This window comes from Pinus tabuliformis, chromosome 6 (genome assembly GCF_031772625.1).
Source record: "Pinus tabuliformis cultivar Carrire ecotype Pingquan chromosome 6, CPIR1, whole genome shotgun sequence".
Lineage (NCBI taxonomy): Eukaryota > Viridiplantae > Streptophyta > Pinopsida > Pinales > Pinaceae > Pinus > Pinus tabuliformis.
The window spans coordinates 1,248,958,259-1,249,030,347 of NC_142292.1; positions in this window are offsets into that span (position 1 = coordinate 1,248,958,259).

Genomic DNA, 72,089 nt, shown 5'->3' on the forward strand with positions numbered 1-72,089 from the left:
TTCTCAAACATCGGCTCCGCCTCTGTTCCAATGTTCACTTGTCTAGTTTTTAGCAGCACTGTGATATATGGATTCTCTATCTATGGCCCCTCAAATTCACAATGACCTTCTTCCTCTGGGATATTAATTTTCCTCAGATCCTCCTCTTCTTCTTCACTAATCACATTGTAGCACTCTGGCGCATGGCACAATTGGGAAGTCCAATCTAGTTGAATCAAATCCAAGGGATCCTATGGGATTTTGAAGATTTCTACCTTGACCTCTTGCAGCACTTCATTGATGCACTAGAATCCATCCTCAAAGCTAAAGGTCATCAAGAATCCCTATCTCAAAATATCCCATTCATCCGTACCATGCTGGAGCTCTGTTTCCAAGTACCAATTCATTGGTATTACATCCAAAGTTTGACAAAAAAAATGCACCCACTTTAGTTGTGGTTTTGCTCCATAAGCATCAGTCCATTTTTCTAAGTGATCATGTGGATCACTCCTCCCATCATATTTCTCTATTAATCGTACCTTTGGGCAACCAAGCCATACCCTCATCACTCTTCTGTATTCGTGCCGTCCATTAAAATTGTCTTGATGCGTACCCCACCATCTTGTAGGCATAGTGTGCAGTTCCAAGTCCAAGGCTTGGAAGCGATGCTTCTCTAGCACTTCACTTTCAGATGCATCCAAAAATTTATCTACGTCAATTAAACCATCATAATAAGGCAAAATCCTTACCTTCGATGATACATAGCATACGGATTTAGTCATCATGTTACATCGTAGTGTAGATACTTCATGCAATCGATTATGCCAATGTTTCAATTCCTCATCTGAATCTGATATGAAGGAAATTTCACGGTCCCATGAAATACGTCCATCAGTGGTCAGATTCACCCAATATTGATCTCGTGCCATTATCTTATAGATCTGGTCCAAATCATCATGACTTTCATAATCATGGACCGGTTGAGTATAGAAGGGTCCTTCTATAGGGTCTAGAGGTACTACTACACTGAGCGATTTCCTCTCAAATGACATTGTCTGCTTCTTTAAATTGATCACCCCATTCATGTCAATAGCCCAGTCGATCCCAAGCAGTGTGGGGTAGGGATTGCTGTCATCGACAATATCTATCACCTCAAAATCATCCAACATGCTCATGCCTTCAATATCTACTATCACTCCTTGCAATCTTTCCAAGGGGATACTCTTTTCTTGATTCACCATCCTCAATTGAATAGGAGACCATTACAGTGCAGGTCTCCCCATTCTCTCCCATGTTTGACTCGGCAAAACATTCGCATCTGATCCAAGATCCAGAATGACTTGGTCCATTTCATACTCACCTATTTGTGTGGTGAGACTCATCTCATGCCTTGTTCTTGCCTTATGTTTACCAATTTTCCTGACCACGCGCAGTTCCTTAGGAGCATTTTCTTTACCAGCACATTTATTGATCAACTCATATAATCCTTTCACGACCTTGCTATCACGTAGGAGATTCATACAGGTCTCTAAAAATGTAGTAAGCATGGATGGATCCATTTCTTTAGGCTTCTTATCGTAACTTCCTAAGGTAGAAGCCTCAATGAAGCTTTTCTTCGTTTCCATGAAGTTTTCTTTTGCATGCTCTCAATCAAAGCCAACCTCCTTCTCTGGAGCTTTGCGGACCCATTCACTCTCTTCAGGATGCTTTCCCATATCTTTGACAATCTTCATTCCACTTTGCAGCATGATATTCACATTAGGATACTCTTCGCGAGGTTCAGCCTTCATCATTTGCAGGTTCTGGGTTGGCTGCTGAGGCTACGTCCCCTTTTTGCACATATTAGCTATTAATATAGGGTAGTATTATGTCACATGGTCAAACTCAGTACAATATTGACATGATAGGCATGTTGGGTTCATACACTCTCATGCGTAGTGTCCTAGCCCTCCACAATTATAGAAAATAACCTATCCCTGACCTCTTGCAAGTCCTCCTCCACCTCAGCCTCGTCCGCGGCCCTGATATCCTCCTCGCACTCCCCGAGCACCTTGATCTGGAAGTTGAGTTTCTCTCTGCATCTGATACATGGGCATTATTTCCATCATCAGTTCATAGCTATGGTAGTTATGCTCATCGTGACCCACTGATTTACAGAATTTGCAGAAGTGTTATTCTAGTGTCTGTACAAATTTTTCAGCAAGTGACAATTGTTTGTCACATGTTTTCTAGCTACCTGATAGATAGCACACCATAGCACAGGCCCTATACTTGGTCCTGCTTGAGCTTCTAGCCTTAGAGGCATCAACCCTTCTCTTGAAACATAATACATGAAGACAAGGCAATGATCTTTATCATGCCCTTGACTCTTACATTTCAAAACACCAAACTTCTTCACGCACCTCAGGCTGAGCCACTCTGTCTTTCCTCAGACTTTGGAACTCTAGGCAATGATTCTGCAACTCTGTGTGAATATTTTGAACTCCTAAAGGAAAATCTTGAATTGTTGTCTCATGCAATCTCATCGAAATATCCAGGGCCTCCGCTTGGGTCCCAATATTTTGTTGTGATAAAGCAACCCTTAGACGAGGCAAGAGCGAAGCCACAAACCATTCACAGTGCTGCCCATCCGTAAGATTCATGATAGCTTCGCAGATCTTGTATTTCAATCTTTGATCCAGCTCCTAGGGTGTCTCTCTAGGCTTCATCATGATTTCCTTGAATCCCATGATTGATTGCACTTCAGACTTAGGTATACTGAATACCTTATTCAACATAGTCTGAATGTCTGCCAAAGCAACTTTTGGGTTATCAGTGCAGTACTTGATGTGCCACGTTAGTGCACACTCCTGTAAAGCAATAACCAATGTTTCTTTCTTCATTTGATCATCTGTAATGTTATCAACTTATAGGCTTCGTAACGAACCAAAACTAGTCTGGGTCCTCATTTCCCAAGCCCTTGAAAACGGGAAACTTCACTGTATTCACCATTTAGAATGGTGGTGGAGGTTGTGGCAGTGCGGGCAAAGGTGTATGCGGTGGAGGTGAAGATGGAGGTGGTGTGGGTGGATGGGGTATTCGCGAGAACCCTTGCCTTATTAACTAGACAATCCTCTATGGCAAAGCCTGTGTTTCTCCTTTATCATCACTCAGAGGAGGCTCAATCAGCGGGCTATATTTGGGACCTATTCTCCTTCTATCCCTGAATAACTTTCCACTTCGTGTAGCCCCAAACATCAAGATAATTTCATAACCCACTTTTCACACAAGAGAATTTCAATCCAAGTATTCAAAGATATTAAATACCTACCTTGCAGTCCCTTGAAGAAGCGTCGCTCTGCTTCGCTATAATTGACCAAGGTATTGACCGAAAATTCTGTCACAAATCCTTTGATGACATGATCAAGCCAGTGATCCACAGCATGCGTGATCTTATCTTCAGAGGCTTCCAATTTGTGCACTAACTCCAACGTTCACACTATTGGACTGTCAAGCCTCCACCTTCCATGTTCATACGCTAATTTAGCGATCCACCTGTATAGCTCGATCAGGAAGGAACGGAAGAAAATTTTGTGTATCTCTGTGTATAGATACCTCTCCAACCACTATTCTTTCGTCAATCGCAGATTTCTATTTTCCTACGCCGCGAATTCATGGATATTTCTATCCAATCAATCTTCAATTTCTTTCTTTGTTGGATTCCAATGATGAAACACCACACATCTCTTTATGCAGATCCTGGTCCCCACAACATAACCATTTGTTGGCTTAGTAGGTCTTGACCCAGGTTCAATGTTAAGTTTTCCAAACAAATCCCTACACTACTGGCCCTTTCGGCATCAATCCGCGTAGTGCGAACTGAAGTCTCACTCGAAGAAGTATGGGGCGATGCTGGAACAATGTTTTCACACCCCGAGATGAGCCTGATGTATTTTGTACCCTTAACCTACCTTTGTGTAGATTGATAAGCCTCTAAGGCTTATCGATATAACTTCCTTTTATGAACCTCTAGACCTTTGTGAAGGTCTACGACCATCTGTCACAGACCCTAAACAGGTGAATCAACCACTTACATGCCTCTGTGATTACTCCTAAGTCTATTATTACCTAGATCGACTTAAGTGTCTTATATATTTAACATGCATTAAGATATTCTTCGCGTAAACATATATTATAACTTGCGTTCATATAACAATGTAAACCATGCAAAATTGTGCATCAATACAGTATTAAATCATAAACCGAATATTCATCATAACATAGTCACATTCATTCATAATAGAAGTAAATAGGAAAAACACAGATATTTCCAGAATAATCTCTTTATTAATACTTCCATTCTTCTTACGGACTCGAGACTACCATGTGCACTTAGCTGCGGGGGTCTATGCACTCAGTTGCACACTCTATTATAGGCCTCTGCGCACACAGCTTCAGAGCCTCTCTTCTACCCTAAGACTCTTCACTCTTCACTTCTACTGACCCATTACATTTGTCTTCATTAACATCATCAACTACGAACTACCTTAGACACTATAATATTCTCCTTTTTATACAATCCCATGGTCCGTGGACCATAGGTAGATCTACTATAGCCGAAACAAATTACACAAAACAAGGGAAAACCCATTTATGACCCTTTACTATCTATGTGCTCTGTGACCGCAACTTGTTGATACTTTACACTTTGCATAACAACAACTTGGGCTTTCTGCCCCAAAACATGGGCTTTTGCCCCAAAATTAACCGCAAGGGACCTTGTACCAACAATTGAGCATTTGATAATATGGCCATAATTAATCTAAAGAAGATACATATGATATTTTAAGGAGGCAAGATGAGAGTAATTGTTCCCTTGGGTCCATCAGAAGGAGTAAGATATACATAACTGGTCAAAGAAGAGTATTGTGCAACTAATATAGACAATATCTATTAGATGACAACTAATGAACGTGATTTTGTTAACCCAACTATAGAGGGAAAGCTAACTTGGGAACATGATAGCTATTATGCATCATACTCAGAAGAATAGTTAGAGAACTAGAAGAATAGGTTGCATGAAGTATCCACAAGGCATTGTGTAAGAATTACCAAATCAGTTCATTGAATGAGATCTGAGGTATGAAATATGCCTTCTTATGATGGTTTGGGAGATGTAAATACATTTCTTGATGAATATGTGGAACAAGTTCCAGAGAATAAAAGGTTATTAGCTTTCGAGGTAGCCCTAAAAGCTACTCCTGCTAGATGGTGGGGTGCACAGAAGAATAATATAGAGGGTGGGCATGAATGTCAAATATTGATGTGGATAAGGTTTGGACAGATAGATACAGAAATAGAGATAAAATATGATGGTGAAACTAAGCCTAGGAAGCATATCCATCTATGCACTACAACATGGAAGGAGATTCCATAATAGGAATCAGTACATGGACTCATTGATATAGTAGAGACAATCCCTAAGAACTAATACCTAGAAATAGAACTTCAACATGGTATGGTAAAATGGAAAGACATGGTTGACAGCTTCATATTAACATTCAGTTTTGAAGATGATTATCCATACATAGATTTGGTTCTTCAAACATTTAAGGAAAATATATTTGAGATTGCAACCCCATTGACATGGTAGCAAGCTGATTGGGCTAAGAAAATACAAAATTCACTAGAAGGCTATAACCTTACTGGATAAGAAGAAGAAGATCCTCACAACATCTGCATAGAAGAATCAAAAGGATACCACGAAGTAAATGGACCTGAATTAGACATACCAGATATATCAAAGCCACTGAAGACTAAGAAGGTGAATATAGGATCAGAGAACGAGGCAAAGTTTGAAACTATAGGAGGCTATTGGGATGAATGGACAATCAGTAAAGTTACAGAGTTACTTCATGAATACCAAGAACTGTTTCCCACCAAGTTTTAAGAGATGAAGGGTATACTAAGAGATATAGGAGTCATGAAGATTCCCCTTAAACCTGATGTGAAGCCAATAAAGCAAAGACCTTACAGATTGAACCCAAAGTATAGGGAGAAAGTAAAGATAGAACTTGATAAGATGATAGCGGTATGAATTATTGAACCAGTAGAAGAATCAGAATGGGTAAGTCCAATGTTGGTGTAGGAAAAGAAAACTCAAGTATAAATGAGGATCTGTGTTGATCTAAGGAAGCTAAATGATGCATGATTACATGATCGATTCCCCACCCCTTTCAGAGATGAAGTGTTATACAATGTAGGAGGTCAATAAGCTTATTCATTTACAAATGGATTCTCAAGTTATCATCAGATTATAATTGCAACTAAAGATCGGCATAAGACCACATTTGCAAAAATTGGGGCTCATATCAATACACACTGATGCCTTTCAGGTTGATAAATGCCCCTGCTATATTTTATAGGGTGGTGGTCGCAGCTTTTAAAGAATATATCCACAAGTTTTTGGAGGTATACTTTGATGATTGGACAGTATTTGGGTTGTTAAGAAAACATACTGGAAGTTTAAGACTTATGCTTGACACATGTAGACAATACCAGATCTCCTTGAATTTAAAGAAGTGCATATTTTTTGTACCTCTTGGTATATTTTTGAGACATATTGCGTGAAAGAAAGGATTAATGGTGGACCCTACTAAGATTGCTATTATTGTGAATTTTCCTCCAGCTAAGATAGTAAGACAACTTCGCACTACATTAGGACATACAAGGTATTACATAAATTTTATCAAGGGGTATGCTCAGATTACTGCACCTATGGAAAAATTAATGAAGAAAGATGTAACTTTTCCATGGAAAATGTCAAAAGAGCCTCGATATATTGAAGGAAGCAATAGTAGCTACACTTATACTATTGTTCCCTGATTGGAAAAAATAATTTCATGTCCATGTGGATGCTTCTTGTATAGCTTTGGGAGTGGTACTAGCACATCGTAGTGAAGGATAAATTGATCATCATATAGCTCTTGCAAATCACAAGTTGTCCAAGGAAAAAAAGAATTACACAACTACAGAAAGGGAAGGATTGGCTATGGTGTATGCTTTGCAGAAATTTAAACACTATTTTCTCGGATCACACTTTAAGATGTTTACAGATCATTCTCCACTGAAGTATTTGGTTAAAAACCCTGTCTTAGAAGGAAAACATTGTAGATGGTTACTGTTATTCTAGGAATATGACTTTGAAATCATTGTTAAACAAGGAAGACTAAATGTAGGACTTGATCATTTGTTAAGGTTGGAAACAGGGGTAGAACCAACCAATATAGAGGATAACCTCCCTGATGCACAGTTATTTGCAATCAAAGTTGCAGATGGCCATTTTGCATATATTATTTATGTTTTGAACAAAGGAGTGGCTGCTTCAGAATATACTACGAAGCAGAAGAAATAATTATTGGTCAAGGCAACAGAATTTTCATTGAAAGCAGGAGAGTTATATAAGATGGGACTAGATGAGATACTACATAGGTATGTCTCTAAACATGAAATATAGATGATTCTACAAGAGGCTTATGAGGGTGCAACTAGTGGACTCTATGCAGGAAAATCTACCACACTGAAGATTTTGAGAGCAGTACTGTGGTGGCCTACACTACATAAAGATGAAAAGGAATGTTACAGAGCATGTGATTTGTGTCAAATAATAGGGAGGCCTTCAAGAGATGAGATGCCACTGTTACCCAAGTTACATTTAAGGCTTTTGATAAATGGGCTATTGATTTTTTTGGAACTATCAACCCACCTGGAAAAAGGACTAGTGCGAGGTACATAATCACGACAACTAACTATTTGACAAGATGGGCCAAAGCAAAACTCCTAAGGGATTACAGTGCGAAGACTGTTGTGAAGTTTATTTTTGAATATATATTGTCTAGATTTGGATGTCCAAATATTTTGATGAGTAAACAAGGTTCACACTTCCTAAATAAAACTATTGACAAATTGACTAAGGAATTCCAAGTCTATCATCAAAAGAGTACCCCTTATTATCCTCGGGCAAATGGAACAATAGAAGAATTCAATAAGATGTTGGAGAATGCACTAACTAAGGTATGCAATGTGAATAGATATGATTGAGATCTTAAAATTCCAATAGTTTTATGGGCTTATAGGACCACATGTAAAAATTTGACATGTTAGACACCCTTCAGGTTGGTTTATGGGAAAGAAGTTGTGATGCCCATTGAATACATTGTCCCTAGCCTAAGGATTGCAGCTTTTACAAATATGGAATACCCTGACATAATGGAGGAAAGAATTTCATAGTTGATTGCTTTGGAAGAAGGTGAATTTATAGCAGGTTTCCATTAGCTGGTACAAAAGGAAAGACAAAGGGCTTGGCATGATAGACATATTAAGCAAAAGAAGTTTCAGGTAGGAGACCTTGTTCTCCTATATGACAGTAAGTTTGTGAAATTTCCAAGTAAATTCAAGATGCTTTCGTTGGGCCCCTACATTATCAAGCATGTTACTGGTGGAGGAGCAATTCAATTAGGTAAGTTAAATGGAGAAATGATTCAGGGAAGAGTAAATGGTAGTAGGTTGAAGTTGTGCATGGAAAACCTTGTCCCTACACCCTCGCTATAAGAAAGAAAGGAGAAAAGTATTAGTGTCACTTGCAGTTGAAAGTGGGCACTCAACTATAAACTATTCTGTAGAAAGAGCTTCGATGCAAGAAGTTACTTCGCTACAATGTGAAATATGTCGTAGTTCGTAGGAGTTGTGATGTAAGAAAGGATGTTCACTACAATATGGATTTGTTGAAGTTTGTCGCAAAATAGAAATATGACTGTTAAAAGGGAAAAATACGCGGAAATTTGCATTTATGTGGACAAATTAGTGAAATATAAGGATAGATATGCAATTAATGAGCACAATCTAAACTAAATTTTGACAAAATCCGATCTAATAATGGGTTTTAGATTTCAAACTTGTTATAAAAGGGCACCTCCTGCCCATATTTGTAACTTTGCTGAATTGAGAACTCGAATATTGATAATGCAAATAAATTCCAGAGAATTTCTGCATGAACGTCGTCTCAACTGAAGAAATTGTGTGTATAATCAATGAGAGAGACTTAGAAGGAGTCATGGAAGTAGTTGTCGCAGAAACCATTGGTACACCGATAGCATCAACTGAGATGCCCACAATAGGATCACCCATAGTAGCATCAACCGCAACAACATCACCACAAAAAAATGGATATCACTGAGGAACAAACCAACCAAGGAAGAGAGAACAATGAAGAAATAGGATAAGAATAATGTCAAACCTCAACAAAAACTTGAGCAAATCAAATATAGTGAAGAAGAAATGGAGGAGGTGCAGATGGAAATAGATTGGAAAAGCATTTCCATTGCCTCTACCACCATTTATTCTGCCGAGGAAACCAAATGCAAAAGTAGTCAAAGACTCGAAAGATGCAAATTTTTCACCTTAACATCCCTACTGCCAAAGAAAGTACCGTTTATTGGGGAATTACTTGGAAAAATACTGCAGTTGAAGTTCAGAGACTATGACTTTAATAGTAGAAATAAGTACCCATAGTTCGCACCAGATAGATATTTGAAATAGGCACACTACCCAAACAACAGAGTAACAAGGCTAGAACCATAGCAGTGGGAAAATGGGTTGGAAGAGTCAGGATTATTGAATATGCTAAATGTGTCGCACTTTAGTAGAAGTCTGGGGAACATGGCATGTGTCCATTAGTTTCTCATTTTGACTCACGATGGAGCTTATGGATTGGAAATAAGATCCCTATAGACCTAATGTTGATATTGAGGATCATGAGACTATCATACGAAGGGAAGAACCCCACAGAAGAATTTTTTGGAAAAGATCAAGACTGTGCTATAACGGACAATATGAAGAAGAAGTTTGGGATAGAAAAAGGAAAGAGGGGATATGACATCAATTCAATCAGTGACCATGCAGTTCACTTCACAGTGCACATATTGGCTAGGAAGATTATGACAAAGTGTCGGGCGAATGAAGTTCCTGCATTGGTGGTCTCATTAGTCGCACCGTGTGCCAATGGGGTCTAGTATAAATGGGTCGAATACCTGTGCAAGGAATTTCTGGATGTACTACATTCCATTATGTGTGGTTGCTTTTTATTATTGCAATGTTAGCATGGAGAGAGCCGAAGGATTCACAGTTCCTCCCGCTAGCATCAGATGTCTATGAAGCCATGTAGTATGCCTCACTACGCTTTACCAACCAACAGTCGTGAAAAATGGAGAACAGGATGTTCTTCGTATTGTATCATATTGACTAGCATATTGTAGTGAACCAACACCCTCACCTGTCACTGAGCCTATATGAGTAGTATATCACTATTGCAAATTTTAAGGAAGATTTTTAGAAAGTGTACATATAGGCATGCAAGATACAAAGAAGGAATGGCATGCCCTGCCATACTTAGTCATATAAGATGATATGTTAGCACTAGTACAAAAATGGCCCACAAAATGGATGACTACGTTGGAGGCAGAAGCAGGAGACAATGCGACAGAAGAAAAGGAGGACAGTTCGCACCACAACAAAGTGAGTGGAAAAGATAACGACAAGGATCATGATGGGCATGAATCAAAAGAAGAAGAGCTACATGATGAGGGTAACTAGGATCCGCTAGTAGAGTAGAACATAGAATGAGAAAAGCCAAAGACAGGCCCCATTGTCACAGAAAAAAGGAAGGTAGACGGTGAAGCTTCCTCAAAGAGAAAGAAGAACTAGAAGGTCGATAAAATGAAGAATAGCATGGTCCTTACTAATGGGAAACTGGAGTAGATCAAAGAAAGGATTCAAGAGGTTACAACTGAATCCTATAACATAGTATAAGATCACTACGACAGACTTCTTACCAGTGCCATAGAGAGGATTTCATAATTGAAGATACTGGCATAGACGATGAGGAAAGTAGTGCAAATAGGGGAAAGGGTTGGAATAGAAAGGTAGATAGAGCCTATGCTTGTAACGAAATTAGCAAAGATGTTTGCAGGAGCCCTAAAGTTTGACTCCGCCAAACTATATAAGCCGGCTAAGGAATGGAAGCATGTCAATATGAACATCAAAATAGTGTCATTTCAAAGACTACATAAGTTGCACATGGAAATAATAGAATAGTTGAAGTTGGGCTAACAACATACCTCGTAGCTAAATATTCAAGTACAAAAAGAGCAATTTATGCTTTGGCAGAAGCTTTAGCAGGTGATCCAAGAAAGGTATCAAGTAGCATAGTACCACTAGAAGATCAAGGAGGTAGTGGAAGAGATGTGCAGATCAATTTTGGACTTCTAAGAGGAAGACCCAATAGAAGACAAGGCTACGAAGCTCGACCTTCCATGAAGGGGTACAAGGAGAAAATTGCTGCTGTGCAATTCAAGTATGAAGTGAAGATTAGTGAGTTATAAATAAATCTACAACCAACTATGCCATAGGAAGTACATGATCAGAGGGAGACTGAGCCAAAGACTGTAATGGCCATCATATCCATAGTAGTGGTAGACTGTGGAAAACTTGTAGATGAATGTTTGAAAATTTGGACTTCACCGCAGGAAGATCCAGATGTATAGAAACTACAAGAAGAAATGCAGCAGAGGAAACAACAGTTAGAGTAGATTCAAGCATCTTCGAAGACGTTACCAATATCATAGAAGCTCGCAAAGGTCAATGAGTTGAAGGGTCTCCAGAATAAAATTGAGGAGTTGAAGAAAGAAGAACAAATCTTGGCAGAGAGGACTTAGCCTTGGCAGGATGAGGCCCTCCAACTATCACAGGCATTGGATGAGAAGCTTCAAGACCTTTGATAGAAGGAGATAGCATAACTTTGTACACAAGGCTGCAGAACATGTGTCAGAGGCACTTCTAGAGGAAGTGTGCAGCATGGAAAAGTAGGTAACAAAGACTTTGCAACATTTCAACAAGTCCTACAACAACATAGTAGAACAAATCAAAGGAAAAGAAGCTTAGTTTCTCAGGACGAGTCACATCTGAGTGTTGGGAGCCTGTTGGGTGTAGCCCAACTTGGCCTAGATTTTGGTGAAGAATCCACATTTTGTGGATCAGAGTGCAAAGTAAAGAATGTAGTGGAGCAAGAAGTTGACCACGCAATGAATCCATGGAGCACCAAGTTGACCGCGTAATATATATACTGCGTGGTATATGGGCTTTCGGGTGCACCAAAGCCCCTCCCTTTTGTAAAAAAATGTAATGGTGTAAAATATCGATGGTTTTTGGACCATATTTTCTTGTATTAGGGAGTCCAGGGTATGTGGACCATGGTATTGTAATGATGTACCCTCGATGTAATAGTATATATAGGGTAAACTAATAAGAATAAGGATCATATTTATGGTCTAGATCAATGTTTATGGTTGAATTATTGTGATTTGTAGTTTGTGGCAAATGAAAGGCTCGACATCTGAGTGTACAAAGGCCTGAGTCTGCAACTGAGTGCGCGATGACTTGCAACTTAGTGTGAAGGTCAAGAACTATTTGTTGTACAAGATTCATTATTATAAGCAATATTTCTTGTGGATTTAGTCCCACATTGGCATGAAACACAATAAAATTTGTGTCTTCATGTGTATATTTTATTATTATCTATTGTAGCGTTGTACTTTATTACAGTGAATTTTATTACAGTGCAGTGATGATTATGAGTTTATATGATATCTTTATGTGATTAAATGAATGCAGCGAAGTAATATATGTATGTTAAAGATGAAAGAAAATAAAATTACCACATCACATCGTTCCTTAATACTTCAGAAACATGGTTCTGTGTCCTCTCAGAGTCACATCGAGTGAGACTGCAACCTACTTGTAGGTCGTTGGCGAAAGGGCCAGTGATTAAAGGTTTTGTTGGTGTGCAGTATAAATCGAACCTGGGTCAGCTCAACCTAAGCCAAGGCAATAGATCTTGTGAAGAATTTTGGGTTGGAAGTTCATGATCATCCAAACCCATATCCACTAGGGTGGGTAAATAAGAATGTTGAGCTAAAGGTAAAAAAATGGTGTAAAATTAGATTTGCTATCAGTGTTTATTTTATTGATGAAGTAGATATATATTTGGTTCCCCTTGATGTACGTGGAGTCATGTTTGGGAGTCCATACACATACATGTGAGATGGAATGTTCATGATGAGAACTAATCAGTATTGGCTAGTAAAGGATAGGAAATCGTTTATCAACAACATGCACAAAGGAAGGTCAAAAATTTCACTAGTAAGTGCTAACCAAGCAAAGAAATTGATCGGTTACAAAAAGAAGTATTTTTTATTGTTTTTAAGAGAAAGTCGGTCTAAAGAGCAGTAATAAGAGGAAAGATATCTCTGGAGCGGTCTACTAAGAAACACAAATAACAATTTGAGGACTTGTTACATGCATATAGGGATGTGTTCTCAGATCCCAAAGGGTTACCACCTAAGAGAGAATTGGAACATGAGATCCATTAACTATTTCTAGACTCCCCATTTCTAAATATTGTCTATACAGGGAGTCTGTTATAGAAGGAAGTGAGGTGAATAAATAATTGCACCAACTAGTAGAACAGGGTGTCATTCGACCGAGTACATATCCATGTGGGTCAACAATCATCATTATGAAAAACAAGGACGAGACTTGGCAGATGTGTATAGACTATAGTGCATTGAATAAAATCATGCTCAAGAATAGATACACCCACCCAAGATAGATAATCTACTAGATCAGTTGCAGCAAGAAAAATACTACACTAAGTTGGACTTGAAGTCTTGATATCACTAGGTTTGAGTCAAGGAAGAATATACATGGAAGACCACCTTCAAAACTAGGCAAGGTTTTTATGAGTGGTTAGTTATGCCATTTGGCCTATGTAATTCACTAACTACATTTATGAGATTAATGAATAATGTATTGTGCCCTTTTATATATTAATTTGTTATTCTCTATTAGGATGATATATTGGTATATAGTGCTACCTGTGAGTAGCATATTTCACATTTAACGCAGGTGATGGAAACATTGAAGAAGCACTAGTTTCTAGAAAATATCAAGAACTGTGAGTTTGCACAACAGTCCTTAGTGTATTAGGGGTATGTGATCGGTGGAGGAGAACTAAAGATAGATCCTTCCAAGATGGAGGCCATCAGGAAATGGCTAGTTCTTACTAATGTTTCAAAGGTCAGGAGTTTCTTTAGGGAAACACCATACTTGAGGAAGTTCATAGCATCGTTTTCAGTGGTAGCAGCACCACTACACACCATAACAAAAACAGGGAAGACTTTCCAGTGGGGAAAAGGTCAACAGAAGGATTTCAAGGAGCTAAAGAAGAAGATCATTCAAGAACCACTTAAGTCATTACCAACTTGTAGTGCCCCTTTGAAGTGGAGATAGATGTGAGTGGGTATGCTATGGGAGATGTCTTGATGTAGGGAGTTTTGTCGCTTCTAGAGATAGCCTTGGATTTCTTATAAGACCAGTGCCTAGTAACATCTATCTTTATGTGTGTTATATGATCTTCAGGAAAGCAGAGACATCATATACATATTATACACATAGTAATTACAAATATAAAAATAACAACATGGATCAGTTCCTTCATCCAAGGACATAAGCCATGTATTTCTGGTATCCTTTCACTTATACAACTCAGAAGAATATAGTTATAAACTATTAGAGGCTAAGTAATTTGACGACTTACAGCTTAATCAACTTTTGTAGAGTAACGAAAGAAGAGAGGGATAAATACTAACTCATCACATAGAGCTTGAAACATCAAGATTTCTACACTTATCTAAGTTAAAGATAGAGATATCAATGAAAGAGGATTGGATGCTATGATTCATTGAGTGAAAATTTAAAGATATAATCTCAAGGATACATACATGCATGTGCATTAACTAGTCAACACAATTGAATTCGTAAGAACATATGAGACATTTATGGCAGCTACAATTGTTGGCATTATGAGATAAGTGTTGTCCTTGATGGCAAACCTCACTGATGACAAATCATAGTACAGAAGGTCAGCAGCAAGGAATTGATGATCAGACTATAAGAAGAAGAGAAAGTTCATACACGCAGGTTCGTTAAGCCCAAGTCGCGTGTACACGCAGGTTGGCTTCAGCAAAAGCGCGTGTATGTGGAAAAGTACCTTTGGTCCATGGCGGTTATTCCTTGGAAGTTGTGCCTATGGTTTTGGACCTTGGCGTCTCGGCGGACGTGTTGATCCCTAGTTTTGAAGTTGATGGTATTGGATTTCTATGGTTTTGGCTCTTGGTATTGAACAAGGCCTAAGGCTATATAAAGGGAAGGAAATCATTAGGCAAGTGATCTGAAATGTCTTGAATATCTGATGAAGCATTAGATCCAGTATGCAGGGTTATGGGTTGATGATGCATTGCTTGATCTGAGCTAAGGAGAGATCTCATCGGTTGATGGAGAGCAAGATCTAAGGAGAGATCGGGATCAAATGGTTTGAAATGAAATATCTTTATGATGCTTATTCTAGATCTACATACTGACGCATGTATTGTTCTATAAGTATTATGAGTATGATTGATGTCTGGTACAGCTGCAAGTTATGAGAAATTATTTTTAGATCTGTACGCGGGTTGTCTTTGGAAAAAGCGCGTATACACGCGGGTTTGATTCATCGAAGTAGCGTATACATTGTAAAGCTTGATATTTGAAGTTGCAGATGGATCTGATGGTTATTACAGAGTTCTGTGTCTGCTCTGTGTTCTGGTGACTGTTGTTAACAGGGTTTCAGTGATTCAGGGTTTGATGATTGTTTTGAGCTTCAATGATAGTTATGGGTCCAGTATGAAAATTGGATGAAAAGTGGCCTTTCAGATTATGTGTTGTGCTTCAGTGTATCCAGTCTGAAAATTGATGAAACGTGGTACCTGGAGGAGAGAAGATTGTAGGCAAGCACCTACGTACTAGTATCTAAGCTAGTACAAAAGCTAAGGGAGATCTTTGGAGCATTGTAGCAGGTAGCAGCCTGTGTACTAGTAAATGGATCGGCTAGTACAAAAGCAAAGGGGGTTGTAGCTCCCGTACTGGTATAAGACTGCACCAGTACAAATATTGTAAAAGTATTTTCTTATTAAGAAGAAGATTGAGATGACTTGCAGCAGGTGGTTTTCACCCACATTGGGTTTCCACCTTATATCTTTGTGTTCATGTGTGTGGCTTTTGTGTGATGATCTGTTCTGTTATACTGCACCTGTTTACTGTTAATATGGTTAATAATGTTCTGATGCATTTACTGAAGATAAGCTGACTGAATCATAAGATTTCTGGATATACGCTAGTTGCTTTAGACACAGCAGCGTGTACACGCGGGTTCACTTAACTAAAGTAGCGTATATGTTTTTGAGCATTGAAAAAGTTTTATTGATCTGATAATACTGATTCACCCCCCCCTCTCAGTATTATTTCCAACAATTGGTATCAGAGCAGGTCCTTTGATAGAAGCTTGATCGCTTGAAGGAGATCCGTAGAACAATGGGAAAGAAGCTTAAGAAGAAAGCTCATAAGAAGAAGAAGACATCTCAGAAGGACTATGACAGTGGGAGAATCGATTGGGGATTAGGTATAAGAGGCTCTTCAGATTCAGAATCAGATTCAGAATCATTATCAGGTATGAATGTGTTATCCTCTGATGTTCCTGCTATATTTCCTTGTGAAAGTGATGGAAGTGATAGTGAAACTACTGAACATGCTTTTATGGGTGAGCAAGAAAAGTATCAAATAGAGGCAGTATTTAGAAGGCTTACAGACAAAGTTAAAGATCAACAAGATCTATTGAACAAAAGGGAATGTGCTTTCAAAGAAGAAGTTACCAAACTAAAGGCCCAACTAGAAGAAGGAAACAAGGTAAGAAAGCTACTCAAGGACAAGGAAGACCAATGTCAAAAATTGCAGCATGAAGTGACATCATTAAGAAAAGAAGTCAACGAAAGAAGCACAACCATCAAGAAACTCAAAGATAGATCCAGCTACTATGAAAATCTTGAAGAATCCAAGAAGCAGAATGAAGATCTACACCAAGCAATTGAAAAACAAGACAACGAAGTCATCAGCTTAAAATCACAGTTGGAATGTGCCTTCAGAGTTCGTCAAATTCAGCAGGATCTGTATGAAAAGCAAGAAAAGGAGATTCTCAAACTAAGGCATCAGTTGGAAGAAGGAAGGAAAGATGGAGAAGACATGAAGAAGCAATGTCTAGAAAAGGAGGAACAACTTCAAGATGAGGTAAATATCTTGAAAGGTAAATTAGATGAAAAGGATAAACTTTTGCGATTTCAAGATAGCTCTAAAGTCTTGGATGATATTCTTAGTAGTCAAAGGTCTCCTGCTATCAAGACTGGTCTTGGTTTTCATGAATCTGTTGAAGGTGAATCTAGTTCACAAGGTGAGGCAAGGAACTCTAAAGAGAAATCTAAAATGATCAACAAGGAGATGAAAGGTCAACCCCATCAACAATCAAGGAAAGAGACCCCTCAAAGAAAATCTGTTACTCCTCCTATGAATAATGTTGAATGTTATGTATGTCATAATCTTGGACATGTTGCAGCTAGATGTAGAAGAAGAAGGGTTCAAGACCATCATGCAGAAAGATCATCACACTCAAGGTACTTTAATGGATATTGCTTTGCTTGCAATATGTTTGGTCACAAAGCTGCTGATTGCTACAGGAGGAATATGAAATATGTAAGATGTTATGCATGTAACACGCTTGGACATATAGCAAAGGAATGCAGGAACAAAGGATGGACATCACACCAAAAGGAGAAAACCTCATCACACTTGAAGATATGGAGGAAGAAGGAAGTACAGTCAGCACAATGTACTAAGACACAGCACAGCACAGACATATCAGACTCAGAGGGAGCTGAAAGTGTAAAACTTCAGTGTTCTGAATCTCATACGCAAGTTCCTTGAAGGGAAGTCGCGTATATACGCGAGTTAGACACTGCAAAGTCGCGTATATGTCAGTCTGAGGAAAAGCAGTGGGAACAGGATCAGAAAAAGGATCTGATATGATTCAGTCTGTTATTTGCTCTATTGGTTACAGTCTGCTGAGGATGTGTGGAAATGTTTTGTTACTTGTATGATGTCTAGAAGTGTCTTTGATCCTAACTTGGGGATGATGATGTTTTGATGCTTATTGCTGATATATGCATGATCAGATCTAACAGATGGCACAGGTTGAGGGGGAGCATATGCCTTTAATAATCCATTGTTGGCATTATGGTTAATAGTCCTTGGTGATGATTCTTATATGGCTAAATGATATATCTTGCTATGATGTGGTTGTGAGTTGTCTATGATAAAATCACATATGATTCTTGGGGTTACATAATTGATGATCAGATCAGATTTATGGTTGATTCCTTGATGATGCATATATGGTGCTTACATGGTGATCTTCATAAGGACAAGGAGAAGTACAAAGTTTGAATACACATCTTCCTCACTTGATATCATATGCATAAAGGTCATACAGTTATGATGCAGGCACTCTTGTGGATAAGGATTGTTGCTGTTGATGATATCAAGAAGTTTGACAAATGAGCTTGAGCTCAAGATACATAATGTTGATACATGGATGACTACTCAAAATTGCTTTGTTGGAGACATGATGATGAGTTCTTATCTATATGATGATAGGTTTATACTTACATATGTTAATTGATGCAGATGTTCCCAAGTAATGATACTTGGATCATGTAGAGCTTGATGAAATGGCTATGGTGGTTTCACACATGATACAATGTGAATGACTCTGAATTCTGTTCAAAGGGATGAATTGATGCAGACATACCTTGTTATAGGTTGATGACCTATTCTCTACAGGACATTTACAGGTTGCTGATATGGAAATTTGTGTACGCGTGTTGTTTAAAGGATATCCGCGTGCATACGCCGTTTTACAAGGGGATAGTCGCGTATATGGTGTACGCGTGTTGCGTAAGGAATATCTGCGTATATACGCCTGTTTATGTGTATACAGACGCGTATATGGAGATTTGAAGAAAATCAGCAGGGACAGATGTTGGTTGCAGAAAATCTGATATAGGTCTGACAGAGATCATCTGGCACAGGTTCAGGGGGAGCAGATAATCTTCCAATGATGCATTGTTGGCATTATCTTAAAGCTTTTGGTTCTAGTTCACATTTGGTGTTGATTTCAGGAGGAACAAAGGCGGAAGGAGCTCAGAAAGATCTCTTGGTTGCTGATCTAAAAAGATGCTTATCAGATGCTGCTGGTGACTTTCATAAGTCTTGGTCTAGATCTATTGTCTCTATGTCATATATCTCTTTTGTGGTATCTCTTTCATGGTGTCAAGGTCATGTAACGGCCTATTTTGGTTTCCCCACTATGCCTGGGATGATTGATGCAATGTGATTGGTTGTCATATGTAAAATTTTGATGTATTCCCACTTGGTTGGGTGGATGAGTCAATTTTTGTATATCCTCACTTAGTTGAGAGATGGATGTATGTATGAGTCCTAAGTGATAGGAAGGTCCTTTATGATGTATAGAGTTATGTTCTTCTTGAAGAACATCTTTTGTAGACCTTGCTTACAGTCAGGGAGAGCATGATCAGCACACTTCAGCAAGAACAGAGATTCAGCATGTACTCAGGGGGAGCATGGACAGATTGGTACACCTTGGCATATACAAAGGGGGAGACTATTCAGAGATTTCAGCAGGTACTCAGGGGGAGTATGGACAGTGGAATGATTCAGCAAAGGAAGAGAATATCTTGGTCCACCCTTTGCCCTTGATGTCAAAGGGGGAGAGTGATTTGGTGTTGTTGCCATCAAGTCCAAAGGGGGAGATTGTTGGCATTATGATGCATGTGTTGTACTTGATGGCAACCCTCTCATAGAAGAATATCTCACTTATGTATAACTGGATGAATCTTCAGAAGAGATATCAGATGTGACTGATGGAGGACAGCTCAAAGGAATCAGATGATAGTTTTAAGTGTGACAAGTTAGATTTGCCATGAATATCTCACTTATGTATAACTGGATGAATCTTCAGAAGAGATATCAGATGTGACTGATGGAGGACAGCTCAAAGGAATCAGATGATAGTTCTATGTGTGACAAGTTAGCTTTGCCATCAAGTCCAAAGGGGGAGATTGTTGGCATTATGAGATAAGTGTTGTCCTTGATGGAAAACCTCACTGATGACAAATCATAGTACAGAAGGTCAGCAGCAAGGAATTGATGATCAGACTATAAGAAGAAGAGAAAGTTCATACACGCAGGTTCGTTAAGCCCAAGTCGCGTGTACACGCAGGTTGGCTTCAGCAAAAGCGCGTGTATGTGGAAAAGTACCTTTGGTCCATGGCGGTTATTCCTTGGAAGTTGTGCCTATGGTTTTGGACCTTGGCGTCTCGGCGGACGTGTTGATCCCTAGTTTTGAAGTTGATGGTATTGGATTTCTATGGTTTTGGCTCTTGGTATTGAACAAGGCCTAAGGCTATATAAAGGGAAGGAAATCATTAGGCAAGTGATCTGAAATGTCTTGAATATCTGATGAAGCATTAGATCCAGTATGCAGGGTTATGGGTTGATGATGCATTGCTTGATCTGAGCTAAGGAGAGATCTCATCGGTTGATGGAGAGCAAGATCTAAGGAGAGATCGGGATCAAATGGTTTGAAATGAAATATCTTTATGATGCTTATTCTAGATCTACATACTGACGCATGTATTGTTCTATAAGTATTATGAGTATGATTGATGTCTGGTACAGCTGCAAGTTATGAGAAATTATTTTTAGATCTGTACGCGGGTTGTCTTTGGAAAAAGCGCGTATACACGTGGGTTTGATTCATCGAAGTAGCGTATACATTGTAAAGCTTGATATTTGAAGTTGCAGATGGATCTGATGGTTATTACAGAGTTCTGTGTCTGCTCTATGTTCTGGTGACTGTTGTTAACAGGGTTTCAGTGATTCAGGGTTTGATGATTGTTTTGAGCTTCAATGATAGTTATGGGTCCAGTATGAAAATTGGATGAAAAGTGGCCTTTCAGATTATGTGTTGTGCTTCAGTGTATCCAGTCTGAAAATTGATGAAACGTGGTACCTGGAGGAGAGAAGATTGTAGGCAAGCACCTACGTACTAGTATCTAAGCTAGTACAAAAGCTAAGGGAGATCTTTGGAGCATTGTAGCAGGTAGCAGCCTGTGTACTAGTAAATGGATCGGCTAGTACAAAAGCAAAGGGGGTTGTAGCTCCCGTACTGGTATAAGACTGCACCAGTACAAATATTGTAAAAGTATTTTCTTATTAAGAAGAAGATTGAGATGACTTGCAGCAGGTGGTTTTCACCCACATTGGGTTTCCACCTTATATCTTTGTGTTCATGTGTGTGGCTTTTGTGTGATGATCTGTTCTGTTATACTGCACCTGTTTACTGTTAATATGGTTAATAATGTTCTGATGCATTTACTGAAGATAAGCTGACTGAATCATAAGATTTCTGGATATACGCTAGTTGCTTTAGACACAGCAGCGTGTACACGCGGGTTCACTTAACTAAAGTAGCGTATATGTTTTTGAGCATTGAAAAAGTTTTATTGATCTGATAATACTGATTCACCCCCCCCCTCTCAGTATTATTTCCAACAACAATTACATGAAATCAGAGAGGAAAGGTGAACATAATGGAAGTTTAACAGAGAAATAACATACTATAATACTCGAAGGTTGGAGTTGCCACTATTTCATTTATATTCAGAAACATGAAAATCTAGAATCCATACAGTTTCAAAAATCACATATAGTTTTTCCACAGAATTCTAAATCTTTTCTAAGTGTTTCTTCCTCCCTTTTATAAGAAAATGGGGAGCAAGGAAATTAGTTACAAAAATATCTCCTCGATGGAGTTTACAGCTGTCTGTATGACTAGCTATCTCAGCGTGCGACCTATAATTATTACAACAGTAAAATAGATTTCTTGAAAATAAAACAAAATAACAACATAATGATCAAAAACAACAAAACTTAACTAATCCAGTGAAACTGAAATTATGGTCCTAAAAATATCTCCATGCCACTCTTCTTTGTTGGCCTCTTGTCCAGACGTGTTTTTACTAAAGCAAAAATAATCCACTCTCAGCCAGTTCCTTGTCACTTTTAGTCTTTAATAGTCTTGTTCTGTCTCTTTCATGAAGCAGGAGTGGTTACCCATCATCGCGATAACAAACTCTGAATGCAGCTGCCAACTGGTCCGCCCTCCCAAAATCCCTGTAAAACACTATTAGCACCCTGATATTTCTAGTGATGCAATTATGTTCTAATATGGAGGACTTTCTGGTGCTCGAACTTATCACCAAAAACATTACCAAACAGACAAGTTTTGATCCCCTTTAGGCCCCTTTGCTTCAGCCCCTTTATGTAATTTTCTTCATATGACTGGGGTCTAAAACCAGGTGCTTAGCCCTAAGGCACTAGAGCCTTTAGACTCTTATATAGGGGCCTTTTTTTTCCTTTTATACATAGAATCCTGCACTTCGGCGATTTCTGACGCTCACCTTCAGTATCAAGAGGCCATACCTTTTGATCCAGAAGTCCATTTTCGGACTTCCATATACCACTGAAAATGTCGTACTTAGAACTATGCAAAGGAGGGGGCCTACTTTATCTTTGAGAAATCCTATGTCTTGGAATATAGCTTCAAAAATCACTTCACTTTGGAAACTTTGGTCAACTGAATCTCATAATGCAGTGAGTGACAACATCGGATCAAACTGGGGATAGTGCCCTGTTGGTAAGGTGCTGAGAACCTGTAGAAAGTAAAACTTTAAGAAGAAAACTGGAAATTTCATATGATAATTCCAATAAGCACATGGGTATTTACAACGAGTGCAAGGAAATACCTTTTAATTCTAGAAATAGAGTTTGAGGAACTAACCATTTACTGGTAGCTCCAACAATTCACCTTCCATATTTTTGATCAAGTACATATTATTTCCTCTCTTTTCTAAGATCTTGAAAGGGACAAACCATAGTGCATCAAATTTTCCATTCCTATCCTTTTCTTCCCTTCAAACATCCCACCTGAGAACTAGATCTCCCAGTTGAAGAGGTCGATCCTTGGCCTTCTTGTCAAATAGGTATTTCATCTTCTGCTAGTAATCAGCCAATTTTGACCCCACCTATTTCCTGTTTTCATTTAGCTCAACCGGTTGGTTTATCCTTCGCGCTAAAGCACTTGGATCCTCCTAAGATTCTTGTTGTATCTTTGCCACTAGCATTGCTAATTGGATTGGGAAGATTGCAGCCTTGCCATACACAAGATCAAAAGGTGATTTTCTAGTGGATCGTTTAGGAGTTACTTGGTTGGACCAAAGTGCAAACTTCAATTGGGTGTCCCAATTCCTCTAATTTTTAGTGATGGTATTCTTCAGTACTCTCACCATAGTTTTATTTGAGGACTCGGCTAAACCATTTCCCTAGGGATAGTAAGTAGTGGAGTGCCCTATGATGATATTGAATTTATGACAGAAGTTGTTGAATTTTTCCAATTTGAAGACTTGGGAATCGTCAGTGATGATTTTCATGGGGCAACCAAAATGCAATAATATGTTCTCGACCATGAACTTAATTACCACTGAGTCTATAGTGTTTCTTGCAGGGATGGATTCTACCCACATGGTGAGATAATATGTGGTCACTAATATCCACTTATGCTGGCCACTGGAGGGTGGGTTTATCTCTACTATGAAGTCTAGTCCCCACTGCCTGAAAGGTTTGTCTACATGCACTAGGATCAGGGGAAAAGTAGAGAGTTTTCATATTTGAGAAAAGAATTGGCACTTCTGACAAGACCTGACTTGTAAATGACATTTCCAAACAATGTAGGCCAATAGAATCCCAGTTGTAGTGACCTCCCCAAACTCCCCCATGAAGTTCTTCAATCACTTTATGGGTTTCACTCTCCACTAAGCATAAAGGCAAAACTCTCGTCGGGTCCTTCCAGTATATTTGACCATTGGATATGATATAATTTTGAGCTTGCAGTATTAAAGTATTGTATTTAGATTTATCTATCCCTAGTGTGCACCTCAAGAACAAGATATAATGGATGATACTCTTGTACTAGGGTGAACCCTCATATTTAGCACATAGTTTTTTCTCTAATGTTTTATTCCGGTTCTACTAAACTTCTGTTCTATATTCCTTTGTTATCAGGTTTATTCCCAAAGCTTGGCAATTAGATTTTGATAAAATCTTGGCCAATGCTTGACCTTTTATGAGCTTAGTGGGCCTTATCTCTAACTCATATTCTTGTATCTTTTGTATCCACATACCCCTTTTTCCTTCACTATCTCCTTGCACAAGGATGTCCTTGACTGCTATTGTTGGGACATATGTTGTGATTTCTGACTATAGCACATACACTCGAAATGCTTTCAGAGCTTTCACTAGTGCATATGCTTGTTTCTTGAAGACATTATATTTCATATCAACATCCCTCAAGACTTGGCTGAAGAAGGTGATGGGATTCTCATAACCATATTTATTCTTCTATAGTAGAACTACATAAATAGTATGCAGAGAAGCAAAAGAAAATACATAAAATGGTACATAGTAGTCAGGGCTGACTAGTACTAGTGCTCTAGAAAAAGATTCTTTGATTCTGGTAAAAGACTCTCAAGATTTAGGGCTCCATTTGACTTCATTCTCATTTTTTAGCATATCAGTGATACCCTTCACTATTTCTCCATAGTTGGGTATGAACCTTGTCAAGAAATTGATTCTCGCAAAGAAGACTTGTACCTCTTTCTCATTTCTGGGCAACAGAATTTGACTGATAGCTTCGACTCACTTAGGGTCAATCTTCACTCCTTCTTGTGCTACCATGTGTCCTAGTAGCTTCCCATCACTCAAGGCAAGATGAGACTTCTTTGGATTTAAAGAAAACCCATACCTCTTACATTTCTTAAAGGTGAGCTTCAGGTGAAGGATGTGTTATTCATCGATTTTAGAGAAGACTATGATATCGTCTAAATATAACACTACAAACTTGTCTTGCTCCCCTATAAAAATCTATATACATAGCTCTCTAAAAAGTGGCCCCTACATTCACAAGACTGAAAGGCATGCAAGAATACATGAAAGTTCCCCAAGGGGTGGTGAAAGAAGTCTTCTTCTAATCATTAGGGTGGACTACCACTTGGTTATAACCAGAGAACACATCCATCATGGAAATTCTAACTAATCCCACCACCTTTTGTAATATATAATCCATCTTGGGTAGTGGGTAATTGTCTGTCACATGGAATAAGTCGATCTTGCGGACAAGATATACCTTCCTAGGATCTAAAAAAGACCTAATGACAAGCAAACCAATCACACACTATCTTTCTCTAAATATGCTTTTGTAAACAAAGGCAAACAAGTGTTTTAGGCCTACCTTAGGTCCAACACAAGTTTGTGGATGCCCTCGCTCCTTCGATCCAAATGAGCTCCCTTGTCGGAAATCTACAAACACAAACAAGCAAACAAATTAAATAGCACCTGAAAAGCCAATATCATAAAACATATTTAACATGAAAGTCAAGGAATTCATGAAACAAATAACATGAGACCATTTGTTGAGAAAAATGAGTTTGATTGTATGAATTCAAAAGAAGAAGAACTTTACAACCTGTGCCTTGACGTTGCACAAGCTCCTCCCAGGTTCCAGCAAGAAGTCTCCTCTACTTTGAAAAGTTTCACTCTCTTCCCAATGAAGCCAAAAAGGTATGTGATCTCTCCTCTTAAGCTCAACTAGGAAGTCTTAATTTCACCAGCATTTACCCTAAAAAATGTTCAACTTCTAACCTCCCTAGCAACCAGCCCAATGCCTGAATTTATAGTGCAATGGAGGGAAGTTACTAAGTCCTCCTTCAAAGGGATAAAGCCCTCCTTCAAAGGGATAACTCCTCTCATCAAGGGATTAGCTCCTTCTCTTTTGGGATGCATGAACCACCTAAGAGCGGCCAATCCACGTCAAAATTCCTTCTAGAATCATCTAGAATTAACCCAAAGTGAGTTTTTTAGAATAAACTTGCGCCTTTTTGACTTTCACAGGGGTACGCACCCACTCCTTTGGGGACAGAGCGGGCAGGTTCGCAGTTTTTATAAACAGAAGGTGCGGGACCGCAGGCAATAGTGAGAGAAAGTGTGGAACCAGAGTTTTGTTGATTTTCAATGTCTTTCTCTCATTTTCAAAGCTTGACTTGAAGAGCTGAGGTCTGAGACTTGCTTAGGAGGTCAGTACAAGTGATGATAGACCCATACTGACTGCAAATAGTCATGATGACGATATTTTTGTGTAACAGATTGCCCCTTAAAGTGCGAAGTCTGTAGTAGATGAGGATTTCATTTATCATTTAGGAAGAGTGAAGTACTTTATCATTTCGAGGATCACCTTGTGGAGAGCCCAGTTGGAACCTATAAAAACATCCAATGCATGATATATATATGAGATTATATCATCGCTGAGGTAGGCATTCCCATACTCAGATCAAAACTGACTTAGAAAACTAACTACTGCTCTGATACAGGAATGATCTTGTAATACATCACAAGTATAGACTCATGTGGACACAGTATGGACGCAACCATCTGTTTATGAATAGTCCATTATATAATGAATAAAAAATTCCTCGCAGCCTGGATTATGGAAACTAGATCCAGGGTCTTCATTTCTACTTCCCGAAACAGTACGATTCTATCCATGCAAAAGAATGTGTTGAAGTTGAACATAGTAGAAACCACTTGATTACCAGTCAATGATGTAAACTGTTAAAAAGTGTGAGAGAAACCACTAGTGATGTCAATGGCTCTCAAAGTACCTAGTACAATCCATGAGATGTGAATAAATGTGTTGATGTCGAACATGTCACGGAATCCTTTGATCGAAGGTCATGATGCAACTTGTCGTCAAAGGCGAGAAACCTGCCATTGAGGCATGCAGATCCCAAGGTATTGACGATTTCTAGATCATCTTTCTAGATAATGAGCTGAAGTCGATAGAAAGCGATCCGTTGTAGGCAAACCCACAACACGAAATCATAGATCAATTTGAAGAAATTTAGTTACAAGGACCGACTCAGGGATGTTCAAGATGGATGACAGATATTTTGCATATGAATGGCTTATTGGCAGTGACCTCTTGAACACATAACGACATGACAGATGGCTTGGTGACAATTGACCCAAAGTTAATACCCAGAAACTAGCTGAAGACTTTCAATGTGGTTTGATCAACTGTTAGGCAAAGGATTTCCCAACCCAGGTGAATAAAAGTGTCGTGTTCAAGAGTGGTTACAAAGTATGACAAACAGGCTCATTTTTCTCTCTTTCCCCCACCATTTCTGGCATGTACCTCTTTATTTTTGACAAGCTTGAGGAGGATAACATTTTCTTGATTATAAGCTCATCCTTCGGATGAGTCCAACTTAGTTTAAATTTGAACCCTAAGAAGGAGTGGTTCGTTCCTGTTTGTAATTGAACAGGTCCTTTACTGTGAAATTTTAACGAGTCTAGTATAGGAGAAACTCGGCGTTTTTCATTTTTAGAGAGTCTGAAAAAACTTAAGAAGACTCCAGGGTTGACCTTTTTCGTAAATTTGTGTCTCCCAAGCCTGAAAAAGTATAAAATAATACTTTAGAGAACCGCTTGATCTTTACGACCAAGGAGTACTTTTCGTAATTAGTGCCCCTGATCCGAAAATGTAAAAAAGCGATCAACGACACGTCGTTTTATAACCAATATCGAATTTGAAACGACAAAAATCCGGCAATCTTTTCATGTTTTTACGGTCAGAAAAGAGCTGTAAGTGGACTGTCTTTTTAGTTCCGTTTTAACGAGTTAAAAAGAAAAACTCGGCGATATTTTCATGTTTTAGGAGTCAGAAAAGAGCTTAAAGGTGACTCTAAATGTTTCACTTTTTCGTAAGTTTTAACGAGTTCGAAAAAATGATAAAAATGTACTCATGGTTTTCACTTTTTCGTAAGTTTTAATGAGTTTGAAAAAATGATAAAAATGTATTCATATGGCCGACTTTCAATTTAATATACGAGCAAGAAAAGACGGAAAGAACTCAACATTTTCATTTGTTTTACGAGAATGCAAGATAGCAAAATAATCTCGTGATTTTCACGAGTTTAACGAGTCTTGAAAATAACTGAAATTTACTCGAGATAGGTTTCATTTTTACAAAAGCTTGAAACAGAGAAAAACTATGCTTCAAAGTAGTTTCATTTTTACACAAGCTTGAAATAGAGAGAAAACTGTGCTTGATGCCCCCTAAGCATAACTGCTAGAGCACATGCCCCCCAGCTTCATTTCATTCAACTAAGTACATTAATTAATAGCTGGATGGAATGAAGGTTCAGTTACGAGATCATTTGAAAGACTCGACCTACAACTGTAAGAAAATTATGAAAAGAACTGAAATAACTAACCTAAATATAAAGCTTAACATTTATGAGATCTAGTCAAACTCTCGACTCAATTAGAGGAGGATTTGTTTCATTTTTTAATGAGCTTGACACAGGAAAAGAACTATGCTCAGATTCGGTTTCATGTTTGCACAAGCTTGAAACGAAAAACTATGCTTGTTATAAGTTCGCATGCCCCCAGCATAATGACGCAAATCAAGGTACATGCCCCCCAAGCTTCATTGCATTCAACCAGGTGGATGAAATGAAGGTTTACTTTCGAAATCTTGGAATGACTCGTGGGAGTTGTTTCATTTTTTAGTGAGATTGACACAGGAAAAGAACTATCCTCAAAACCCTTGTTTCATTTTTTAAACGAGCTTGACACAAGATAAGGAATTATGCTCATAACTGCTCTCTACAATCTACCTAACAAGGAACTATACTCTAAAAACCTTGATTCATTTTTTAACGAGCTTGACACAAGACAAGGAACTATGCTTTAAAATCCTTGATTCATTTTTTAACGAGCTTGACACAAGACAAGGAACTATGCTCATGACTACTCTCTACAATCTACCTATATAACCTATGACTCCTTGTTTCATTTTTTAACGAGCTGGACACAAGACAAGGAACTATGCTCGTGACTCCTTGTTTCATTTTTTAATGAGGTTGAGACGGGAACAAACTATCCTCGCTCACTAATTCATTTTTTAATGAGGTTGACACACGAAAAGAACTATCCTCCAACCTGATTCATTTTTTAACGAGGTTGACTCAATAATAGGAACTATCCTTTGACCAACTAATTCATTTTTTAACGAGGTTGAGAAAAGAACTGTCCTCCTGGCAGCCTGTTTCATTTTTTAACGAGGTTGATACAGGAAAAAACTATCCTCGCGCACTGATTCATTTTTTAACGAGGTTAACATAGGAAAAGAACTGTCCTCAAACCTGATTCATTTTCTAACAAGGTTGACTTAGTAATAGGAACTATACTCTAAAAACCTTGATTAATTTTTTAAGGAGCTTGACACAAGACAAGGAACTATGCTCTAAGTAGTTTCATTTTTACACAAGCTTGAAACAGAGAGAAAACTGTGCTTGATGCCCCCTAAGCATAACTGCTAGAGCGCATAGAGGGTGCAAGCGTCATTATGCTGGGGGAATGCGAACTTATAACAAGCATAGTTTTTCATTTCAAGCTTGTGCAAACATGAAACCGAATCCAAGCATAGTTCTTTTCCTGTGTCAAGCTCATTAAAAAATGAAACAAATCCTCCTCTAATTCAGTCAAGAGTTTGACTAGATCTCATAAATGTTAAGTTGTATATTTAGGTTAGTTATTTCAATTTTTTGCATAATTTTCTTACAGTTGTAGGTCGATTCTTTCAAATGATCTCGTAACTGAACCTTCACTCCATCCAGCTATTAATTAATGTACTTAGTTGAATGAAATGAAGCTGGGGGGAATGCGCTCTAGCAGTTATGCTTAGGGGGCATCAAGCACAGTTTTCTCTCTGTTTGAAGCTTGTGTAAAAATGAAACTACTTTGAAGCATAGTTTTTCTCTGTTTCAAGCTTTTGTAAAAATGAAACCTATCTCGAGTCAATTTCAGTTATTTTCAAGAATCGTTAAACTCATGAAAACCCCGAGATTATTTTGCTATCTTTCCTTCTCGTAAAACAAATGAAAATTCCGAGTTCTTTCCGTCTTTTCTTGCTCGTAAATTAAATTGAAAGTCGGCCATATGAGTACATTTTTATCATTTTTTCAAACTCATTAAAACTTACGAAAAAGTGAAAACCATGAGTACATTTTTATCATTTTTTCGAACTCGTTAAAACTTACGAAAAAGTGAAACATTTAGAGTCACCTTTAAGCTCTTTTCTGACTCCTAAAACATGAAAAGATCGCTGATTTTTTCTTTTTGAAAATGAAAATCCAAACTTTTAAACACAAGCTTTTCGAAGTTTTGTAAAGATAAAACTCAAAGCAGATTCCTCAACAAGGGGAGATTTCATAAATGGTCAGACTCATAAGAAGGCTGGTAGACACCAAGGTGATCTGAAGTCCCTACAGCTTCTAAGCTCAGAGCCACTACACAACCAAAATGAAAAACAAGCCCAACAAGAAAAACTCCTAGGAATTTCACTTAAAACCCTAACACTAATGAAATCAACCTAAGGAAAGCTTCTAACAAGTTATATGCAGCTCTAGGAAGTGGATAACAATTTCTAAACAAAAACTAAGCTAACTAACAGAGGAAATCTTAGGTTTTTCAAAATTTTGACAGGGTCCGCAGGCCTACAGTTAACACAGGTGTGGTCCTGCTCTGTGGTGAAAGCAAAGGTGCAGATAGGTACGCACTGTGTCAAAAGGCTAGGGTGTGGTCCTCTCCCAAAGCTATGAAAAACAAAAAATAACCCTGGATCTACAAACTCTACCCAATTTTACACACAACAAGCCAAAAACAGAAACAAAAACACAGTTTCTCAGGTCAAAGTAAAAACAAGGAAAACAATCAAGTCCCCAGTGGAGTCGCCATTTTGTCACATGGAATAAGTCGATCTTGTGGACAAGATAGACCTTCCTAGGATCTAAAAAAGACCTAATGACAAGCAAACCAATCACACACTATCTTTCTCTAAATATGCTTTTGTAAACAAAGGCAAACAAGTGTTTTAGGCCTACCTTAGGTCCAACGCAAGTTTGTGGATGTCCTCGCTCCTTCGATCCAAATGAGCTCCCTTGTTGCGAATTTGCAAACATAAACAAGCAAACAAATTAAATAGCACCTGAAAAACCAATATCATAAAACATATCTAACATGAAAGTCAAGGAATTCATGAAATAAATAACATGAGACCATTTGTTGAGAAAAATGAGTTTGATTGTATTAATTCAAAAGAAGAAGAACTTTACAACCTGTGCCTTGACGTTGTACAAGCTCCTCCCATGGTCCAGCAAGAAGTCTCCTCTACTTTGACAAGTTTCACTCTCTTCCCAATGAAGCCAAAAAGGTATGTGATCTCTCCTCTTAAGCTCAACTAGGAAGTCTTAATTTCACCAGAATTTACCCTAAAAAATGTTCAGCTTCTAACCTCCCTAGCAACCAGCCCAATGCCTAAATTTATAGTGCAATGGAGGGAAGTTACTAGGCCCTCCTTCAAAGGGATAAAGCCCTCCTTCAAAGGGATAGCTCCTCTCATCGAGGGATTAGCTCCTTCTCTTTTGGGATGCATGAACCACCTAAGAGCGGCCAATCCACGTCAAAATTCCTTCTAGAATCATCTAGAATTAACCCAAAGTGAGTTTTTTAGAATAAACTTGCGCCTTTTTGACTTTCACAGGGGTCCGCACCCACACCTTTAGGGACAGAGCGGGCAGGTCCGCAGTTTTTGTAAACAGAAGGTGCGGGACCGTAGGCAATAGTGAGAGAAAGTGCGGAACCAGAGTTTTGTTGATTTTGAATGTCTTTCTCTCATTTTCAAAGCTTGACTTGAAGAGCTGAGGTCTGAGACTTGCTTAGGAGGTCAGTAAAAGTGATGATAGACCCATACTGACTGCAAATAATCATGGTGACGATATTTTGTGTAACATTGTCTTTCAAAGATGCCCTAATAAGGTTATGAAAATCTATGCATAACCTTATTTCCCCATTCCTTTCTTAGACTGGGACTAGATTGGCCACCCACTCTGAGTACCTTAAAGGCACTATGATTTTATCTTGTAGAAGTTTCCTCACTTCTCTTTCAATAGAGGGGAGTAGGAGTGGATTAATCTGCCTGAGCTTCTACTTGCATGGTTTTATTCCACTCTTCAAAGGAATCCTATGTTGTATTATGTTAGTATCAAATGCTTTTAAATCCTCATAAGACCAAGCAAAAACATCCTTATAGATTTTGAAAATATTTAAATACGTTTGTTTGTATCATGAGGGGATTCCCTTTGATATACTAACCATATGGGGTTCATCTTTTGGGCTAATATTTTAATGTTCTACTTAAAGAATTGAGGCTTTTGTGATCCATAACAAGTTTATAACAACATATTTCGGAGATCATCACATCAAAATTCACATCCTTAAAGAATTTTGATGTGATTGTCTCCAAAATTTGTTCTTATAAATATTCGACTTGTTCGTCCATCTCCGGAGGCATTATTTTGGAGGCTACATCATTTTGGTTAAATATTTTTTCCAGTGGAACTAGCCCACGAGGAATAGTATTCCCTTCCAGTTGTATAATTTTATGTCTGGCCACATGTTCTCCGATGAAGTTGGTTCTTGATCTTCCTCTTCTTCCTCTTCCTGATCAATAGTTGGGCTAGTGAACTCCCCAACTACTATAAATTGTTTGACCTGTTCATCATCCTTGAATACCTACCAGTGCTTGACATTATTAGGTATAGAGGGTTTGTGTCTGACCTCCACCTCGTACCTAAGAAGCGGATTTTGAGGATATTTGAAGTTTCTTGCTGCTACAGCAACAGAATAAGCCATTATGTTTTCTTCTTTATCCAAAAATTAGCTATCAAAGGTCAGGAAGAAGTTATCAGTTAAATTCCATACTTCCTTTTGGTAAGTCCTCAATCTAGTGTGTTTAGCCTGGCACTGATTTCGAATCTACTTTACAATTAGTTTAGAGTCTCCATTGTGATAGACATATTTGGGCACTGCAACCCCAATCATATATGTCGATAAACCAAGGGCTTCTAAACACCTAAAAGTGTTGTTTCAGACCCTAAAGGATCAAGGTCAATTGATTACATTTCCTGAAAGTTCTCCCTGAAAAAACTACTCATAACTGGTCAAAACTAGACCATACAAACTGCTCCATGTTGAGGGTGCGATGCATCTCAACTGCTACACACAAAGGGTGTGATGCATACTAAAAATCCCTTCTGTAGGGTGTGATGAGCAAGAGCAGACAAATAGCAGAAGCAATTTTCTAGGTGGAAACTCAAAGAATCTTCTAGAAACTGCTCATATGACACTTTCCTCTTTGAATTCACCTAGGGATGAGTAAGAGATCATGAAATCTCCAAGTGGAACTAGGAACTATCAGTGAAATGACACTAATCAAAATCCCAAAAGCCGACTCACTCTCCTACAAACATCTATATATGGATCCCTCATCCTAAAGATCCAAAGGCTGGAATTTTGTAATTTGTAAGCAAGTGTTGTTGGTTTCTCTTTGAAGACATTGTATTGTTGGGTGATCTTGCTTTGTATGAGGTGAAGAGGGATTTCATGCTGGGAGGATGATGTTGGATCAGACAGATTGGTTGTAATCCTCTCTTCTACTACTTCTATCAATAAATATATTTGAGTTTTCCTCCATATACTTGTATATCTCTTAATGTTGTATTTGTATGTTTAATGTACATCTGATCCTATATTTTTTATGGTTATAGATCTCTATGCTTTGATGGTATTTTGTTGCTTTGACTCTACAGGTGTTCTTTGAAGTGAGACAAGTGAGAAAGGAGTGGTGAAAGCTCTATCAAAGGAGAAGGGAAACAAGCAAGGAGACTAGCGAAAGACAGAGGTTGGTACTCTCTGCTTCTCTCTCATCTATCTCTCATAAGGGAAAACACAAGTAACTTTGGTTTGTTTGTTTCTAAGATAGCTACCCATCTTAGTGGGAATAAAAACTCTGAATGGACACTAGTTTTCCTGATAACAAAATGGTGACTCTGCTAGGGAACGAATAGTTTGTTTGTTTTGTTACTGTTGTTCGCTTTATAAACTACAGACAGAGCCTAAAGTTAAGCCAGCTAGCCTTCGAACTGCTTTTGCTATGCAACTGCAAAGTAGATCAATGCTACTTCAGTCAATCTCTGAGTTGGTTTATGAACTGAACATCTAAATTTCAAACATCCTAAGTGCCCTGGTGGTAGCTCAAATAACCTCATTAGATCAGCCCCTATACTTTGTGTTTAATGTCTATCATTAGCTCAGCTTAACTCCATGAACTTAGCTGCAAACTGTGAGTGAAAACCAAGCCCAGTCTCATCCCTAGACCATCGAATTATCTCTCATTGGCAACCTAGATACATCACACCTCCCGTGTGTTGCAGGTGAGATGCATCCCTGTTTCCCTATGTTACAGGTGCGATGATTGAGTAAGACTGTTTCTGCCTCTAGATTTTGGTTTTTTCTTCATTGTCTTCATCTTTATTTAGTAGTTTTGCTATCTATGATCAGTATATTACTGTTGAAACCCTCTTCCTTTACATTATTTAGCCTCCATTGATAAAGAATTTTGAATGTTTTTTATGTATTTTTCATCATTTACAGTTCTCCTTTGCAAACAGTACCTTAATTGAATTGTCGTCTTTTGATTTGAAAGTGTCGCAACTGTCGTTTTCAGTGAAGAAAAAGAGTGTCGTAAAGTCTTCCTCTTTTAGATAGTCGATTACACTTTTGCCATTGTATTTGATTTGAATTATTAGTATTTCAAGTGTTGAAAGCAGTTTTAAATTTGAAATCGCAAAGTGTTGTCCTAGTCTTCCTTTTGTTTTTCGAAGAAAAAAAAATTGTTGGTATTGTTACTTTGAAAGAAAATAGTTCAGATCTATACTTAGTTTTCCTTTTGTCATTCTCACATTAAGGGAACTGAGAAAAAAAATACATGCATGTGAATTTTCATTTTGGCTACATGCGGAAATTGATTTAGGAAAAGTGCATCTAGTGTGTGCTCTCTGCTCTATGTTGAAAGAATTTTACTTCTCTTTCCTTATTAGCTAGGATTTTCATTGCTAAAAGAAAGTAAACGATTGTTTATCATCTTAGATTGCATGTTTAGGAATTGCATATCTACATCATGTGGTGAACCTTAAAGGAAAACTTCTTAAGAAAGATCAATTGTAAAATAAACCTCAATGAACATAAAAATGCTTTGGAACTTAACGCATAGCATCTAGAAGTCTAGGATAGAGACATATTCTGGTGTCGTAAAGCCTGGTAACTATCGTTTTCATCATAGGTTGGGTGATTCCTCCTCTTTGATACGATAAGTACTAGTATGGACTTGTGCTCCCACGTACCATTGAGTATATATTGGGAGACCACAATAGGCTATATCCTTTATCCTTAGGAATCCATGTCTGCCGCCCTATCGATCGCAATGCACTGAACACAACATTTACGAAGATTGACTATCATACCGTAAAAAGTATTCTGCAGTTTTGCGATTGGTTTGGTAATCCCTCTGTCTAGATTTCCAGAGTAGTCACTTTCATTCCTTTTCAGACTCCTTAAAAGAGAAGGTCCATCTGAGCACTTGTCACTTCGGGCTCATTAAAAATCGAAGGCGACTAGAGTCATCTTTAGCTTTTTCTCGACTCTTAAAAATTGAAAAAGAAAGTTGTGTCAAAGCATCATAAAATTTATTTTAATCGGAATAACATCATTGTTCCCATGTTGGTCTTAGGTTGAGAAAATGGAGTCCACTAATCAAGGATTTCACCTTGGGGGGGATCCTAGTCCTTTCTCTTCTTGGGGAGATGTTGGTGCTCCACACATGGCTACATTGTCCCTTCCAGGACTCACAATTGGCCTGCCAGCAAGGAAAATTTTAAGGATGGAAAATTTTCTTGAAGTTTAAAACATTGGCGAATCTCACTAATCCCTAATATGCAAATTATAAATGTTTATTGATATATTTGTAAAATTAATCAAATTTATAATTATTTTATATATAGTCTCTATATAATGTTGGCGATTTTTAAGGTAAAATAATTTTATATTCTAAAATTTGGGCGAATCGTCTTTTATAAAATTGGAAATTGGCGAATCTTTTTTGTGGAAAAATCATGGAAAATTAGCCCATTGGGCGAACATTAGCCCCTAAAATTTTCCATGCCTGCCAGTATGGCTTTTCTCGACCTCTGTCGTTCAAAACACCATAATTCCTCAGCAATCAAATCAGCAACTAGATTATACTGAATTTGCTCCCTCACCTTCTGCTTTGTTTGTTTCTCCCCCTCCTTCTTCCTCTTCGCTTAGTGAAGCTAGTAACACTAAAAACCAAGTAACCAAGGAGAAGAAGATAGGGAAGGAGAAGAAGAAGAAGAGGAAACCAACGGTGAAAGGGGGCAACCATACATCGTCTGGTGAAAATCCACACACTGCACCATCCAAACCTAAATCTCCATGTGTCATTTGCAAAGAAGACCACTATCATCGAGATTGTCCTTGCATCCCACGGATCTTAAGAGACTGGTCTCCCCACTTGTACAATCCAGTGTCTTCAACCTCTGATGATCATGTTGAGAGCACACCATCAACTAGTGAAAACGAAGTCAATGGACAGAAGGGAAGATCTAAATTTCCTTGTAAACTATATGAAGGTAATCATGCCCTCCATCGTTTTCCTTTCCAGGACGAAGCTAAAAGAGTCTGGGATAATCGTCCTGCTTCACCGCATTGACTTCCTCCTGGATACAAGAAACTCTTGCCGAGTCCATCACTAGTTGAAAATCCAACTGACACACCTTTGTTGTTGGTCGAAGCACCTATCATTGAAGATAAACCCTGTGAGTCCACACTGGACCAAAGTCAACAGGTTGAGACGGCAGTCGACCCAGTCTTGTATTCAGAAGGTCCACCTTTAGATGATACAATCATCAAAGAGAATGAGAACAACACCGTTCAAATTCTTTTCGTAACACAAAATCTGATGAACATGGGGGAAATCTACCCGTTCCTTTACCACAGGAAGGAAGTTCGTCAGAGATTCCTTCGACCATTTATTTGGTCCCTCCTCCAAGCAATCTAGTCGTTTCCTTTGATTGGAATCTACTAGGGAGACCCCACCTACCATCTAATGTACCATTCCAAATCATAGTACAAGCTTACAGAATGATCATGGCTAGTACTATCATAGATGAAGGGGCTTCTGTGAGTATGCTTTCCTCAACTGCTTGGAAAGCGCTTGGTTCACCATCGCTTCTGCTTGAGATTTGAAATCTGTTAGGCTTCAACAAAGGAACCAGTTGACCTTTAGGGATCCTTCCAAATTTGCCTATAACTTTGATAAGGAAAACTGTTCATCTAAATGTGATGGTAGTCCAAGGGCCTCTATATTACAATCTACTCCTTGGGCATGACTACATTTACAGCATGGGAGCTATTGTTTCCTCACTCTTTCGACTGATGTGTTTTCCGTACGAAGTCAGAATGGTCCAACAAGTTGATCATCTTTCATTCCCTGGTTCAAACATAGCTATTAGTCAAATTCCATCCCTAAATGGTCTTTTTGCACAAGGAATGTCTCATCAACCTCCAGTCCATCCACCTGATGATTGCGAGTGATTCAGTGAAGGTGACTAAACCCAAGGGGCATGCACCCTAGTCTGCTTCAGCAGGAAGACCCCAGATATAAGGTAGGTTTCCGCGTAGGATATATGACTAGTCTGACTCCCCTATCCATTTAGGAAAATGGGATTACACTGGAAAAGGATTCCTCTATCAAAGGTTATGTGATTGGAAATTCCCACCATTCACCTTTGTCTATTTCAGATAGAGCCAAGGAAGTGTTTTTTCTGCAAATGCGGATGGAACAACCTTGATTTAATGCAAGAACTTCCATATGGTAACTTGGAAATTCTAGTTCTCTTTATACCCAGGGACATGCAAACCTTTTTTCATGCAAGTGAAAAATGACCTTTTATTTTCTTAGTTTGTAGGCTCATTCTCTTAGTTTGTAGGCTCCCAACCCTTTAACCTCGTAGGTTGGTCATTCCTACCTTGCATACAAAAGGCTCCGAAGCAAAGTTTTGCATGGGGCAAGCTCCCTAAAAAATGAACCTACCAATGAGAGACATCCTTATTATATGACTGGCACGAGCAAGTTTACCCGAAGTTCAAGCTCATTAAAAAATAAACCTAGCAATGAGCATATGTTCCCCCATAGTTCAAGCTCATTAAAAAATGAACCCACCTTCAGTAAATAATCATTGCGATCGCATAAATATCAACTTTCTAACCTTGGTCATGTTCTTACCATCAACTCCACTCTTTTTTAGTCAATGATGTGCCTCCATTTGATTGTTTACCCTTTTGAGGAACAACTGCGATGAGTGATTCTATTAGCCACCTTCTTTACACTCTCGTGATTTAAAAGTTCCAAGCCCTACCTGGAACTAGTTGCTATCCAAAAGCATTACTCGTTCCTCAAAAATGAGTCTCCTTTAAGCTCTTTTTATCTGACTCGTAAAATATGAAAATATTGCTGAGTAATTGGCCTCTCCAGCTCGTTAAAGTGATTGGAAGTGCCATCCCTCCTCTATATTTTAATATTTTTGGACCTGAGGGATCATTACACAAAAAGATCGAGCGTTTGTCTTGTTTGGCTCATTAAAACTATCAAAAAGTCATCCCTTTCATATTATTTTATACTTTCTTGGACTTAAGGGATTATATTATGAAAAGGACTACTGGAGTTTCCTTTCCGTCTCTTTTTAGACTCCCTAAAATTGAAAAGGACCAAGTTATCTTTGTCGTTAAACTCATTAAAACAATAGCGACAAACTTGTCCATGTAGACAAGAGTGAGTTTCACTGTCGCTAGGCTCGTTAAAACATAACGACAGGTTTTCCTGAAGGGAAAATTATAAAACAAGCATATGTTATCCTCCTCAAGCCTGACAAAAATAAAGAGGTACTGGTTAGCAATGACTGGGGAAAAAGGGAAGAAAACTTGAATAACTTCATTGGTAGCAGGTCACTCTTGAACATGACACTTTCTCTCCATCACCATGATTGAGTTAGGTTGGGTTATTCCGTTCATCGGTCATATCACCATTGGTCCTTTGTACCATCCATCTTGGGGTTAATGCTACCAATCCATTTCATTGTCGCCAATATGTTCAAGAGAATTCGCTCAGAGAATTCACCAACCTAGCTAACGCCTCATCCGCTGCAATACCTTAACACTCCATTCTTTCATTATTTCCACCCTGAACCTCGCATCATTAGATCATTTTCACCTCCGCAAAATTATTTGCTCCATTCCGTGTCGTAGATGTGGGATTCATCAAGGCCCTCCTACGACAGGTCACTTCTTGTCGATATCAGCTCGTTATCCAAGAAGTTGACTTAGGAACAACCCTTTCAGTACTTTGAAGCTTGCATGCCTCAATGGCAAGTTTCTCACTTCTGGCCACAGGTTTACATCAATGGCCTTCGACTGAAAGATTTTTCCTGGTGTTCAACATCGAATCATGTATTCACACCATGTGAATTGTACTGCAGTACCTTGAGGGTCATCATCATTATCGGTGATTCCTCTCACACCTGTTAACAACTTACATCAATGGTTGGTAATTAGGTGATGTCTTTCCATGTTCAACATCAGAACATCTTTTTCACATGGTTTGACTTGTACTTCGGGCGAAGATTGAACAAGTTTGAAGATCCAGATCTAGTTTCTTCCATCTGGGTTGTGATATATCCAGGAAAATAAAGAAATCAAATGTACATCACAGTTGCACAGATAATCATCCAAACTAAAGGATGATGGCTCTACTAGAATCATCCGTCTGCCACACAGACGATTGTCTGTCTTATGTACATGAAAATAAATTTATAAAGCTGAGCATGGGAATGCCCGCCTCAGCTAGATCATGAAAATATTATGAAGTTAATGTATTGTATTGTATCTTATTACAGGTCACCTTCTAGTTCGAAAAACCTCGGATCCTCATAATAAACCATTTCACCCGACATCTGAAGATTTACGACCTCATGCTTTAGGGGGCAACTGTTATAGACATATTTGGGCACTACAACCCCAATCACATACGTTCATAAACTAAGGGCTTCTAAACCCCTAAAAGTTTTGTTTTAGACCCTAAAGGATCAAGGTCAACTAATTACATCATTTCCTAGAAGTTCTCCTTGAAACAACTACTCAGAACTGGTCAAAAATGGACCATACAGACTGCTCCATGCTGAGGCTATGATGCATCTCACCTGCTACACACAAAGGGTGTGATGCATACTGAAAAGCCCTTTTGTAGGGTGCGATGAGCGAGAGAAGACAAATGGCAAAAGCAGTTTGCTAGGTGGAAACTCAAAGAATATTCTAGAAACTACTCATATGACACTTGCCTCTCTGAATTTGCCCAGGGATGAGTAAGAGATCATGAAATCTCCAAGTGGAACCAGGAACTATCAGTGAAATGACACTAATCAAAATCCAAAAGCTGACTCACTCTCCTACAAACATCTATATATGGATCCCTCATCCTAGAGATCCAGAGGCTGGAATTTTGTAATTTGTAAGGAATTGTTGTTGGTTTCTCTTTGAAGACATTGTATTGTTGGGTGATCTTGCTTTGTATGAGGTGAAGATGGATTTCATGCTAGGAGGATGATGCTAGATCAGACAGCTTGGTTGTAATCCTCTCTTCTACTGCTTCTATCAATAAAGCTATTTGAGTTTTCCTCCATATACTTGTATATCTCTGAATCTTGTATTTGTATATGAATTTATATGGTTAATGTACATCTGATCCTATATTGTTTATGGCTATAGATCTCTATTCTTTGATGGTATTTTGCTACTTTGACTCTACAGGTGTTCTTTGAAGCGGGACAAGTGAGAAAGGATTAGTGAAAGCACTATCAAAGGAGAAGGGAAACAAGCAAGGAGACTAGCGAAAGACTGAGGTTGGTAATCTCTGCTTCTCTCTCAACTATCTCTCATAAAGGAAAACACAAGTAACTTTGGTTTGTTTTTTTCTAAGATAGCTACCCATCTTAGTGGGACTAGCAGCTCTGAATGGAGACTAGTTTTCCCGATAACATACATGCAGAGTTAAGCATTCAATATTCATATTCCTCACTGTTTGTAACCCAAGGAACAATTCTTCATACTATGCCACGTTTTCAGTTGCCTCAAACTCCAGCTTGAATGAGAGGGGTATCAAGTTGCCCCCAGGACTTACCAACAATACTCCTGCCCCATTTCCCTCTTTAGAATTAGGTCCATCAAAGTATAATTTCCATAATTTGTTTGTATCTGTGTATTGGTTGTCTAACTACATCGTTAGATGTAATTGGGTTTCTTCTAAGATGGTCTCATCTTCTTCTAAGACCAAGTAAGAGAGGTCATGTTCTTTTCCATATATAGGATAATTACTAGAACCTTCAGTTGGGGTGATAGTTTTTTCAAATTTGGACTCTTTGTACAACCTCCTTTCTTTGCCTCCAAAAGCGAGAATAGTGGCATAAGTTAGATCTAATTTGATAAAGCCCCCCACCTTGGAACCCCAAGACCTAGATAGGAGCATGCCGAATTTAGGGGGAATATCTGGCACTACTATGTCCATCACTACACTTTTCATAGGGATATGAGCCAAGTTTACCACCAGATATTTTATCATTCCCAAGAATTTGACTCTCTTAGAGTCAAAGGATTATAGGTCCTTGTAGGGTTGGGTGATCTGCAAGCCAAGTTGCTTCATCATGGCTAAAGGCATGAGGTTATGTGAGGCTCCAAAGTCCAACATATAGTTATGAAATAAGAGGTCATGGATTACTAGGGTCACATAGAAGGGTGCAGTGGAAGAATCAAGTTCTTCAACATGAGGCCCGAAAACAACCATTGGTATTTCTTCTTAGAGGTTTAAATAGTCATGGGTTGGTATTGCAGTGGATGGAAGCATGAACTGGGAGACTTGAGCTTTATAAGTGGGTTGTTTTAAAATTTCAGTTAGGGGAACAAGGATATTTACCTTCTCAATTTCCTTCTGAAGATTGAATACAGACTGGCCCTTTTCTACGCCTCCCATCTCTACCTCTCTTTCTTTATTGCCAGTAGTTTTTATCATAATGGGTGCCTTCTCTTTTGTATGTTCCTCAAAGCTATTGCATTCCTTAATCAAGGATGATTTTACTTTAGATGAGCAAGGGTTCAACTTCCCTTTTCCTTTATTTAATACTCAGGGAATATTTTGGGGAGCAATTTCCTCTTTCTGTTCAGGTTCCTTTGACCTCTTTTTTGAAGATCTGATAACATACTCTCGATGTATCTGTGCTTGCATGAAATTTATAATTTTCTTACAATAATCCCCTATGACCTCCTCATTTACTGCTACTTCCTTATTAAGGAGCCATGGTGAGCCATGTTTTCTTGTTCCTCTTCAGAGAAGGAGGAATGCAAGCTTCCCTGTGTCTCATGTGTATCTGGTGTTTGTTCATATGGATCATCTTCTAAATACAGAGGATGAGGGATCTGATTGAGTTGATATTTTCTTTCCCTTTGAAGTATCTACAATGGTGGCCTTTGGTACTGTGGGTTGTAACCTTGGTTGTTACCTTGATCATTGTGTTTAGGGAGAGTCTTGTTCTCAAGCTCAAGCTTCACCACTTTGTGCATTAAACTCTTAATTAGATTATCCATTTCTTCCCACTTCAAATATCGTTATTCTTTACCTTGACCAGAGGAGGATGCTTCTTCTTTCCCCCTTTTATTCTCATGAGGATTATTCTTTCCTCTTCACTTCCCTAATTTGGGGGCACGATGCTCTAGCTCATCTTCTGTAGGGTATGTAAGGACCTTAGGAGTAAAATCTGAGTAGTGGATGGCAGCATGTTGGGAGCTGGAGGAGGAAGATTCAAAGAATGATGAGATAGTAGCACAGATAGTAGGATTTTTCTCCTTCCACACTCTCTTGAAAATTAATTTCTTTGGGTCAGATATAGAAGGGGTTTTCTGCTGAGAGGTATCTGAGTAGGTGTGGGGATTTCTAAAAGAAACGATGATAAATGATGATGAGATTTGTGGAGTCGCCAAAGTGATGAGGATGCAATCAGAATGTATTTTCTCACCTACACAAAGAGTGCTTCACTTGTCATATCCTAGGGGAAAAATCCTTCAATATGTTCCTTGACAATGACGCCAAAAGATGTTTTCACTTCCAAAGACAACCTTGGATTGCTTACAATACCAGTGCCTGGTAACATCTATCTTTATGTGTCTTATATGATCTTCAGAAAACCAAAGGACATCATATAAATCTTATACACATAGTAATTACAAATATACAAATAACAACATGGATTGATTCCTTCATCCAAGGACATAAGCCATGTATTTATGGTATCCTTTCACTTATACAACTCACAGGAATATAGGTATAAACTAGTGGAGGACAAGTAATTCGAGGACTTACAGTTTAAATAGTTTTTGCAGAGTAATGGAAGAAGAGAGGGAGAAATACTAACTCATGCTATGATTCACTGAGCGCAAATTTAAATATATAATATGAAAGATACATACATGCATGTACATTAACTAGTCAACACAATTGAATTTGTAAGAACATATGAGACATTTCTGGCAACTACAATTACATGAAATCAGAGAGGAAATGTGAACATAATGGAAGTTTAACAGAGAAATAGCATACTGTAATACTCGAAGGTTAGAATCGCCACTATTTCATTTATATTCATAAACATGAAAATCTGGAATCCATACAGTTTCAGAAATCACATATAGTTTTTCCACAAAATTCAAAACATTTTCTAAGTGTTTCTTCATCGCTTTTATAAGAAAGGGGGGAGCAAGGAAATCAGTTACAAAAATATCTCCTAGATGGAGTTTACAGTTGTATGTATGACTAGCTATCTCAACGTGCAACATCTAATTATTACAACAATAAGACAGGTTTCTTGAAAACAAAAAAGAATAACAACATAGCAATCAAAAACAACAAAATAGAACTAATCCAGTGAAAATGAAATGATGAATCCACGCCACTCTTCTTTGTTTCCCTCTGGTATTGACGTGTTTCTTCTAAATCATGGCTAATCCCCTCTTAGTTAGTTTCTTGTTACTTTTAGTCGTCAACAGTCTTGTTCCTTCTCTTTCACAAAGTGAGAGCGGTTACCCATCATGGCGATAACAGACTCTGAACGTGGATGCAAACTCATCCACCCTCCTGGAATCCCTGTAAAACACTATCAACACCTTGATATGCCTGGTCATGAAATTATGGTGTAATATGGAGGACATTCTGGTGTTGGCACTTATCACTAAAAACATTACAAAACAGGTGAGTTCTAATCCCCTTTGGGTCCCTTTGCTTCAGCCCCTTTCTGTAATTCTCTTCATATGACCAGGATCTAAAACTAGGTGATTAGCCCTAAGTCACTAGAGCCTTTAGACTCTTTTCTAGGGGCCTTTTTCCTTTTATACATAGAATTCCACACTTCAGCGATTTCTAGCGCTCACCTTCAGTATCTTCCCTTGACACTTGTGATCATCGATCCATGGGATTGGAACCACATGGGATGTCACAATTGCAACATAGGAGAGAGAGCCTTTTTACCATCTTTCACAGTGTTTTCTGATTTCCCAAATGCAACAATTTATAGAATGCATCACATAGAAAATTGCATCCTGGAGGGGTCTTGCATGTCACAATCGTAAGTCGGAAGGGTCTTCAATAGAGAAGGGACTTTGACTTGTGAGATTGTTGATCATCAATTTGCGAGATTGATGAAGTCATCGGTGCAATGTGTCGCTTCCTGAGTGTGACATGTATCACCCAAATATGCCCCCATAGGACCCCGGAAAACGCCAAATCTGCATGCCACATGTCCTCTGTACCACCATGTCATACTGATGTCATCCACCACATGGGTTTATTAGGACCAATAGGATTTTGTTAGGTGGCCCCCCGAAAGGAGAGAGAAAAGGGCCCATCTACCCTTGGTTTTTCTTTGAATTCCTTTGTTAAATGAAATCGGCCCCTTCCAGCACTTTTACACTAAAGGCCCAAATTTTAGAAATTTTCATAATATCAGCATTCAGCGATGTTATGATATCAGTGGTCAGTGATTTTCTCATATCGAAGTTCATAGATTTTCTAGTATGGGCATTCGACGATTTTTTGATATCAGCATTCAACGATTTTCATGACACTATTTTTGTGTGCACCCTTTTGCAATTGCGATCACTGATATGCGATATCGATGCTCTGCATCGTGAACCACCGATATGCTATGCACCATGGGCCTTCAACCACTGATATGTGATATTTTCTCTAACCTCCCCTATTGCTACTTTATAAAATCACTGATTTTGATTCGCGATGTGCTCCCGAACCTCTGATATGTTTTTCTCCTTCACTTCAAAGGCAACAGAACCCATGAACTTCAACAGGCCATATCGTTTGATCATGAAGTCCTTTTCTGGATTTCCATATACCGTTGGAAAGCTCGTTCTGAGCACTATGCAGAGGAGAGGGTCTGATTTAGCTTTGATATATTTTGTGGCTTGGAAGATGGCTTCAAACTTCACTTCTCTTTGGAAAATTTGGTCAATTGAAAACTCATAATAAAGTGAGTGACAACAAGGAGGAAGGTTTGTTTGCTACCATTCTTGAAGTATTTCATGGGGCAGTTCTTAACTACCATACATACAATAAGGAATTCTATGCCATGGTGCAAGTTGTGAAGAAGCAGAGTCTCTATCTAATGGGAAGGGAGACAATAATCCACATAAATAACCAGTCATTATAGTACTTGTAGGCCTATAGTAAGCTACAATAGACCAAACATTACAAGTGGATGGGGTTTTTACAGAAGTTCCAATTGGTGATCAAGTATAAGAATGGAAACAAAAACAAGTTGGTCAACATGATTTCAATGCCACCCGCATCAAAGATAACAACTTCGGGGACTCTTATGCACATGGATCCATTCACCCATGATACCTACAGAGAAGCATATTCGGAGGATGAGAACTTAAAGGAGGTGTATCAATAGTTGTAGAGTCAGAGTCATGTTTATGATGGCGACAACACCATTGACTACCATCTCTACGATGGGATACTCTACAAGTTGGATAAGCTATGTGCTCCTAAAGGTGCGAGACTACAACTGATTAGTGTGGATCACACTTCTAAGGTTGCAGGGAACTTTGGTGTAAGGAATATTGTGGCTAACTTATAGAGGTATGTTTATTGGCCCAAGATGCAAGTGCAGGTAGATAGGTTCATAAGAGGATGCATGCTTTGTTGTTCTAACAAGCCTAGAAACAAGAAATAGGGTCTATATCATCCCTTTCCGATAATTAATCATCCTTGGGAAAGAATTTACATGAAATTTTATCTAGGTTGATATTGGTGGATATGTGCCTATTCCACTTGGACCCTCACCATTGTTTCTTTTAGTTTTTCAGTTTCTTTAATTATAGCATAATTTACTATTTTTGGCAATTTTTTTGAGTCGTGAACTTCAAGAGCCATTTTGAGTCCCTAAACAACGTCGTTTAGGACAAAAAACAAACATACATATTTGGTTGTTGTTTGTAGTTTAAATTTGTAGTCATTGGATATATATTTCTAACGAGGTATTGTGCGTGTCAAATCAAGATCGTATGCCAAACTTACGCCCCTGCGAAGTTGATGTACTAATTTATGCAAATGGGGCCCATAGTTTTGGTACTTCATCTCCTAGGGTTAGGTCTTTGGATGTTTAGGGTTTTACATTGTTTCTCAATAATAAATAGGCCTTCGACCCTCATTGTAATACAGTTCAGAGACATGTAGCCACCACATCTATTCTTAGAGACAAGCTACCATTGCTCGAGCTAGTTTATTTATTTTTTTGTATGTAAGGACATTTCAGTTATTTGATATTAATGAAATGAAGTTTTATTTATGCTGCATCTCTATGTATATGTGTATTTTTGTATTTTGTTTCATTCCTACATAAGTTTGAATCAATGGTATTGGAGTGATCTTCTATTTCTCTGTTTTTCTATGTATGTCCCCAATGTGGTTAGGGTATAAGGAGTTAAGGCTCAACCTAGTTGAAACTTTGTAAGACCAGCCTTGCAAAACTTGATGGCCTCCCATTGAGGAAGAAAATAAACATGAGGGACCAGGAGATGCTTTAAAAATATTTCTCGAGGAAGCCCTCGAGCGACAAAGGAGCACAATGATGGATAAATTTTCCTGGATCCTTCGGATACTACCCACAGGCAAGTATCTTTATCAAGTAGCCAATTTGGAGGCGCCACTCCTTTTAAGGTATAGGTTAACATTCATATCCCCATATTTGAGGGTGACATAGATGCGGACGCCGTAGATATGTGGTTAAATCTGTTAGAAGGAGATTTTTCAGTTCATGACTTTTCCAATAGGGAAAATATTACTTTTTCACTTCCCAAAGCCACCCCACACGTCAAGGACTAGAGGGAAACCTACTGTGAACAAAAGGATGAGATGGAATCCTCACTATTTTCTTCTACACCCACTTGGAATTCTTTCTTAGACGCCATCAAGGAACAATTTTACCCTGTCGAGATCTGTGAAGATAAATACATAAAGTGGACTATGTTGTGGCAGGGAAGGGAGAAAGATGTGCCAGATTTCACAAATGTTTTCCATACCCTTCTCATGAAGTTGGGTATTAAGGATTTTGAGTTTCATTTGCTACTCAAGTACTGCAACTATCTACGTAAGAACATATAGGACGAGTTTGAGTTCCCTAAAATCTCCTGGTTTGGAATCGCCTATCGATACGTTGTCAAGATCGAGCAAACATTTAAACAAAAGAAGAAAGTCTTTGGATTTGTGAATCCAAAGCAGCAGAAAGGCACCCCCAAGATTTAGAGAAAAGGACAAATCCAAGGCGGGGTGCCCCAATACAACCTGTCGAAGTCACAAGAGAAGAACAGCACGATGAAGACAAAGAAGGACACAAGGAAATTGTGTGAGTTCCCTAAGAGACACACTGACAACACAAGTAAGTGTCGAGCCAAGAATTCATTGGTGGTCAAGCTGAAGGCTTTTGAATAAGATGCATGTTCTGACTTTGAGTCAAAAACCAATAAGGGAAATGACAAAGGGAAGAAAATTATCAATATAGAGCCTAATGCCACCATTTCCAACACCAAGGTCCTGAAGGATGAGCCTGAATATCCAGAATAGGGGGAGCAATTCTTCCACTCACAGATGTGGGTGAAGGGTTCTCTATTGCAGTTCATTATTAACAGTGGATGCCAAAATAACCTCATTTCACAAAATTTCGTGAAGAATTTTGCCCTATCGACCACACCACACTCGTAGTTGTATACCATCGGGTGGCTTCACCAAGGGCGAGATGTCCACGTCATCCAAAAATACCACCTTCCCTACAACATCAAGCCCTTCATGGATGAGGTAATGTGTGATGTTTCTCCTCTTGAAGTTTGTGATGTATTATTAGGCCAACTATACTTGTGGAAGCAGAATGTTGGGTATGAGACTAGGCCTCTCACTGTTATTATTACTTTAGGTGATAAGTTGTATAGGATATCAGAGGTAGCACCACCTACCTCCATTTATTTTATCACTGTGAAGCGATGCAGTAAGATCATTTCCCAGACCAGGAAATTTGTTTTCCTTATAATTCACCCTCAGAGAAAGAAAAATATTTTGGCCATGGCCTCCATGTAGGCCACTTCTGCACAACAGTAGCATATGGACAAGGTTTGTTGAGGAGTATAGGGACATCTTCACCTCACCCATAGGGGAACCTATATATTTTCAATTCAATCACTCCATCGATCTGACCTTGGGTGCACCGTTACCCAATGGACCGATCTATCGATGCTCTCTTCTGGAGATAGATTAAATAAAGAGGCAGATTTAGGAGTTGTTGCAGAAAGGGCACATTAGGCCAAGTTCATCACCCTGTGTGAGTCAGATCATTTTAGTACAGAAGAAGGACGGAACCTCGAGACCCTATATTGACTATTGAGCAATAAACAAGATCATTATCTAGAACAAGTATCCAATCCCACAAATTGATGACCTTCTAGGCTAGCTTAAGGGGTCCAAATATTTCAGCAAGAATGACTAGAATTTTGGTTATTACTAGGTACCAATCGAACCCTCCAATGCCTAGAAGATTTCCTTCAAATCCAAGGAGGGCCTTTTTGAATTGGTGGTCATGCCTTTCAAGTTGACGAATGCCCCTACAACCTTCATGAGGTTGATGGAAGACATCTTGTGATCCTTCACCAACTCATTCGTGGTGGTGTATTTGGATGACATTCATATCTTCATCTAGATTTGGGAAGAGCACCTCCACCATATTTTATAGGTCCTCCAAACCCTGTGGAAAAACAAGTTGTGTGACAATTTGGAGAAATGAAATTTTCTTATGACCCAAGTTCAATATCTAGGGTACATAATTGATGAGAAGGTTGTGCATGTGAACCTAGAGAAGATAAAAGTCATTCACGATTGGTTGGCCCCAACCACTCTAATAGAGCTTCATATCTTTCTTGGTCTTTCCAACTTCTACCACAAGTTCATGTTGGGTTTCTCCCATATCACTTGGCCCTTGAGTCAAGTCACCAAGTGAGGAGCTAAAACCAAGTTATTTTGGTCTGAATCCCAATAGAAGGCATTTTTCGAGCTGAAACATCGCCTTTTCTCTGCACTAGTTCTCACATTAATGGACTTGAAACAACCATTTGAGATCGAAACAAATGCCTCTGACAATGCTATTGCTACAATTCTTACGCAACAAGAGCATCCAGTGGAATATCACAGTGAGACATTGTCATACATAGTCTAAAAGTATCCCACCTATGACGAATAGATGTATTCCATTAAACAGGCCTATCGACAATGGAAGCATTACATTCTAGGGAAAGAAACAGTCATCCACATAGACCAACGACCCTTGCCATTTGTACAGACACAAGGAAAGTTGCAGAATGATCGCCATCAAAAATTGTCCACATACGTGCAACAACTCCATTTGAAGATTAAGTATAAGAAGGGAACCACCAACAATGTTGCATACTGCCTTAGCTGACAGTTGGTCATGGTGTTGACTACTATGCTCGACTCTCGTGGGCATGAGACTGCAAGGTGGCCGCATATTTACAAGAGTGATCTAGTATTTAGAAACACATACCATATTCTCCTAGAAGGAAAGAAAGTTGCAAATTTTCACCTCTAGGATGCACTATTATGCCACCCAGGAAACCTTTTCTTTCCTTCACGTGAGTGTGCCAAGATGATTTGTGAGGTGCACTACATTCTTGTAGCTCAAAACTTCGGGGTAGAGAAAATAGTGGGAGTGTTCTAGAAGTATTTTTATTGGTTGAACCTTCAACAAGTTGTTGGGAAGTACATCAGATCCTGTACTGCCCACGCCATTGCCAAACTGGCCATCAAGAATCAAGGCCTCTATACTCCTCGGCCTACTCCTAATCGACCTTGGGAATCCATCTCCATGGATTAAATGTTGGGCCTTCCTTATAATAGGAATCGCAATGACTGTGTTTTTGTGGTCGTCAACAGATTCTCTAAGATGGCCATTTAGGCAGCCTGCAAGAAGGGTATCACATTAGAAGCCACTACTAAGCTCTTCCTTGAATGCGTGTTGGTACACTTTGGGATCCCATAATCTAATATCTCAGATCAGGACGGTAGGTTCATAAGTACATTTTGGTCAAATATCTGGTCAATGTTGCATACCAATCTCATTAAGTCCACAACTTTCCACCCCCAAACTGATGGCCAAGTTAGGTCGTCAATAGGATGATCATGCACATTTTGTGCAGGTACAACTCAAAGAATCCATGCACATGGGATGAAATCCTCCCATATGTCCAACAAAACTACAACAAAGCTCTCCATAGCTCAACTGGCCACAACCCTTTTTAGGCGGGATTGGGATTCCAACCACTATATCCCATTAATGAAGCCATACAATTTGCAACTCCTCAGGTAGATTCGACCCATGTCTAGACTAAAGATGATAGGGATAGTAGTTTCACTAAGCACATTAAACACATCCACCGGCAGGTCCATGACATATTGGACAAAGCCAATGCTAAGAACAAGTAGCGTCATGATCAACATCGGGTGCCACACAAGTTCCAGGTGGGTGACAAAGTTTGGTTACATTTGAATAAGGAGCGCCTCGCTTGGCCACAACACATGTTTCACCTGCTCTGATATGGACCTTACACCATCACTAAGGTTGTAGGGGACAGTTCTTTGGAGCTCAGCATTCCACCATTCCTTGGCCTACACCTAGTGTTCAATGTGGATCACCTTTGACATATTAGACATTGACTAACAACTGAAACCAATAGAGTTAAAATGAAAATGCATGGAAGAGGCCACAATTGATTAGATCATGGACACATAGATCAAGAATTATCTCCAAGAGAAGATACAACTATATTGGGTTGTCAAAGCTAGGAAACTCCTACACCAAGGCAAGTGGCTCATGAGGGACCAAGTTCAACAGAAGTTTCCCTATCTCATGGAGGCACTCAACGCAATGGGGACCATTACTTCCTAAGGGGGAAAGATTGATCTAGGTGGATGTTCATGGACACCTTCCTATTCCATTTGGACCTCACCACTATTTATTTCTATTTTTCAGTTTCCTTAATTGCATCACAATTTACTATTTTTGGCAATTTTTCAGGTCATGAACTTTCAGACACGTTTTGAGGCCCTAAACAACCATTTTTTAGAAAATAGGAAAACTTGAGCTTATCATTAATGCTTGCAGTTGAAATTTGTTTTCCTTAGATAAATGTTTATTATGAGGTATTGTGTGCATCAAACCAAGATCGTATGCCAAAGTTACCACCCCGAGGAGTTGATGTACCAATTTAACCAAACACGGCCCATAGTTTTCGTGCTTCATTTCCTAGGTTTAGGTTTTTAGATGTTTAGATTTTTCCATTGTTTCTCAATATAAATAGGCCTTCAAGCCTCCTTGTCACACAACTCAGAGGCATATAGTCACCAAATCGCTTCTCAGAGATAAGCTACCATCACCTGAGCTAGTTTATTTCTATTTTTGTATTTAAGCATATTTCAGTTCTTTGATATTAATGAAATGAAGTTTTATTTCTACTGAATCTCTATGTATATGTGTATTTCTTTATTTTCTTGCATTCCTACATAATTCTGGATCAATGGTATTAGAGCGGTCGTCTCTTTCTCTATTTTTCTTTCCATGTCCCCAAAAAGGTAAGGATATAAGGTGTTAGATCTTGAACTGGTTGAACATTTGCAAGACCAGCTTGACAAACCCCGAAGACCGCCCATAGAAGAAGAGAATAAAGACGAGGGGGTGGAAGATCCTTTCAAAATATTGCTCAAGGAAATTGTCAAGCCACAAAGGAACATGATGATGGATAAATTTTCCCAGATCATTAAACAACTACCCACAGGCGATGCATCTTCATCCAGTAGCCACCCTAGAAGTGCCACTCCTTTTAAGGTACATGTTAACTTTGATATTCCCATATTTAAGGGCCATATAGATGCAGATGTTGTAGATAGATGGTTAAATATGTTGGAAGGATATTTTTCAGTTCATGACTTTTCCAATCAAAAAATATTACTTTTGGACTTCTTAAAGCCGCCCCACATGTCAAGTACTGGTGGGAAACCTAACATGAATGAAAGGATGAGAGGGAATCCTCACCATTTTCAGCCGCACCCACTTGGAATTATTTTTGAGATGCCATCAAGGAACAATATTACCCTGTCGGGAGCTATGATGATAAATAAATAAAGTGGAATACGATGCGGTAGGAAAGGGACCAAGATGTGCTAAAGTTCATAAAAGTTTTCCATACCCTTAGCACGAAGCTCGGTATCAAGGATTCTACGCATCATTTGGTACTCAAGTACCACGATTGTCTACAAAATTACATCCAGGATGAGATGGAGTTCTTGGACATCTCCTTACTTGGCATCGCCTATCGATACGTTTTCAATATCGAGAATAAATTTAAACAGAACAAGTGATACTTTGGATCTGCGAATCTTAAGCCGGGGAAAGGCACCCCAAACTGTGAAACAAAGTACAAAGCCAAGGCAAGGTGACCCAAGACAACATGTCGAAACCACAAGTGAAGAACAACACCATGAAGACAAACAAGGACACATGGAAATGGTGTGAGTTCCATAAGAGCCCCATGTTGGCTTGAGGGGGCCTAACCTGGGTTCAACATCATTTAGCCAAACAAATCCCTACACTATTGGCCCTTTCGGCATCAGCCCGTAGAGCACAGACTGAGGTCTCACCCAAAGCAGTATGGCGGGATGCTGGAACCAAGTTTCTGCACCCTGAGATGGTTGTCATGTCGGTTTATTCTTTCTATTGCTACCTTCGCATAGGTCACTTAGTTGTAGGGCTCACCAGACTAGCCCTATATTCTGGCCTTTAGTACATCCGTAAAATGGTACAATTCGCCTTCGTGCAACTCTATCCTGTGAATTAGGTACTTTCGCGTTGCTAAAGCGGCGTATAGAACAGATTCCCTAGTTATATTAAGGATCTTACTTATCTTATTAAACAATCACAATTAGCACCGCATAAACATATGTTCTTCCTTGTGTTCACTTAAACAATGTAATTACATACATTTGTGCATCATACAAGCATTATAAATGAAATTCATACACAACATGATAAGATGCATTAATTGGAACAAAGACATAGAATTTGCAGAATACGTCTATTTATTGATATCTTCAAGTGATTACAGACTCTATCCACCTTGCGCACACAGCTACAGGGGTCCGCGCACTCAGCTGCAGACTTCCACCCTAGGCCTCTACGCACTTAGCTGTAGAGCCTCTACCTATACTATGACCCAAAACTTAGACTTCTTACTTCAAAGCTATGAATATCTGACTCCTTATCGCTACTTAGAGCTTACTTACTTATCTATTTTTATACATCTTTTACAGCTGACCTTACTTTACAAAAGTAAGGGTGGACAACCCTTTATGACTCAAGACACCTTCCTGCTCTGTGGCCACAAAATGTGGAGTCTTTACAAGTTTATTACAAAATTTGACCAAAAACATGGGCTTTTAGCCCCAAAATAGTCCTTGGGGGATCCCATTCCCAATAGGCCCCCAAAAAAAACATCGTGACTCACCCTCAACTCACTCAGTAGGCACGGAGACCTTTGTGCGAAGGATTTCTAGTTCAACGCGTATGACCGCAACCTCAGCATTGCACTGTGTGGCTGCCTACTTTGCATCTTCGACCATCTGCTCGGTCACTACTCCTAAACTATCAGCTTGAAGCTTTTGCTGCGTTTCTTGCAGAGTCACAAGCTTTCCTTCAATAGATCCTATCACCATGTAAGCTTCATCCAGCTAGGGTTTCAGTCTTGCCTTCAGCACTGCTTCCTCGTGCAGCACTGCATCCACCTATTCTTTCAGTTTCTTGGCATCCTGCAACTTTGCTAGTCTTTTTGTCAGCGCGATGATTAACGTTGTGTCCCTGACCTCATCATAGCGTTGTTGTAGCTTGCGCACTTCCATCTCTAGTAGTTGTACATTGGGGTCCTTTTTCAAGCTTTTCAATACCTCAAATGACTTCTCAAAAAGTTGTGTGCAGTCTGCCATTACACTGTCCACTGTTGCGACTACTTCCGTGATAGTGGTCTCCTGTTGCTCAGTCACTTCTGGTGGAGTTGAAGGCTGGGCCTTCAACCGTAATTCCATTATTTTTATGTTCAACTCCAACTAAACCTTTGCCATCTCAACCCAAGTATTGCACACCACTATAGGCAGCTTGTAGATGTGCACCTCGACTCGCTCCTCCTCAAGAATGGCCAACTCTGGGACCATTCAGCATGCCTCCTCGATGACCTACATAATATGTTTGTTCTGATTGGTCACCTCGGTCACAATGGTGATGACAGAGTCGCGTTGTAGTGCCATCTGCTCATTGTTAATCCATTGTTCACTGATCACCTAGAGGGTACGGTGCTCATTTTCCCTTAGTTCTGCCATCACTCCATCCTGCAAGAGGTGGAGCACTTCACCAGAGGCCATTGCTAGATTCAAACCTACTCCCTTTAGGGTGCTGACAGTGGGCTTGTCACTTCATTCTCCATGGTTAGTGCTCCATCAGGCAGCACTATCACACTAGAGGCCTTCGCGCATAGCATTTTGGTAGCCTCTGAAGTGTCAATAACAAGGCTGGTGGACACCATGCTAGCTTGAGATGCACAAGTCTACGGCTCTTGTAAACCTATCTCATTAACCCCCAATATTATTTTTTGCTACTGCTCAAACTGTTGTAGGGCCTTCGCAGTGACATCCTACATTGTGTCACCAATGTCGTGTAGATCACCCTCTATTAGCGTGATAGGGTCCAGTGAAGTCTTGGTAGCCTTTGGTTTCTTCCTCGACCCTCCTTTCTCCTGCGCCCTTGGGCACTTAATGTGGGCGGATGTCTCCTGTGGGTATACATCGTGCTGCTCATCTGTCTCCTCCGCTGTCTTAAGTGAAGGCAACCACGCACCTTTGTCAGAGCCTCGCTCTGTCCCACCTATCTACTTTTTTGTCTGCTGCAAGGCCTCGCGCTCTGCCTAGGCCTTGTCAGTGGCCTCCTTCTTTCTCCTTTCGGCGAGCTGAGTCATCTTTAGCTTGGCCTCCTCCTTCTTTTTCTACGCAATGAACTTCTTCCCTCCCACCGCTAAGTCTGTTGTAGCATGCCACTCTGCCACCATTGATCAAGTACTGTGTCAATGGCGTCATCCGTTGCCAGGTAAGGCAAGTCATAGCATTTCTGCGCAAGGTCCTTCCGCGCCCTAATGGATACATGATTAAAATTGGCTTTAAATTATGTGTATCCCTATAGGTTGGCATACACCGTAGGTGACAATCATGGCTTGCGATTGATGGCCATCTGGATGTTCATTTCCATCAAGATCCAGAAGAGCTTGTTGTCCTTGATTCACTACGCATCCTTGGTTTCCCACAGTGAATCATACTTCGCTACTTCTGGTAGGTCTGGTGTGACCGAAGGGAATTGACTATCCTCTGGCAGCTCCCATGCTACCAGCACAATTGACAGCAAGAGCCATGCGTAGTGGAACTTCTTGGTGAGCTCCTGCACTTTGTGGCAGTTTGCTAGGAACTCTCTGCAAAGGTAGTCTGACCAGTTGAACGGGATTCCTTCGGCGCATTGGGCTACTAGCGTGATGATAGGCACCAACATCTCATCGACACGACACTTCCTTATCACTTTCCTTGCTAAAATCTGCGTAGCTACCTTTACAACAGGGTCACAGATGTTGGATATGGCATATCCGAGTGGCTTCTTCACCAGTTTAAACTTTTCTTTCATGGATTGGGCGAGGGCCTGCTTGCCACCTTTTCCACCAAATATCATGGCTGGATTCTCCCCTGTATACGGCAACCGTGTTATCCTATGAATCAATCTATCCGTGATGGGTATTGGCTCCTCTAGCCACAGACACCCATCATGCACCAAGCACAACAGCTGCTTGATGACCAATACTGTAACCAGGGTGCGGTTTTAGTGCAGAACCTAAAGCTAGTTTAGAAACCCTGCCTTGTCTACTCCTCTAAGCCACCTCCGCAGCTCCAATGTGGTCATTTCAGTGTTTGTATCGATGATGTGGCACATCATCTGCTCGATCGCCAGGTGTGGGAACTTCTTGTGATCGGCCAAGTCATAGTCTTCAAGTTTTAGCAGCGGCACCCGTGGCAAGAATGGTCCCTCAAAAACAATATCATCCAGTAGTAGATGGGCTTGCAAGGGGGTCTTGCTCTCATTGATGTCTTTCGACACCTTGGTCCTGCCCTTGCGTGGAGGGACATACTCATGCAACCGAGTGATAGGGTCAGCACCCTGGGTTTCAACCTCCTCCACTTCAACTCGCACATCCTCATCATCCATCAGGATGTCTAAAATTTCTTCCTCTTCTGACTCCAAATTTATGGCTTTGCCCTTCTCCTATGCAGTGGAATTTTGTGGGTTTATTCTTGGCGATGCATCGACCAGAATTGCAGGTTACTTGCCCTTTTTATTCTTTGTGGTTTACTTGGTTGGGGTGGGATTTGGTCTCGACATTCTCGATGATTTAGGGACTTCGGCTAATACCTCGGTGACCTCTGGAGTAGCTACATCTACCTCCATCTCAACTTTCGGCGCCGACTCCTTTGCTTCAGTAACTATCGCTTCTGTGGGCATTGACATAATGCTTTCCAACAGTGCTCACATCGTCTCTGGTAAGTTTGAAAACACTGGAGTCGCTTTCAAAGCCTCAAAGAATTCACGGTTCATGTGCGCCTGAGAGCTTAACAACTCAATTCTCAAAATGCCAAGTGCTTTTCGTTGGACAACCACTTGTAATTTATAGGGCATTTTCAATTAAAATCCAACCATTCCCCCCAAATTCGATTCATTAATGTCAGATTGGCTACAGATTTTCAAAGATATGAGCCATAAATTCCGTGTTAAATGCTAACCGCCCGCTCCATTTGGCCGCATTTCTACCGTCAAATCATGAGAAATGACTTTAACGGTCACTTTCCAGTCAACCTATGTGATTTCTTCCTAGGTAGCGCACCTCCCTTCACGCTGCCGCGAACCCTGTGACACTTCCTGGCATCGCACAATCCTCCAATTGTGTAACTCCCCAAACCAAAAAGTGTAGTTTATAGTCTCGTGCCTCCTTTCAGCTGGTTGGAGCGCTAAGACTATGCTACCTTCATCTAGTCACATGGCCAGACCACCAATCTATGGTTTCAATCGACTGCCATTCACCTTTCTTGGGAAGGGTTCTCCATTCAATTTGACCAGATGTACCGCTCCTCCATTGGTAATCCCCTTAGTGACATAGGGCCCTAAGCAGTGCATTCTAAATTTCCCTGGAAATTTATCAAACTTGTTTTAATATAACAAAATGAGGTAGTTTACCTTAAAGGTCCGCAACTTAATGTGCCAAACATGCCATGCTTTTTCACACTATTTTTGGAACTGTTGGTGAAATCCAGCCATAAATCTTTCTTCCTCAAGATCTTCCAACTGCGTGAGCCTCTCCTCCAGGGCTCCGCGATCCATCATACCCTTGAGTGCCACTATCCGTAGTCTATGCATGATGTACTCCATGAGAATTACTACTTCAACACCATAGACAAGACGAAAGGGTGTTTGTCCAGTCAACTTCTTGCATGTTGTCAGATAGGCACATAGTACTACGGGTATGCGTACGTCCCAATCACTTCGCTAACCCTTTCAAACCTTGGTCAGCGCATTCTCTAGCACTTTATTGAATAATTACACTATCCCATTAGCTTGCGGGTGATAAGGTGTGCTCTTCTGGTGATATACCTCAAATTCCTCCATTAGTGTGCTTATCCTCTCATTTAGAAAGTGTGTACCACAATCACTCATCAAAATCTTTGGAAAACCAAATCATGTTAGTACATACTCAAAGAGGAACTTCATAGTAGTCATGCTTGTGCAATCCTTCATAGGCTATGCTTCCACCCAACAAATCAAATACTCTGTCATGGTGATAATGTACCTCACTCCCATCTTTCCTTAGGGCTGAATAGGTCCCACAAAGTCTACCACCCATTTCTGAAAGGGTTGTAACGTCATTTATGGATTTAGAGGCATCTCATCCCTCCGTGATGTCCTGTCAGTCCTTTGACACACATCACATGCCTTACAGTATGCTTTCGAGTCCTAATGGAGGGTTTTCCACCACAACCTTGTATGCAGAATCTTCTACATGATCGCTCTCCCTGCATAATTTCCTCCCATGACGCCCACATGAGCATCCATGAGGATGATGCTTCTTTAAATCTTTGGTACATATTGTCACAATATCTCATCGGACCCCATTTTATAAAGATGCCTCGCAATGACATAAAAGTCTGCTGCGTGCACCAATAACTCCTTCTTTTGCTGGATGGTGTTTCCCTTCGGGGCAGTTCAAATCATTAGGAAGTGTATGATATCCTCAAAATGACCATCCGTGATGTGCACTACAAATAGTTCTGCATTAGATGGTCTAGTTTCGCGTTCAGTCATCCAAGCTTCACAATAACTTCAAAATCATATTCCTGGAATAATAACAGCCACGTGCAGATTCTCCCCCCGGCACAAGCTTATTGACCAGGTATTTTAGCATGGAGTGATCCATATACATCTTAAAATGGCCACCCAACAAGTAGTGTCTAAACTTTTGGAGCGTGTATACCATGGCTAACCCTTCGCGCTCAGTGGTGGAATAGTTCTTCTCCGCCTTGGATAGCCTTCTGCTTGCAAATGTGATAGGATGGTCCAAGTCTGCTCTGTCATCCTGTGTTAGTACTTCTCCCAGTGCTATACATGACGCATCGACATGTACATGAAACGCCTTCTTCCAATTCGGGAATACTAGGATCAGTGTGGTGACTACCTTTTCCTTCAATACATCCAAGCTCTTCTTACAGTCCTCATTCCAACAGAATGTGACATTCTTCTTTAACAACTTCTCCATAGGCACGGTGATCAAGGCAGAGCCTTTGTTGAACTTTCGGTAATAGCCTATGTGTCCTAGGGTAGCGTGCAACTACTTCACACTCCTTGGCGCTTCCAAATTTAGTATCATCACGATCTTCGTAGGATCTACCATTAGTCCCTGCCTGCAAACCACATCACCCAACAGGGTCCCGAAAGGAACACAAAATAGGCACTTCTTCATATTGAGCACGATTTGGTATCTTTGACAAGTATCCAACATCAGGCACAAGCTTGTTACATGGCGTTTCACCAGCCCAAACATAGTCCAATCATCAAAGTATACTTCCAAGAACTTATGAATAAATTGCTTGAACACTGCAATGACTACGCGCGATAAAATCATAGGCATGTTCTTCAACCCAAACGACATTACAGTGCACTGGAAAAAACCCCACTCAGTCATGAAGGTTGTCTTTCTCCTATCCTCTGGCATGATTTTAATCTGATGTTACCCAGAGAACCCATCAGTGAAGGAATATGCTTCCTGGCCACCTACATTGTCCAACACTTCATCCATGAATGGATTTAGGAAAGGATCATGTATGCAAGCATCATTCAACTTTCTAAGATCCACGCATATCCTTATTTCATCCTTCTACTTCTTCTCATGTACCACCATTGGGCTTACCCAATCAGATTATTCCACAGGCTGAATGATGCCTGCCACGAGCATCTTGTCTAACTCTTAGTGGCCCTTCTCCTTATACTTTGGATTGAGATGGTAAGGTCTTTTCTTAACCGGCTTTGCATCAAGTTTCAATGTGATCTTCATAACACCTAGGTCCCCGATTATCCGTTTTTGATCCATAAAATTGTTAGGAAATAAATCTTGGTACCCACAGAACAATTCACCGACCTTATCCACCATTGCGTCATCCCAGTAATCTCCAATATTTTCTAATTTGGGCTATGCCTCTATACCAATGCTTACCTATTTTGTTTGCAGCAGTGCGTTTATGTCAGGATTCTCAATCTACGGTCCTTCAACTTCGCAGTGACCTTCCGTTTCAGGGATGTTAACCTTTCACGGATCCTCATCTTCTTCTTCAGCTGTTACATTATAGCATTCCAGCACGTGACTCAGCTGAGTAGTCAAATTAGGCTAAATCAGGTCCAAAGGATCTTGAGGTATCCTAAATATTGCTGCTTTCACCTCTTGCAGCACCTCGTCAATATAGTCAAACCTATCTTCAAAGCTGAATGTCATTATGAATCCTTCACACAGAATATCCCATTCACCTGTACCATGGAAGAGCTCTATTTCTATGTACCAGTTCATTAGGATGACATCTAGGGTGTGACAGAACAAGTGCACCCATTCAGGTTGGGGCTTCTCTCCATAAGTCTGAGCCCATTTGGCCAAATGCACGCGTGGATCATCCTACCCATCATATTTGTCTGCCATTTTCACCTTCGGCTTCCCAAATCATGTTCTCATCATCCTCCTACATTCGCACCAATCATCAAAGCTTCCCTTATGTGTACCCCACCATCTTATGGGTGTAGCACACAGTGCCCATTCCAATGGCTGGAATCGCTACTTTTCTAGTACCTCCCTTTCAAATGCATCCAAAATGATATCTACATCATTCAGGCCATCATAAGTGGGAAAATTTTGTACCTCTGACGACACACAGGGAAGCGACTGGGTCATCATGTTACATATCAATGTAGTTACCTCATGTAACCGATTCTGCTAGCGCTCTAATTCTTCATTAGACTTCGAAGTGCAGGAAATCTCGCGATCCCATGTAATTTGACCATCTGCTGTTGGATTCACCCAATATTGGTCTCATGTTATTATCTTATAGATACATTCTAGATCATCAACACTCTCATAATCATGGACTGGTTTAGTATAGCACGATCCTTCAACAGGATGTAGGGGTACTATTACGCGGAGCGATTTCTTTTCAAATATCATCTTTGGCTTCTTTAGGTTGATTACCACATTCATATTAGTAGCCCAATCAATTGCAAGGAGCACATGGTAGGGGTTGCTATCATCCACAATTTCTATTATTTCAAAGTCAGCCAGTGCAATCACACCTTCAATATCTATAGTCACCCCTTGCAGCCACCCTATGGGGATGATCTTCTGATGATTTGCCATCCTTAGCTGAATTGGATACCACTGTAGTGTGGGTCTCCCCATCTTCTCCCAAGTCTTCTTTGGTAGGATATTCGCATCCGACCCAGGGTCCAATATAACTTGATCCATTTCATACTCTCCTATCTACGCAGTCAGTGTCATCCCCTATCCCGTCCTTGTTTTATGCTTGCCAATATTTCGTACTACGTGCGGCTCACCCGGAGCATTTCCGACGCATCTATTTATGAGCTCCTGTAACCCCTTCATAACCTTGCTATCATGCAGTAAATTCATGCAGGTCTTCAGGAAGGTTGTAAGCATAGAAGGGTCCATCTCCTAATCAGGCTTATCCTTGCTCCCTAAGGTGGAGGCCTCAGCGAAGCTCTTCTTTGCTTCCATGGATGTTTCACGTACACACTCCAAATCAAACTCAACCTCCTTCGTTGCAGCTTTGCGAACCCATGTGTTGTATTTGAGTTGTTTCCCCTTGTCATCTCCTATTGTGATTCCTCTTCGGACCACTATATTCATGTTCTAATCCTCTTCACGTGGCTCAGACCTCATCATCTATAGGTTCTGAGTAGCCTGGGTTGGTAGCGCCCCTTTGTCACGTATCCTTGCTACCAGTGTAGGACAATTTTTCATTTCATTATTAAACAAAGTGCAATACTTGCACGATGGGCGTGTTGCGTTAGTACAATCGTGGGCATAATGTATTGGTCCTCCACAATTGTAGCAGATCAACTGTCCCCGAACTCTACTAGGTCCTCCTCTACCTCGACCTCATCCACACCCCTGAAAGCCTATCAGCATCATCCACGTGCTCTGATCAAGGGCCGCATTTCTACTTGGACCCTATAGGCGGGTGTTCTATCCATCATCAATTCATAGCTTCTGCAGTTGTGCTCATCATGCCCTACCAACCTACAGAAGTTGCAAAACAATTGTTGTGGTGTTTTCTATAGAAATATTTTGGCACTGCAAGCCAAAACTCATATGTCCATAAACTAAGGGCTCTTTAACCCCTAAAAGTGTTGTTTCATTCCCTAAAGGATCATGGTCAACTGATTACATCATTTCCCAGAAGTTCCACCTGAAAAACCACTCAGAATTGGCCAAAACTGGACCATACTGACTGCTCCATGGTCAGGGTGCGAGGCATCTCACCTTCTACACACGGGGGGTGTGATGCATACTGAAAAGGCCTTCTGTAGGGTGTGATGAACGAGGATGGAGCAGTCAGTATGGTCTAGTTTTTGCCAGTTATGAGTGGTTTTTTAGGTGGAACTTCTGGGAATGATGTAATCAGTTGACCATGATCCTTTAGGGTATGAAACAACACTTTTAGGGACTAAAGAGCCCTTGGTTTATGGACATATGAGTTTGGGGTTGCAATTCCTAAATATGTCTATAACAGTTGCCACATAAAGCATGAGGTTGTAAATCTTCTGATGTCGGGTGAAATGTTTTATCATGAGGATCTGAGGTATTCGACAACAACTTCACCTGAAGTTGTTTTTCCCATCATTCCTGAACTGACTATAAATCCACCAAAGGGATTATTACATAAATCAACATTTATTCCTCATGCTCGAGCAACATAGAATTATAATATAGTGGATTATTTGGCTCAATTGCCATCCACTATGTCAACGCTTGAAGTATTGCAAAATTGACCCTCCCAAAAGCAGGCTTTGTTATCAGCAATAGGTGGGATTGACCCAACGGATTCCAATATTGTGGCCTTCAACCGTAAAGGATATGAACCTCAGTTACCGGCCCAACTCACTTTCCTGATACAGGTAAAAGCCCTTAATAAAATTGTTCATCGAACAATCATTGATGAGGGGGAATCTACTTATATTATGTCAATGAGTTGCTGGAAAACTTTAGGCTCACCACCCTTGTCATGATCATCAATGACATTACAAGCATTCGATGGAAGAACATACACGCCGTATGGGATATTAAGTAACTTGCAAGTTGAACTGGGGGGAAAGACAGTAGAAATTCAAGTCGAGGCCATTGATGGAAACCTTGACTACAATATCTTGCTACGAAGGCCCTGGATTTATGCTATGGACGCCGTTGTGTCAACATATTTTAGAAATATTTAATTTCCCTTCCAAGGTAAAATTACAATCGTTGACCAACTAACCTTTTTCCCCAACAGTTCACAAGCTACTGGAAGCATTCCATTCATCCATGGAAGTTCTCAACCACTTCAAAATGTCGGGGTAAGTCTCCTAAAATAAACTTCCTTAATGGGTAATTTTTCCCTCTCACCTCCAAGTAATCTGGCGGAAGTGGCCACAGTGGAAACCTGTCTCCCTCCCCTTCTTCCTTTTCACCTGGCGAAGATAGCGATGCTAGTAACCAAGTGGTTGAGAAAGTGAGAACGATACCATTCAAATTCTTTTGTTACTTCATAGTTTGATGAACTTGGGGGCAACCCGCTCGTTCCTTTCCAATAGGAGGAAAATTCCCCAGTTCAAGGGGTTCATTCAACCATTTATCCGATAACCCCTCCAAGCAGTCTAGTCATTTCCTTCGATTGGAATCAACTAGCAAGACCTCGCCTTCCATCTAATGTAACATTCTGGATCATAGTACAAGTTTACAAAATGATTGTGTCTGGAAATATCATAAATGAAGGGGCTTCAGTGAGTATCCTTTCTTCAACTTCTTAGAAAGAACTTAGTTCACCATCGCTTACACCTGGCACGCAAAATTTATCAGGTTTTAACAAAGGAACCAGTCGACCGTTAGGGATCCTTCCTAAGTTGCCGATAACTTTGAGAAGGAAAAATGTTCACTTGAATGTGATTGTGGTCCATGGGCCATTAAATTATAATCTACTCCTTGGACGTGACTATGTTTATAGCATGGAAGCTATTGTTTCCACACTCTTTCGAGTGATGTGTTTCCCGCATGAAGGAAAAGTTGTCCAGCTTATCGACCAGCTTTCATTTCCTAGTTCAAACATAGCTCCAAGTCAAACATCATCCCTAAATGGTCTCTTTGAGTCAAGTATGACTCTTCAACCTTCATTCCATCCACCTAATTACCGCGAGTAGTCTGGTGAATGTAACGAAGCTTAGGGGGCATGCACCCTTGTCTATTTTGCGGACAAACCTAGCTATAGAGATAAGTTTCCCTGTAAGTTATGTGATCGGTCCGGGTGACCTTTCACCTTTGTCTATTTGGTGGACAAAGTGCAAGAAGTGTTTTGTCTAAGTATTGACAGAAAAATCATCCTGCTTAACCACAGTAAGTTTCCACATGGTTACTGAAGACTTTTTTTTTATGTTGGGGGCATGCAAACCAATTTATGCAAGCAAAAAGGACCAATTTCATTTTTTAGCTTTTTAGAATTTTTAGCCTTATAGTTTGGTCGTTCCTGGCTTACATAAAAAAGAAAATGAGAAATGTTTCCGCAAGGTTCAAGCTCGTTAAGAAAAAAACCTGCCTATGAGCAATGTTTCCGCAAGATTCAAGCTTGTTAAAAAATAAACCCGCCTATGAGCAATGTTTCCGCAAGGTTCAATCTCATTAAAAAATAAACCCGCCTATGAGCATAGTTTCTCCTAGCTCAAGCTCATTAAAAATGCATCCATCCTTGGTAAACAACCTTTGTGATTTCCCTGCTATCAGCCTTTTGAACCTTGGTTGTGTTCCTACCGTTACCTCCATTCTTTTGGCCAATCATATGCTTCCACTTGATTGTTTACCCTTTTGAGGAACAGCTGTGACGAGTGGTCCTGTTAGCCACCCTCTTCACACTGCCATGTTTTGAGAAGTTCCAAATTTACCTGGAACTAGTTGCTACCCGAAAACACCACTCGTTCCTAAAAAACGAGTCTCTTTTAAACTCTTTTTAGACTCATTAAATATAAAAATATTATTGAGATATTGGCCTTTCCAACTCGTTAAAGTAAGAGGAAGCGCCATCCCTCCTATATATTTTAATCTTTTTGGACATGAGGGATTATCAAACAAAAAGATCGAGCACTTGTCTTTTTTAGCTTGTTAAATCAATCGAAAAGTCATCCCTTTCATATTATTTTATACTTTTTCAGACTTAAGGGATTATGCTACGAAAAAGGACTGTTGGAGTTTCCTTTTCATCCCTTTTCAAACTTTCTAAACATGAAAAGAACCGAGTTATATTTTTCGTTAAACTCATTAAAACAATAACGACAAACTTGTCCACCCAGATAAGAACGAGTTTCACTATCGCTAGGCTCACTAAAACATAGCGATAGGTTTGCCCGAAGGAAAAATTATAGACCAAGCATATGTTATCCTCCTCAAGATTGACAAAAATAAAGAGGTACTGGTCAGTAATGACTGGGGAAAAAGGGAAGAAAACTTGAAGAATTTTATTGGTAGCAGGTCACTCTTGAACACGAAACTTTCACTCCATCACCATGATTGAGTCAGGTTGGGTTATTCCATTCATCATATCACCATTGGTCCTTTGTACCATCCATGGGGTTAACACTACCATCCATATCAGTGTCACCGACATGTTCAAGAGAAGTCATTGAGAGAATTCACCATCCAGTAAACGCCTCAGCCACTGTAATACCTTTGCCATTCATTTTTTTGGTGGTCATATGTCAGGATATGCTACTCCTCAGAAAATCCTTCGTGCCATTTATTTTTGGTCTTCATTCTTTAAAGATTGCATTTTAGTAGTCCAAAAATGTCATGCCTACCAGATTTACAACCGGAAACAGCACGCCCCACCTGCAACCTGACACCAATTTTTTACCATCGTCCCCTTTGCTAAATGGAGTATTGATTTCATGACATGTAACCCTCGCTAGGTCGGGGGGCATGGTTATATCATCGTCTTCATTGATTATTTCACTAAATGGACTGAGGCAATGCCCACATGTGTCGTTGATGGTAAAACTATTGCTCAATTTATTTTCAACCATCTCATTGCTCGATTTGATGTCCCTCAATCCATAATTACTGATCATGGATCTCATTTATGAAATTACATGATGGAATATCTCACTGCTCGGTTAGGTTTTTGTCATGACAACTCAACTACTTATTATCCATAAGCCAATGGTTAAGTTGAGGACATAAACAAAGTCTTGGTTACCATGATTCAATGCACCATTGAGATGCATAAATCAAATTGGAATCTCATGTTATTTTTAGCTCCTTGGACTTACCGAACCGTAGCTAAGACTGTCACTCGATTCACACCCTTTCAGCTAGTGTATGGTATAGAGGCAACTCTTCTAATTGAGTGTGAAATTCCTTCACTAAAACTAGCTTTCGAATTACTCCCTGATACATCACCTAGGAGGAATGTTTACTTTACCTTGAAAGGATTGATGAAACTCTTTGTATTGCAACGTTAGTAATTGAAGCCCAGAAGAAATGAGTTAAGGCTCAATACGATAGAATTATTTCTCCTCGCGTTTTTGCTGAGGGTGACTTGGTCTTGCTACATGATCAAGCCAATGATAAATTTGGAGCGAGGAAATTCAAACTAATGTGGCGTGGGCCTTACATTTTGCCAATAAGTTAGTATATTATGAAGGGAATTCTTTCATTGAGCCTCGAAAGCTTTACCGAAAGAAGTATTATGTGTGATTTCTCTTGTAAATACTTTATACATTAGTGTGTTTTCATTAGTGTGCAGTATGGTTTTGGTGTTTTAGTTTTCTTTTTCAAATGTTTTCCTCTACTTACCTCGTGCTCTAATTGGTTTTCAGATGTCATCCAATCATTACGTCGGTTTTGTTGATGGTGCTTGTCATAGTACACAGAATCTATCTTCTGCTGCATGGGAAATCTATGACCCTAATGGTGAGTTAGTGAATTTACAAGGTATATGTTTAGGTCGTACAACCAATAACATTAATGAATAGTGCGGACGTCGATATTTTGTGAGAAGCTATCGCTCTTTGAATTAGAGATTTAATCATAAAACTTGATTCGCAACTCATTGTACTACAACTTAATGGACAATATTTAGTTAGAAACCCTCAAATTTTGAGAATGTATTTGCGAGTTCGTCTCTTGGAATGAGACTTTGATTTTATTACTTATCATCACATTCCAAGACACATGAACACATTAATAGATGCATTGGCTAACTATGTGTTAGATAGACATTTGTGAAACATGTAAATCATAAAGCATCACATAATAGACATGGAAAAGAAAAAAACATGTATATATATATATATATATATATATATATAATATATAGAGAGACAAAGAGAGAGTTTGCAAAATAGTTTGCTACATCAAAATGACAAATTCTGTGTTTTGAGACACATGGATTTATAAGCCTACAACAGTGCAAAAAGTTAACTAGAGTTGTCTATTCACCCACATGGTGCTCATGATAACACACAATAAACCTAATGACTCGGCCCAAAAATCGACGAAGTCTTGCAAAAATCCCTATTGTGTGTGTCTGGTACCATAGTGACACCTCATCTATCGAGGTGTACTATGGAATGCCCTTGGTTAAATATTCGAGGTTATTCTCTACCTCGACAATAGGATCTGTTCCCTCCTCATAAGGAGCCTCCTCAATATGATATGCCACTCACCTGACTATCTTTGAAACCCTTGGAGGTCTCTCTAGCCCCACATCTGCAAATGATCCTAAGTCAAATCTTAGTATACATACAAAAAAAAATCAAAAGCTTCAAAAATAATTTTTACCTGAATCGGTCCACTATGCACTTGGCAGTAGTGGAAGTCCTATATCTCCTTAGAAATCCATGCCTATGTATGCCCAATCGTCAACCATGATTATTTGTTGACGCATCCATCCAAAAAAAGTCAGAGGGAATGGCATCTGCTGGCCTCCTCCATGTCGAGGCATCAACTCACCCCATCTGAGTAATCATGGATCTCTGGGCACTAGTGCATCCACTTCTAACCACTGATTACAAAATAGTGGCACACATTCCAAGACGAACGTCACCAAAATGGATATAAAACCAAATTGTTTCAGACTCTGTTAATTGCACTTGGTAATTTGGTGCTTCATGCAAATGAATAAACCCTCACTCCAATTGAAAACCGTGAGATTCACACACTCAATTGCATACTAGAAATGAGACTTTGTTGCCTCATGCAATGCCTCAACCCTAGATATTCGGGCCATAGTGTGCAAGATTATTTGTAGTGGGAGATTTGTGATGGTATTTATATTGATCTTCCCACTTTGGCTATTTTTGGTCCTTGAACAATGCGTTGTAATCATCATATATGTGCTCTCTCCTCCAGTGCGTGAAATTGACAACTAAACCCATTATCCCTTTCTACACAACCCGGTAATGAAGTAGATGTCAGCGACATCTATTTCGATTTCTTGGTCCCTGGTCATGAACAATTGGTGATCCACATCCCACCAACTAATAAAATGTTGTAATAAGTTAGGCTGGCATCTAATCCCAAGAAACCTGAAGAACTTGAGTAACCCACATGCTTGTGGGGAATGAACACAATCTTGATCCTGAGCAGCTTGATGGTATTCAGCTTCATGTCCTCTTTCTTTCCATTAAACCACCATTTTCGACTAATTGTCCTATGGAAAATCAATAAAACAAAATTTCATGAGCTTCCATGGAGACAAAATCTAAGAAACACCATTTAACATGGAGGATTTCACACAGAACATTTTACCTCAGTGCCAGTGTGCCTGTGTGTAAATTTTCATGCATTGTTGTCAAGAGGGCCTAATTGACCACAAGGTGAGTAGTGCAAGTTATATGGATGAAACCCATGCTGGTCACTGTCAACATAAATTTTTTGGAAGTCCTCCTTCTAGCCTAATCTATGTGTTAGTGCCTAAATCTACCTCAGGCTGAGAAAGGTAGGTCTAGGGTAACATCAAACCACGTCGGGAGAGGGCTCTCTCCTTGTCAATCTTAAAGAAAATATGGCAAGTAAGGCTTGATATGACTGGTATGAATACTAAATTTAGGCTAGGTATATGCTCAGAGGATTTTGATTGATTTTAATGGTTGGTTGCTGGATCAGATGAGGAAGGAAGTTTTGGGTCCCGGAAATCAACTCAGATTTGCAGAGGTTTCTGTGGGGCGAGGTAGGCAAATGTTTTAACACTTTGAAATGAATGTGATGGTAGGTCTAAATACTGGTGAGAATTTAGAGAGGGCATGAAAATGTCATGAGTCCTCTTCAATCAACAGAAACCATTTAAAACTAAATAAACCCCAAGGTAGAGCACTGAAATACCAATGGATTCCACCCTTTAATCTTGATTCATTTAGTTATGCAAAAAGAGAGAGATTATGGCACATATAAACATAGAATAAAATGAATAACAGAGAAGAAAACAATGCTAATTCACATTACCACAAGAATCCCACAAAATGCTACAAAACCCTGGTTTATTTCCTTGCCAAAATGCAAAAGTGATGTACAATAGTGCTTAATGCATCCACATGAGTCCAACCTTGACAAATGACTAAGAAAGTACGAGATATAGGCATCAAACCACCTAGCCATCAGGGGTCGAATCCATGAGTCAAGGAGCTATTTCAACAACATCTAAACTAGGAACTGAAAAATAGGCTGTGGAACAACTTGCCTCTAAAACTATGGAAACTGATTCATTCATCCTCAAACCAACTCTAACTGATGTATCTACCCGCTCAAGTCAATTTTCACCATTTTTACTTCATATTACATCATATTACATCATATTACATCATTAATTTACCAAAGAGAGAATAAAAAGTCAACTGTCAGCAAACTAGGCGAAATTCTGAGTTTTTAGGCAAAATTGGAAAAATTTTGCCTGATGCGTAGCATCGCGAGCCTGATGCGCAGCGCGACTTCACCAAATTAGGTCCAATATGGCTTTTTGAAAATCTCTACCTATCTACCTTCTAGGACAACTTGAATTTTTGTATTTGGAGTCCATTTTCTCCTTCACAAATCACTTCTCCCAAGGCTGGTTCCTGTGGGTCCAAAAAGTGGCAGAGAGGGCATTTTTTAGGTGTTTTTTTCCCTTTAGGTGACCCAAATCTCCTCCAAACTTCATGAAACTTTCTGGGTTTCAATATTTTTCCATGAGGAATCCAAACATGCAAAGCGTTTTGTAAAATTCCAAGCCAACTCAATACGCAGCACCAGTGGCGCTGCGCATCAAATGAAAATTCATGTGTTTTGCATTTAAAAATTGTGAAATGACAAAAATTTCTCAAAATTGCTTCAAATTTGGCAAGAGGAAAGATTACTAATTTCTTTGCTAAGCCAACGAAGCTTCAGCCAAAATTTTAAGTTTATCTTACTCCTCCTTTTTGGCTTTTAAGCCTCTCTCTAACCTAGCTTTTAGGCTTCCTATCCTTGTCTTGCAAACTTTATTCCGAGCTAAATAATGATAAGCCATGTGGCACAACATGTCCTTCTCCTTGTTAGCCTTATCAAGTAGCTTCTCAAGGTGGACATTCACTCTTTCCAACGATGATTCTCGGTTAGCCTCTATTTCTTGCTCCAGTGATGTCATCTTTATTTTTCTTCTTTTTGCCACTTGCCAGTTTTCCCTAATGGTTTGCAGCTCCATAATTGTTTGTTTGTCTTCAAATTGTTTATTCTCTTGCTCAAGGTAGTTAATGATCCATTTAGCCCTCTCAAGGTTAAGTGATAAGGCTTGGATTTCATCTTCTTTCTCTTTGATGATCACATCCTTGAGTCTTGAGCTTTAAGAGCCCAAATCAGTGTCATCTTCCTCAACCAAAACAAAATCCCTGTCTTGCCCTTCAGAAGGGCCTTTATCATGCAATTTTTACTTTCCTTTGTCCTACACCTATTTAACTGAAGAATAAGGCAAAGCCCCTTTCACCCCAGGTGAAGATAGAATTTTCTTGTGATTCGGTGAAGAAAATGAAACCCCTTCCACCCCTGGTGGAGATAATACTTGTTTGGCAGTTGCAAAAAGTCTCCTAGTGCCTTTTTCATAAGTTATAAACACAGGAATGTGAGACTCTTCAATTTTGCTTTTAGGCTCCTTTTGTTTCCTGGAAGGTTCACCTTCCTCCTGAGGATCTGCAAAAATTTGAGGCCCATTGAAGATTTCATGGGCAATGAAGGTTTCCCATGGCACTCCCAACTGAGTGAGCTGATGCACAACAATAATCTTGATGATAGAAAAGGGATAAATACTGTTAAGCTGTTGTGGGTATGGT